This window comes from Lethenteron reissneri, unplaced genomic scaffold, assembly GCF_015708825.2.
Source record: "Lethenteron reissneri isolate LAM-NWPU_2019-01 unplaced genomic scaffold, ASM1570882v1 scaffold_1640, whole genome shotgun sequence".
Classification (NCBI taxonomy): Eukaryota; Metazoa; Chordata; class Hyperoartia; order Petromyzontiformes; family Petromyzontidae; genus Lethenteron; species Lethenteron reissneri.
The window spans coordinates 1,963,255-2,035,343 of NW_026891378.1; the positions used below are offsets into that span (position 1 = coordinate 1,963,255).

Here is a 72,089-nt window from a genome sequence, read left to right on the forward strand (position 1 = left end):
GCGTCCATTACGGACGCCTTTCTATTTGGATATGTCATGGACAAAGGGGCGCCGGAGAGGCTGCTCACGGATCAGGGCCGGAATTTTTCTTCTAAATTGTTGGGTGAGGTGTGCGCTGCTCTGGGGACCAAAAAGATCCGGACATCTCCCTACGACCCGCAGACAGATGGCATGGTGGAACGGCTAAATCGGACGCTGTCAGCCATGCTATCTCACACGGTTAATGAGAAGCAAGCTGACTGGGATTTGCACATCCCTGGGGTACTCTCGGCATACCGGATGACGCCTCACGCGTCCACAGGATATTCTCCGTTTATTCTCATGTACGGTCGCGAAAACGTGCCGCCAATGGATGTGCAGTTGGGAACGGGAGTGAGAGGCCCTACTAAGCCTCTCCCCGACTACATTCAGGACGCCGTTCGCCGCGTCGCTGAGGCGCGGGAGGGGGCCCGATTGGCTACTGCCAAAACCCAGGCCCGAAACGAACGTTGCGCTAAACGCTCGAAGGGGAAATGCCCCTGGAAGGTGGGGGACATGGCTTGGCTGCATTGCCCGCAGGTGCGAGCAGGAACCTCCCCTAAATTGTATAAACCATGGCAGGGGCCTGTTAGGCTCATTGAGGTTCCTAACCCGCAGTCCGCGCGCATTCGGTTCGGATCTCGGCGCTGGTACGTCCATACGTCTCGGTTGAAACCATACGTGGCCCCACGGACGGATGCGTCATCTCCTGATGTTGCCTTGCCGGTGTCTGTTGCTGCCAACGCACCTTTGCCTGTGCCTGTTGACCCTGCAAGAGCGCCTGTCGTGCCTCCTACAGACGAACTGGCCGTGACACTGCCGGAGGCAGCGGACTCTGCTCTGGGTGGGCCTACCACGGCTGCGGGGACACCTGACCCCGCCGCCCCTCCAAACCCACCACAGACACGGTTGCGGGACACCCCGGACTCGGGTCCTTTGGGGGAACGGGACCTTGGCGTTGGCGGGCCTCCAATAGCGACAGGCGGTTTTGATCCTGTCGCTCTTAAAACCCCGTCGCGTTCTCGGTCTGCAGGGGGGCCGCCGCTCGTCCGGGACGGGCCGGCGACCCGCACGCGTTCCAAATCTCTGTCTTTTCGTTGATTGTTGTTCTTGTTCTTGTTGTTATTGTTATTATCGTTGTATTCTCCGTTGTCCGGTCACGGCTGATGGTTGGTGGTCGCTCGCATTACTTGTTCTGTTTCAGCCGAGGACGGCTGGAATTTTCTCTACGGGGGAGGGTGGTGAAATGCGAGCGTAAACGGGCTCGCGGGATGTGACGTAACAGGTGGGAGGAGTTAGGGTCACGTGGAGAGAGAGAGAGAGCTTTTAAGGACAGGAACCGGTAGGGCTAGGGGGGAGAGTGTGAGAATAGAGACAGAAGGAGGCCACGCGGGGCAGGAGAAGGAAAGTGGCGTGATCGCCACAGGGTTGGGACTCGGCACCATCGGCCAGCGGTGTCCGGGCACGGAGGCGACAGAGCACCAGCAGCGGGGCTGCATAGTGAGCAGCCGTGGGGTTGCAGGTCGGGAAGCGGAGAGGCTGTGTAACGAGCCAGCAGCGGGGCTGCATAGTGAGCCAGCAACAGGGCTGCAAGAGCGACGGCAGCAGTGGGTCTGCCGATCGGGAGACGGAGGAGACTCTGAGCGAGACGCCGTGCGGGCAAGTTGTACGAACCAATAAAGGACAACGGAGACAGACCCAGTGCAAGAGTCCTTTATTACAGGAGTATCGGTAGGAATATCAACAATTTTCAATGCATCTTTAAAGATTAGCACACTATATTTAAAACACAAGATGTTACTTTGCAGCGGTCATCCGGAGCGATACATTTGATTTCAGGCCACTGAATAGCAGTGGCAGCTAGGGTTGTACAACTCCTCTAGATCAGTTTTGAGTGAAGATCTTATAGGTAGTGATTCAAGTTGCAGTTTATTGGAAATAGCATTCCAAACCCTGGGGGCTTTAATAGCAAAGGCCCTTGCTCCAGTATTTGTACGGCAATAGGGAATGTGAAGCTGGTAAATGAGCGAAGACCTTAGGTCAAATTTGTTCTTTGAAACAGAGAGGAGATCCAGCAGGTAGTCTGCGGATTTTTTTTTGTCATACGCATCATGAGATGCGGCGTCTTTTCATAGACAAGCAGTACATTGCACACCATTGGGTGGCAAAAACGTCGTCTTCCTCATGCTCACATTTCCCTGATGATGCATATTACGACCAACGAAGGTGGCGTCTCTCGCTCCGCACGAAGCTTCAGGTCTTCTCGGCCACAGTCATTCCCTCACTTCTCTATGCTTGCGGAACGTGGACCCCCCTAATGGAGCATCTTCGTAAATGATTAATATTTAGGCTGGCCTGCCTACGATCCATCCTGGGTTTAACCAGGCTGGATTGTGTGAGGAGCTCACAAATCATTGAAAGATCTGGACAAGGCCCCATCGTTGAGCTCCTACGGCAGGCAAGGCTGCGTTGGCTGGGCCATGTTGACCGCCTGCCCAGCCACCGCATGCTTAAACAGCTTTTGTTCGGCCGGATCGAGGGGGCTAAATGGGTGCGGCACGGGCTAGAAAAGAGATGGAGTGATGTGGTACAGGAGGATGTGGAACTGAGTGGACTTGCCGATGACTGGAACCAGCGGTGTCAAGATCGGCCTCTGTGGAGGAGGCTCGTGAAGGACGCTACTGGGCAGTTGGAGGCAGTCGCCCTCCAACAACAACGGAGGGCGGAGGAGTGACGCTCACAACAACAAGCGGAGCGCCGGGTGGCTAAAGCACAACAAGTTGGCACAGTAGCGGGCACAGGTGGTGCATCAGCCAGTCATCTCAGTCAGTCGACCTGTGGCATCTGGGTCTGCGCCGAGACCTCCTGCCAGCGGGCGTTCGACACTTCACGTGGTAGCTTCAAGGTGCACATGGCCTGGCACAAGCGTCGTGGTGACGTCACCGCCACTTAGTGGCGAATGGCGGTTGTTGTTGATAGTGATGATGATGGGGTGATGATGATGTTGGTGATGGTGACGATGGTGCTGATGGTGAATCGCAGGGATGAGGAGGCGTGGTGACGTGAGCGCTCACTGCAGGCAAAGGAGCGGACACACGAACCTGCGATTTGAACTGCACCGGCGACACCTCTCATGTCCGCCAACCTGAACCTCTCTCTCTCCCCCCTCACCCTACCCCTCCATGCTCACCTCTCCCTTCCCTCAATTTTCACCTCACCCTCCCCTCACCCTCACCTAACCTCACCCTCCGTTCCACCTTCCCCTCACCCTCACTTCGCCCTCTCCTCACCATCCCCCCTCTCCACCGTTTATTGGGTTACATGTTGTTTATGCCATTTATTGTGAAAATTCCGTCACAGTTCCTATGATCACTGTTTCATTGCTTTCATGGATTTATTTTGGTGATTTCGAAAAGTATATTGGTTTGGCCACGTTTGTGTTGTTGTAGTACAGAGTTAGACTGATGGCCTTAATCTAAGTTGTCTTGTGGTTGTTGTTGGTTGTTTGACTTGCATCCCACTGGGATTTTTGCACACAGCGTTGGTGTACGGTGATTTTTTTCTGCAATGGTTTGCTGTCTTTTCTCGGATTTCTGTTTGCACTCAGTCACATAGTCACTTTAAGATGTTTTTGTTCATTTTTTTGTTGCGGTTGCACCCGATGCAAGAGCCAAATGGCTCACAGGGCTACACCTAATAAATGAACTTGAACCTAACCTCACCCTCCGTTCCACCTTCCCCTCACCCTCACTTAGCTCTCTCCTCACCATCCCCCTCTCCACCATTTATTGGGTTTCTATCTCTCATCATCCTCAGGATGCACGACTTAGATCCACGATCTTCAATGGTTGATTATAATTATTCACCCACATCCCAGGGTAGAGAGGCTGCAAGAATCTCTGCCGAACCTCGTGGATCACCTCCATGGAGTCGGCGTGGTAAAACGCCAGGAGCCCCCCCTCCCAGTGCAGGTGAAGCCCGATTCTGCGGAGGAAGGGGGCCCCCCTCACCGACAGTGCAGTCTTCACTCCACCATGAACCACTGAGAAGCTGTCGCAACATTTATCTAAACACCAGGACGCGTCGCTCCCTCCCAGCAGCTGTGCAGCACGATCCCCTTTCCGTGGGGTCGTCCCGTACGCGACTCCAACTCGCCAATGCCGCGCGTCCCCCACGTCCACCTCCCAGTAGTGGTGGCCCGACGAGAAGCTCTCACAGCACAGGGCTTGTGGATAGTCATCAAAGCGGTGTGGGTGATCGGGGCGACCCTGGGAGGCACCGGTCATCGTCATCGTCCTGAGATCCGAGGAGATCTGGAGTTTGTTATAAGCTGAGTTTGTGTCCAGAGTCGGTGAGCGCCCGTCTGTGACAACAGCGATGACAATACCAATACAGAACACCGTCATCACCATTATCCACCATCACCACCTTCAACATTACCATCACCAACCATCATATTCACCATCAACAATAACATCACAAGCATCCTCGCCATAAATATCATCAATGACAACATAAACATCACCATAACCACCACCATCAACACTATGAACATCAACAACATCACTATCGCAATAAGCAACATCACAACCATCACCACAACTAGCACCATCACAAACAATCACCACCACCATCACTACCATCACAACTATCCCCATCACCACCATGTTCATCACTATCACCAACATCACCAACGCGAAAAGCATCATAACCATTACAACGACCATCAAAACCATCATCACCACCATCACTACCATGACCACCATCACCAATATCACTACGACCATCAGCGCCATCAGAAAAACCATCACCACCTTTATTATCACCAATGTCAACATCATTACCATCACCACGACCAACACCATCACCAAACCCATTACCATTCCCATCACTCACATTATCCCTAACAGCATAATTCCCACCATCATCACGACCACTATCACCATCATTATGATCACTACCAGCATCAGGAACTCATTTGAGGTTGAAACTGCCTAGCAGAGGCCCAGGATTGGATAAGATATCACCTGCCACTTAAGTTAGCCATGGCGGGTAATTAAACCCAGGTAACTGGGTTCGTAGTGCAGTGTGCTAACCATTATGCTACCGCTCCCCCCATGCATAAATGCACAGACACATTCACAGGCACACACTGCATCTCAACATCACAATTACCCCTGTTCTGGAATGGGACAAGTGCTGTCCGTGAGCGTCTATGAAGGCTGGCATGGCACACGAGGTGAATGGCCAGCACCAAGCCCGACCACCTTTGTCTCCCTAGTGGCGATTTTGTTTACACACCGCATCAGTTTCCAGGATGTAAACAAAGACATCCCCCGTGTAGCCTTTACAGAATGTTGGGGAAATTCAGCAACGTTGAAGGCTGGCACAACACACGAGGGGGTGGATGGCCAGCACTACGCCTGGCCGCCTTTGTCTCCCTAATGGTGATGTCTATAACACACCAGGTACATATTTGAGGCCGAGTCGAACTCGTGCACACACATTTTACTGTCAAGATGGCCACATCACCCATGATTCACACTGAATAACTAACACAGGCGTTTGACTGTAGGTGTCTCCAGGACTTGAGGCGAGGCAATGTCCACTTGGCTGGGAGCTGAGGGTGGAGCTGCTGTAACCCTCCCTGTCCTGTGAAAGCAGAGCAGACATGGCCACTGTCTCACATAGAGCATCGTCACTCACAGGATCATCACAGCTCCATCACATAAACGCATCACAGCATCATAACGCGTGGGATCATCACAGCTCCACACAGGCACCCATCAAACAAAGCATCATCACTCATCTCACAATTACAGCATCACCACACAGAAATACTATTACCACACAGTATCAACACACAGCATAAACGCACACAGCATCATCACACACATCATCAACACACAGCATCACCATCACACGGCATCATCACACAGCCAATGTCTCACTGCCCGCACCCCATACTCAGTCCCATGACGTGTGTTGAGTCGTGAGTGAAAGTCGTCTTTTTCCTGCGCTTCTGCTCCAGGTGCCCCTGTGGGAGAGATAGAGATGCGTTACTGTGACTCTACCTCCAATCCCTTGTGATCAGTGGAGTTCTCACTGCAACACCGTGGAATATAAACGCCAAAGTCTTGGCTTATGACCCCATGATCACCAACACTGAATTACGGGGCAAATATTTCAGAGTTAGACCGGTGAACAGTCAACTATAAACTAATGAAATCTTTCCACGTAAGTCCCACTGAGCGATAGAGCTCTTTTTCAGAAGCGACCTGGCCACAAATGATAGCTCAACGAAGTGGTTCATCTCGTGGAAATACTGCAGGACGCGGAGAAAAATCCATGCGATCATGGAGAAAGACTTGAAATCTCAAAATATTTAGGGATGTCAGGTCTGGGATCAAATCCACGACCTCCGGTATACCAGGCGAGGTAGTTAACATCTCGCCACCCTCATGAGGACCAACACTGATTTGCAAGACATATTTCAGAGTGAGACTGGTTGATATTGATCTGTGTTGAGAATTACTTAGGACTGGTAATTTCTGGTGTTACAAATGCACATGGTGCAGGTCTTGCATAAGTGGTGGTCAACACACAAGGATATGAATAATAAGCGCATGAGACCGTATTTATTTTAGCCGCACGAATATGAACACTGAAGGTCGCGCATCCAAGAAGAGGTCCACAAAGTAAGAAGCAGAGATAACATTGGCTCGTGAGCAGGCGCTGGTGGATTGTTGCATTGCAGCACCATGAGATGTGGCAATGGCTTGGGAATGCCTTCATCAATAAGTGGAAATATCATGGCTGATGATAATCATGAATACCGTGCACATTGTTGTTGTAGGGTTTATTTAAAATGTGCAAATCCAATAACATTTAGTTTATATTCACAATAAAACAAACTTAATGGGAATATGTTAAAGGACGGTAGAGAGATTTCATTTAACTGAGAAAATATGAGCTGGGCTTCCACATGGCAGCTACTGGAGCTGCGATGCGAATCCATGAGTGGAGCTGTGTTCTCAAGCCCAGTGGATGCGAACTCTCATTCAGGAGCCTCCCTCTGCTGCTGCTGCTGGGGAGAGGGCTCTGGGCCAATAGCGACACTGGAGACTCATCGCTCACCTGCAGGAATGCGAGCGAGTCCCTCTCCTGCGCTAGGGCCTTCAGGCGAGTGGCTGCTGCCTGGAGCTCGCTGATCTCGCGCTGGTCGCGAGCGATCTTCTCCTCGATCTGGGACAGCTGCTTGCGCCCTTTCTGCTCTGCTTGCTTTAAAGCCGCCTTCTCCTTCGCATCCAACGCTGCTCTCGCGTGGACGAATCTGCCCGAGATTGAGGCCTTGTCGTTTGTCATGGTTCCCTGAAAAGAGAAATAAATGCCACTTCTGTTCATTAAATGTCTGGTCCTTTTTGAAATGACATTCAGGTCGGTGTCACCCGAGTGCAACTCCAAGGTGTCCAGACAGTGATACGAGTCTGCAGCACTGAGGCCTCCTTCTTCCTCTGCCTCTGATCACGCCACTGTGCATTTTCACTTCCACACGATACACCATGACTGTCGGGGGCTGTGAGGCAATGAAATAATCAAATACCATCATGAGTACATTTTGCGTCTGTGCCATTCCCATTGCGCAAGGCTATCAGGACAATGCTTTGTTTACCTTCACATGAAGCGAAGGGAAATCTGTAATTTGCCTACAACAAGTAGAGCCCTAATGAAATGGGAAGTTAGGCAAATTCCCCTTTAAGTGAATGTTTTGAATGTGAGAGAAAACGACATGTATGGATGAAGAGAACGGATCATGAAAACACTTGCTATACTTGTGTAGCGCTGTAAATGGGCTGTGTACTTAACTGCAGTAGCAGACAGGGCCCACCAGGGGCAGTAACTTGGACCGGCATGAGGGTCGCTACATTCCCCAGCCCCAAAGCAGGGGGGGGGCTGCGGAGTGTTCCTAGGATCCCCCAATACCCCCCTGGAACTCTCTGGAAGGGAGGCGTGGCCAGGGGCGGACAAACTTGGGGAGGTGTATAAAAGCCGGACCTCTGGACGGGTCCGGGGCCAGTCTGAAGACCGAAGCCAGAAGACCAGCTAGCCTAGGACCCTGGGACCCGTATCCCCGCTGCCCTTGTAAGGGCTGAGACTCAGTGGGCCAGTGGTCGGGACCCGTACCTTGGCTGGGTCGGGTCAGTATAGCCTCCCCGAGGTCAATCTTAGCCGGAGGACTCAGAGCCCGTACCCCAGTGATAGGGCACATGAGCCCGGAGGCCGTACCTCCCCAGGCAGTATGGTAAGGGGCCGCTGCCCCTTTGTGTGAGACTGCTATTGTTACCGTTGTTGTAATAAACGTGTTGCCTCTACAAGTCGCCTCCACTCTCCGTGAATCCACTACACTTGTACCTGGCCACTCTAATGCCTGATTGGTTTCAATAACATTGCATACAAAACTCTGCCACCAGAGTATTGGATACTAGGTATGTAGCACCTCATCTGATCAATATAGATAACAGACGTTGAAGTGGTAAGTTGTATGGAGATATGGGAATGTGGAAATTCAACCAATGATTGAGTTTCTCAGTGGAGATGAGAACCACCTCTTTGCTCGTCCTGATAATTGAGGTGCATTGACCGTTGTGTCTTGAGTCCCACGATGTGTTCGGAGCCAATGGAAGTCCACGTGAAGGAATGGAGTTATCCTCCATCACAAACCCTACTCAGGATGGAGTCACGGGGTCACAGAGTCCGGTCCACACGCGGTTACCTGCACGTCCCTGCGAGCGGCCTCCATCTGCCTCACGGACTCTTCCGCCTCCCTCCTCTTCTCCTCCACCGCCCGCGTCTCCTCTCCCACTTGTTTCTGTGAGAGACATCACAGGGGAGACTCCACTTACTCCATGAGCGTCCCCTCTCACCCCCGCTCCACGCGAACCCCTCCACAGTGACAGGGGCAGTAGCCCCCGTGAATCGATCGAGGCTGGGTGAGCAAGCGCAGCAGGGAACTTATTTTTCGAGGAGCTCAAACGTGCGCAGGGCTTCCTAAGTAGTGGGTGGGGCTATCTGAGCAGTGGGGGGTGGGGGCTTCCTATGTTGTTGGTGGAGTTGCCTCAGCAGTGGGCAGAGCTCCCTGTGTATTGGGTGGGGCTACCTGCGTAGTGGGTGGGGCTGCGTGAGTAGTGTGCGGTGCTGAGTAGTGGATGGAGCTACCTAAGCAGTGGGTGGGGATACTTGAGCATGTGGAAGGGCTACCTGAGAAGTGGGTGGGGCTGCTGGAGTAGTGGGTGGGGCTGCCCGAGTAATGACCGGTTACCCAAGTGGTGGGCGGGGCTTACCAAGTGTTGGGTTGGGCTGCCTGAGTAGTGGGCGGTGCTGAGTAGTGGGTGGAGCTACCTGAGCAGTGGTTGGGGCTACCCGAGTAGTGGGCGGGGCTGAGTAGTGGGTGGACAGGGTGCCGGAGTGACGAGATGTTATCTGCCTTGCCTGCGATACAGGAGGTCGTTGGTTTTAACCGGATATTGATACCTGTATATATGCAGTTAGCATGTCTATCTCCATGGTCGCATGGATTTTTCTCCGAGTCTTCCGGTTTTTCTGTCCACGTTTAGCAAGGTGCATTTAGAGTTATTGGCTGCTATATATTTAGACCTGATAAGCCACTTCGTTGAGCTGCCATTTGTGGCCAGGTTGCCTCTGAAAAAGAGCTACATAGCTCAGTGAGCTTCACTTGGAAAAATATAAAAAGTTTCTGCTCTTCTCTACCATAAACCACTTATTTGAATACAAACCACAGTCTATGCAATCACGTAATTTTAAGAACACATTGTATGCATTACAGTTCTTCAGTTTAAAAAAAAAAAGCTAAGAGTACTTTTATAAATTTGCCAAACAACAGGATTGATAATAACTTGTGGTTGTATTTTTTCTGCACTATGGCAACCTCAGCATACTTTAAAGTAAAACAAGCCTGTTAAAATGTGAAGAAACAATGGGCAGCTGATAGAGGAATGATATTTAGCTGGATGTTATTGTTTAGTTCGTGCTGGGAAATGATGACTTCAAGCAGGAGGGGCTCCCGCTCACACTCGCAGACCGTCTCACCTCCTGTGTCTTATGCTCATCCTCCAGCGTAGTCACATCGTGACCCTTGTGGTCTCCTGCGATGGTGCAGGTTGTGCAGACCAAACTCTCGTCCTTTCGGCAGTAAAACTTGATCCTCTTTCTGTGATTCTTGCATTTACGTTCTTCAGGATTCGTGCCTGGAGCCACCAGAATGTGGTCCTTGAACTTCGAGTTCTCCTGATGAGGCTTTACATGAGTCACACAGTAGGACATATCACACCTCAGGCAGGTCTTCAAGGCAGCAGTCGTGCCATCGTTGCAGAAGTCACACAAGACCACGGTGGCCATTTTCTCTGCGGCACTGCGCTGCTCCACCAGGTTGGCGAGCGTGAAGTTCTTGCTCAGCTTGGGCCTCCGAGGGAAAGTCACTCGGCACTGGGGACAGGAGAAGGACTTGGCCGAATCCCAGGAGCCCTCCACGCACTTGAGGCAGAACGAGTGGCCGCAGCTGAGCGTGCAGGGGCAGCGGAAGGCGTCCAGGCAGATGGGGCAGGTCAACTCCCCTGGGGCCTCGCTACCACTGGGAGCCGCACTCGCCATGGCCCTGTGGCTCCACTCAGAGACGGGCGCTTGATGGAGCTCAGGCAGTCGCTTGATGTAGCTCAGATAGTCTGTGTCTGTAGCTCAGACAGTCTCTGTATCTCAGTCAGTCTCTGTCTGTATCTCAGGCAGTCGCTGGCTGTATGCTCAGGCAGTCTCTGTCTGTTTCTCAGGGTGTCGCTGGCTGCGTCTGAGACGCTAAACGAGGAACAAGCCACGTAAATAGGTGACAAGGAAGCAGGAAGTATTTCAGTTTGATTTGCATATCACGAGGCGTGCCCTGTAATGTGTTGACGCGTGAGCGAGTAAAGACGTCTCCGCTCCAGGGGTGGCTTAAAAAAGACGACTCGGATTACCACATCTCAAATTCTCATCCTCACTCACCTCACCTTAACTCACCTCACCCCATCGTAACTCACCTCACCTCATTGCAACTCACCTCAGGGGCCGTCCATAAATGACGTCACGCGATTTTGGACGATATTGGACCCCCCCCCCCTCGTCACACGGCGTCACAAAAAGTCAGACCCCCTCTCAAATATGAGGTCACAAAGCTCTGCCCCCCCACCCCAAAACCATCTTTCCATTTTGAAAATAAAACATGCTTCAAATCGCTTTAAATTATTGTCATTGTAGTGCGTATTTAATGTGGCGCTGCACTCTGATGTTGTAGGAGAAAACACGTTTTAAAAAGGAGGCGTTGGAAAGCTTAAATTTAGCATAAAATTCACTTGAAAATATTCAACGTCTATCTAAAACTGCAGATGTTCAGAATATTATATTAAATTATCTTATAATTATAAAACATTAAAAGTAATTATAACTATAAAAAATACTTGAAACTTTGTAGAAGAACGAAGCTAAATGGAGAGTACAATTATAACAATCATATATTCATTTCATAGAATTAAAATCCCTGGTAGAATGATTAGAATAAAAATGTTAACTCACAATCATTAAAAAAATGTTCAAAATGTATGCTTTCCCCATTCTCCCATGGAGAAGCAAAATGCTCCTTCATGGGATAAATAAAAGGTGACCTTAGTAAATTTAAATGATCAAATAGTTAATAATGAAAATGTATCAAAATTAGCGTTGTTATAACAGTTCTATATTTATTTTAAGTTGATGTCACATTTCTCAACCCCCCCCCCCTCGTCACGCATCATCACAAATGTCTGACACCCCCCCCCCCCTGGGTGCGTGACGTCATTTATGGACGGCCCCTTACCTCATCTCACCTCAACTCACCTCACCTCAAATCACCTCACCCCATCGTAACTCACCTCAGCTCACCTAAACTCACTTCAACGCAACTCACCTCACCTCAACTAAACGCACCTCAACTCACGTCAACTCACCTCAACTCACGTCATCTCACCTCAACTAAACTCACCACATCAACTAACCTCACCTCAACTCGTCTCAACTGAACTGACAGGGGAATGTGGGGGCTGACGTCCAACTCCCCGCTCCCCGTGAGCGGGCGGGGCGTGACGTCCACCCCCTTCACTTCCCCCTCCTCCACTTCGGCCGCCTTTCACGGCGCCCCCGCCATTCGAGTGATCGGCCCCCCCGCGCCAACGCCCTCTTTGAGGGACATCGCTACTCGGCTGGCTCACCACCGCCCGGGGTTATCTCGCACACGCCCACGTACACCACCACCACTAATGCAGAGGTGGCTGCGTGCACGCGCGCGCCCCTGCTGGCGATTGTTGCACACAAAGGCTCGCGCTGAAAATAGCCATTATGGATATGCAAGCGCCCCTCCCCGTGACTAAGCCCTAATCCGCTGTGTAACTATGCTACGCGAAAAAGGGGATGGCTGCGGCAGGAACCTGGGTACACGCCTCACCTTTAAGGCTATTTTACTATGTCCGCGTGCCTTGTAAAGGCGTGCGAACGCCAGCGAGCGGGTGGATCGACCCCGCCTTAATCACTCACGCGGTGCTGCGTCTTTCAACTTTCTTTCAGCTTCTCTTTAAGTTTAACACTTTAAACTACTTGATGAAAATAATTTGTTCCTGTCTCAAAGTCGCGTTCCAGTTATCAAGCTGTGAGACACCGGTGGGAGTTGCCGTGTTGAACTCGGTCACGTGCCTGCGGCTCAGGGTCCAGTTTGTGGAGCCACAAACCACCGGGCGAGGCCCTTTGCTGAAACCGGCACCATGACCCGCTCATGTGGGCGGGGGGCAGGCGCCCCAGGGGTAGAGTGGTTGTATCACATCAACATCAGCGCGTAAAAACTAAATAGTACCTTTTTTGCCGATATAAAAGTGTGAGAAAATAATAGTAATAATAGGTTTTACCATTTCTGGCAATAAAACATGAGTTGTGTTAAGATGTTCGAACACCAAATACTTTGTGTGGTTAATGCAGACTTTATTCCTTGCAAAAGACATCAATTTTGCATTTGAACATCTTAACATCTCATGGGACCTCCCTTGCCAAAATCAAAATACAGTAATCCCTCGCCACTTCGCGGTTCAAGTTTCGCGGCCTCAGTGCATCGCGGATTTTTCAAAAATATTCATCGAAAAATACAAATTCAAAAATACCGCCATATCGGCAGCCGTATTGCGGAAAGCAGCGTTGTTTCATCGTGATGCGCGAGGGAAACGGTTTCCCAGGATGCCAGACAAAGAGAGAAACTCTCTCAGAGGCTTTGTACATACTGTACCCACGGGCACTCAGACAAGGCACGTGATTGGTTCCCGGCGCGAGATCGACGAATGAGAGCACGAGTGGATGTACAGTATCCCGTGAGCTGATTGGCTGCGCATCATCGCATCCTCTCCCAGCTTCTTCCCTTGTTGTATCTCGCCACTCTCGTTCACGCTGTCAACTGTGTCTTGCGTATCTTAGTGTTGTGTTCGAAATTAACTGGTGAGTGTAGAACACCATAATACGTATCGTATGAGAGAGAGAGAGAGAGTGAATGTACTGTATAATATTAAGTTTTCATAATTAAATAGATTTAAGTAAAATATATGTGAGTGAGTGAATGTATAATATTAAGGTTTTATAATTAAACTAGCTGTACTACCCGGCTTCGCCCGGGACTTGTATCCACCACGGCCGGCCGCCTTTGTCTCCCCAGTGGCGATGTTAATACGCCACAGCAGTTACTCGTTTGAGGCAGAGTCGACCTAGGGGAGGTTCAAATAATGGTCACCGGTGGTGGCCGTGAGCGGGAATCGAACTGGGTTCGCCGGGTTGGTAGCACAGCGTAGCGTTAAGCACTACACCCACCGATCCTCACACACCACACACGCACAGACACACACACAGACACACACACAGACACACGCAGACACACACAGACAGACACACACACACACAGACACACAGACAGCACGCTAAGCACTACACTACCGCTCCCCACACACCACACACGCACACACACAGACACACACACAGACACACACACAGACACACACATACAGACACACACACACAGGCAGCACGCTAAGCACTACACTACCGTTCCCCCTACACAACACACGCGCGCGCGTCCATAGGTACACATACACGCGCTTGCTGCAGACACACACGACTTTCAGGGTGCATACGGCAGTAAACGACTGAAATAATAAAGCGGCAATGCTGCGCAAGGAACGCCTTAGACCTGCAACACATTTGTGTAATGCGAGCGTAAACACACAAACACATACAAACACATACACAATACACACACACATACATGCAGACACACAGACAGACACATAACACACATACATACACACACATACATACACAGAAACACATACACACACATACATAGACACACACATACATACACACAAACACATGCACACGCATACATACACACATACATACAGACACACAGACATACACATAAACACATACACACATAGACATGACCCGGCTTCGCCCGGGACTTGGATCCACGATGCCCGGCCGCCTTTGTCTCCCCAGTGACGATGTTCACACACGACAGAAGTTACGCGTTTGAGGCTGAGTCGACCTAGGGGAGGCCCAGGTCCGTTTCAAATAATCGTCAGCGGTGGTGGGCGTGAGTTGGAATCGAACTGGGGGCGCTCAACCAGCTTAATGACTATTTGTACAAAGAACATATAAAGAATCGATTATAATAAGCAGGCAACAGTCCACATTATAGACTGCCAGTACACGCACTCAGCTTCATAAGCAGGCTAGAGTGTACATGATAGACTGGCAGTACGCTGACCCAGCTTAATGACTATTTGTACAGTGAAAAATTAAGTAATCGATTGTTGGCGCGTTGGGTTTAAAAGTAATATTAATTGCACACATTGTGGTGGGGGTGGAGTGAAGAGTACGAAAAACTTTGATGAATTTACCTCAGAGTGGCGTGGTGGGTGTCGAGGCCTAGTAGCGTGCAGAGCCTGCGGCCTCGCCAAAATTGGGCACCCGGCAGAGGCAGGGTACGGGTGGCGTTCCTTCCCCCCCCCTCAGCGCTCCAACAATACTGTGTAATGGCTATTATTTAATTAATTACGGAGCCTATGAAAGTGGCGAAGGCGTGGCTAGCCGTTGGCAGGGGCAACCGCCGTCCAATGAAAGTGCAGCCCTTGGCGAAGGCGTCGCTAGCCGTTGCCAGGTCCAATGAAAGCGGCGAAGGCGTCGCTAGCCGTTGGCAGGGGCAACCGGCGTCCAATGAAAGTGCGTATGGTCTGGAGACACACAGACACACAGACAGACAGACAGATTCACGATTTTATATATATAGATATATTTAAGTAAAATATATATAATGTATAAATATACATATTTTAAACATTCTGGTACCCACACACACATATACGGAAATTCCTAGGGGGGCCAATCCTACTTCGCGGATTTTCACTTATCGCGGGGGGTTCCGGTCCCCATTAACCGCGATAAACGAGGGATCACTGTATGAGAATAAGTGTTACCCTTTCTGGCAATAAAGCAGGAGTTGTGTTAAGATGTTGAAACACTAAACAGAAACTTTAGCAAAGAATAATGTCTGCAGTAACCACACACAGTGATTGTGATGAATGCAAACAAAACATGCTGTGATAATTATATAGGCATTGTATTTGAAACTGATTGGCCCACACCAGAGACAGCAGCCTTCTATATGGCCTAGTCTCACCACCAGTGTTGTAGACCAGAGAACACTAAAACACGATCAGTACAAAGGCAAGAAAACGCAGTTCGGATCCATTTTCTTTGCCCTGAAATTCCCACAATAAATTTTGTTATATGGCACCAGCGCGGATTTTTCAACATTGTTTTAATTGCGACAAAAACAAGGACATTAACTGGCTCAGGAATACAGAGAAACTTAACAAGATTTGGAATTGAATAACCACATCTCGATTCGTGATGCACTATTGAAACACTTTGCTCAAGGACGTAAACCAACTGTGGCGGATAATAATTTATTGACAACCAAGTGCAACCAACTCTTCAAAAGTCTCGGCAACAGTAACAGCGTACATTTACATAACCCCGTAAGTCCACCGGCTTAACATGGCGACCCCACAGCGCCTCGATGAGCACAGAACTCCGCGACGACCGTTCGCACCACAACCCTGACGCTCGCTCCGTTTCTGGGTGACGAGGCAACGAGGCAACGCGGCAGAAGCCCACCAGCTTGGTGCGCAACATTCACTCTCGAGGTCGCTTGCAGCCTCAGGGATCCCACCCAGGACCCAACGGTAGTGCAGCACTCCAAAGATTCAAAGCAGCATAAACCTCAACCTTAGCTCGCACACAACGGCGCCCTTTAATGGATCCATGCAGCCGCAGCCTCGTGACTTGGTTGGTTTATCTCAACAGCGCTCTGAGCGCCTCTACTCAGCCGCAGTCTTGGTCACTGCCACGCCCACACGGCAGCACCGCACACAGCTGCTCCACGCACCAGCAGCACCGGGCACCGACTCGCCCACACCACAGCAGCCGCTCCTCTGCAGGAGCCCCCCACCCCCCCGCCACCCGGCCCCAGTGAACGACGACCACCCCAGCCCCTCGTGCAGTAGAACCCCTCCTCCTAACGATGTTAATTTGTCCCACGAAATCGATCGTTAAGTGATTTGGTCGTTAAGTGTGTCTATGAAATACCCGTTAAAGGCTTAATTTGTTCTGATAGCTTCGAAAGTTACCCTTTGTCACCCAAAAAACGTACTTTATAGTATTTAAACAATGGATATGAATACACTAATAATATTAATACTAATAATATTGTAAACAAATACCGACAACAGCCCGTCGTCAACAGGGGAATGGTCAATGGAGACCCGTCGTTAAGCGATTAGTCGTTAACAGAGGTGATCGTTGGGGAGGGGTTCTGCACTACACTACTAAACACTATTATACACTACACTACTAGCTGTACTACCCGGCTTCGCCCGGGACTTGTATCCACCACGGCCGGCCGCCTTTGTCTCCCCAGTGGCGATGTTAATACGCCACAGCAGTTACTCGTTTGAGGCAGAGTCGACCTAGGGGAGGTTCAAATAATGGTCACCGGTGGTGGCCGTGAGCGGGAATCGAACTGGGTTCGCCGGGTTGGTAGCGCAGCGTAGCGTTAAGCATTACACCCACCGATCCTCACACACCACACACGCACAGACACACACACAGACACACACACAGACACACGCAGACACACACAGACAGACACACACACACACAGACAGCACGCTAAGCACTACATTACCGCTCCCCACACACCACACACGCACACACACAGACACACACACAGACACACACACACAGACACACACACACAGACACAGGCAGCACGCTAAGCACTACACTACCGTTCCCCCTACACAACACACGCTCGAGCGTCCATAGGTACACATACACGCGCTTGCTGCAGACACACACGACTTTTAGGGTGCGTACGGCAGTAAACGACTGAAATAATAAAGCGGCAATGCTGCGCAAGGAACGCCTTAGACCTGCAACACATTTGTGTAATGCGAGCGTTAACACACAAACACATACAAACACATACACAATACACACACACATACATGCAGACACACAGACACATAACACACATACATACACACAAACACATGCACACGCATACATACACACATACATACAGACACACAGACATACACATAAACACATACACACATAGACATGACCCGGCTTCGCCCGGGACTTGGATCCACGATGCCCGGCCGCCTTTGTCTCCCCAGTGACGATGTTCACACACGACAGAAGTTACGCGTTTGAGGCTGAGTCGACCTAGGGGAGGCCCAGGTCCGTTTCAAATAATCGTCAGCGGTGGTGGGCGTGAGTTGGAATCGAACTGGGGGCGCTCAACCAGCTTGATGACTATTTGTACAAAGAACATATAAAGAATCGATTATAATAAGCAGGCAACAGTCCACATTATAGACTGCCAGTACACGCACTCAGCTTCATAAGCAGGCTAGAGTGTACATGATAGACTGGCAGTACGCTGACCCAGCTTAATGACTTTGTACAGTGAACATTTAAGTAATCGATTGTTGGCGCGTTGGGTTTAAAAGTAATATTAATTGCACACATTGTGGTGGGGGTGGAGTGAAGAGTACGAAAAACTTTGATGAATTTACCTCAGAGTGGCGTGGTGGGTGTCGAGGCCTAGTAGCGTGCAGAGCCTGCGGCCTCGCCAAAATTGGGCACCCGGCAGAGGCAGGGTACGGGTGGCGTTCCTTCCCCCCCCCTCAGCGCTCCAACAATACTGTTAAATGGCTATTATTTAATTAATTACGGAGCCTATGAAAGTGGCGAAGGCGTGGCTCGCCGTTGGCAGGGGCAACCGCCGTCCAATGAAAGTGCAGCCCTTGGCGAAGGCGTCGCTAGCCGTTGCCAGGTCCAATGAAAGCGGCGAAGGCGTCGCTAGCCGTTGGCAGGGGCAACCGGCGTCCAATGAAAGTGCGTATGGTCTGGAGACACACAGACACACAGACAGACAGACAGATTCACGATTTTATATATATAGATATATTTAAGTAAAATATATATAATGTATAAATATACATATTTTAAACATTCTGGTACCCACACACACATATACGGAAATTCCAAGGGGGGCCAATCCTACTTCGCGGATTTTCACTTATCGCGGGGGGTTCCGGTCCCCATTAACCGCGATAAACGAGGGATCACTGTATGAGAATAAGTGTTACCCTTTCTGGCAATAAAGCAGGAGTTGTGTTAAGATGTTGAAACACTAAACAGAAACTTTAGCAAAGAATAATGTCTGCAGTAACCACACACAGTGATTGTGATGAATGCAAACAAAACATGCTGTGATAATTATATAGGCATTGTATTTGAAACTGATTGGCCTACACCAGAGACAGCAGCCTTCTATATGGCCTAGTCTCACCACCAGTGCTGTAGACCAGAGAACACTAAAACATGATCAGTACAAAGGCAAGAAAACGCAGTTCGGATCCATTTTCTTTGCCCTGAAATTCCCACAATAAATTTTGTTATATGGCACCAGCGCGGATTTTTCAACATTGTTTTAATTGCGACAAAAACAAGGACATTAACTGGCTCAGGAATACAGAGAAACTTAACAAGATTTGGAATTGAATAACCACATCTCGATTCGTGATGCACTATTGAAACACTTTGCTCAAGGACGTAAACCAACTGTGGCGGATAATAATTTATTGACAACCAAGTGCAACCAACTCTTCAAAAGTCTCGGCAACAGTAACAGCGTACATTTACATAACCCCGTAAGTCCACCGGCTTAACATGGCGACCCCACAGCGCCTCGATGAGCACAGAACTCCGCGACGACCGTTCGCACCACAACCCTGACGCTCGCTCCGTTTCTGGGTGACGAGGCAACGAGGCAACGCGGCAGAAGCCCACCAGCTTGGTGCGCAACATTCACTCTCGAGGTCGCTTGCAGCCTCAGGGATCCCACCCAGGACCCAACGGTAGTGCAGCACTCCAAAGATTCAAAGCAGCATAAACCTCAACCTTAGCTCGCACACAACGGCGCCCTTTAATGGATCCATGCAGCCGCAGCCTCGTGACTTGGTTGGTTTATCTCAACAGCGCTCTGAGCGCCTCTACTCAGCCGCAGTCTTGGTCACTGCCACGCCCACACGGCAGCACCGCACACAGCTGCTCCACGCACCAGCAGCACCGGGCACCGACTCGCCCACACCACAGCAGCCGCTCCTCTGCAGGAGCCCCCCACCCCCCCGCCACCCGGCCCCAGTGAACGACGACCACCCCAGCCCCTCGTGCAGTAGAACCCCTCCTCCTAACGATGTTAATTTGTCCCACGAAATCGATCGTTAAGTGATTTGGTCGTTAAGTGTGTCTATGAAATACCCGTTAAAGGCTTAATTTGTTCTGATAGCTTCGAAAGTTACCCTTTGTCACCCAAAAAACGTACTTTATAGTATTTAAACAATGGATATGAATACACTAATAATATTAATACTAATAATATTGTAAACAAATACCGACAACAGCCCGTCGTCAACAGGGGAATGGTCAATGGAGACCCGTCGTTAAGCGATTAGTCGTTAACAGAGGTGATCGTTGGGGAGGGGTTCTGCACTACACTACTAAACACTATTATACACTACACTACTAGCTGTACTACCCGGCTTCGCCCGGGACTTGTATCCACCACGGCCGGCCGCCTTTGTCTCCCCAGTGGCGATGTTAATACGCCACAGCAGTTACTCGTTTGAGGCAGAGTCGACCTAGGGGAGGTTCAAATAATGGTCACCGGTGGTGGCCGTGAGCGGGAATCGAACTGGGTTCGCCGGGTTGGTAGCGCAGCGTAGCGTTAAGCACTACACCCACCGATCCTCACACACCACACACGCACAGACACACACACAGACACACACACAGACACACGCAGACACACACAGACAGACACACACACACACAGACAGCACGCTAAGCACTACATTACCGCTCCCCACACACCACACACGCACACACACAGACACACACACAGACACACACACACAGACACACACACACAGACACAGGCAGCACGCTAAGCACTACACTACCGTTCCCCCTACACAACACACGCTCGCGCGTCCATAGGTACACATACACGCGCTTGCTGCAGACACACACGACTTTTAGGGTGCGTACGGCAGTAAACGACTGAAATAATAAAGCGGCAATGCTGCGCAAGGAACGCCTTAGACCTGCAACACATTTGTGTAATGCGAGCGTAAACACACAAACACATACAAACACATACACAATACACACACACATACATGCAGACACACAGACACATAACACACATACATACACACAAACACATGCACACGCATACATACACACATACATACAGACACACAGACATACACATAAACACATACACACATAGACATGACCCGGCTTCGCCCGGGACTTGGATCCACGATGCCCGGCCGCCTTTGTCTCCCCAGTGACGATGTTCACACACGACAGAAGTTACGCGTTTGAGGCTGAGTCGACCTAGGGGAGGCCCAGGTCCGTTTCAAATAATCGTCAGCGGTGGTGGGCGTGAGTTGGAATCGAACTGGGGGCGCTCAACCAGCTTAATGACTATTTGTACAAAGAACATATAAAGAATCGATTATAATAAGCAGGCAACAGTCCACATTATAGACTGCCAGTACACGCACTCAGCTTCATAAGCAGGCTAGAGTGTACATGATAGACTGGCAGTACGCTGACCCAGCTTAATGACTATTTGTACAGTGAACATTTAAGTAATCGATTGTTGGCGCGTTGGGTTTAAAAGTAATATTAATTGCACACATTGTGGTGGGGGTGGAGTGAAGAGTACGAAAAACTTTGATGAATTTACCTCAGAGTGGCGTGGTGGGTGTCGAGGCCTAGTAGCGTGCAGAGCCTGCGGCCTCGCCAAAATTGGGCACCCGGCAGAGGCAGGGTACTGGTGGCGTTCCTTCCCCCCCCCCCTCAGCGCTCCAACAATACTGTGTAATGGCTATTATTTAATTAATTATGGAGCCTATGAAAGTGGCGAAGGCGTGGCTAGCCGTTGGCAGGGGCAACCGCCGTCCAATGAAAGTGCAGCCCTTGGCGAAGGCGTCGCTAGCCGTTGCCAGGTCCAATGAAAGCGGCGAAGGCGTCGCTAGCCGTTGGCAGGGGCAACCGGCGTCCAATGAAAGTGCGTATGGTCCGGAGACACACAGACACACAGACAGACAGACAGATTCACGATTTTATATATATAGATTATACACTACTATACACTACACTACTATACACTACACCATACACTACTATACACTACTATACACTACACTACTATACACTACACTACTATACACTACACTTTTATACACTACACTACTATACACTACACTACTATACCCTACACTAGTGTAGTGACGTAGAATCGGTCACATAGCAGCATAGCGCTGGCTGCTGACAAGGAAAGTGATCTGCAGCTCACAGCAGCCCTGACTGACAGCAGGTCACGTGATAGACCAGAGAGGGATCTAGGGGAAAGGTTACAGAAGGGGCACATCGAGAACCCGTTAGTAGGTTCCAGAAAGGGGTGTGGCCAGGGGGCAGAGCCAGGCCACACTGGCAGTACAGGTAGTCCTCTACTTACGATGGAGATGCGTTACGACGACCCCATCGTAAGTCACAAATATCGTAAGTCGAAGATGGCCTAGCCTACCCAGGAGTCTTAAAGAATCGTGATAATTTAGCAAAACAGAGCAATTTACAGTACCGTACTGTATAAACTATATACTGTATGTATTTATTAATTACAATACTGTATTGCACAATAAAATGTAAAGGAAAAAAAAACAAATTAAATTCTTAGCCTACCTATATGAACTGCAATTTAGTGGAAAGTTTTTTCAGGAAACAATCCTATAAACACGCTAACACCGAGACAACTTAACTCCGTCGACCGCTGCTGAGAGTGAGGCATCACACAAGGTGGGAGATGCGTACATCCCGGCAGCGTCCCAACGTACAGTATCGTACCTCGTACGCTGCTGCGTTTGCCTGCCACGCGAAATTTAAAATATTTTACAATTTTATCGTATCGCTATCGCCATCGTAAGATCGAAATATCGTAAGTCTGACCATCGTAACTCGGAGACTATCTGTATAATAGGGGCCCAGGGAGGGGACCTCGGGGCTGTCGTTTGGAGTGGGATCTCGTCATGCTGCTGGAGTCTTCACCATCGTCTCCGTCTTCACAATCTCGGCGTCGCCAGTCAGGCAGTCTACCAGCTGTCCTGACTGGGAACCGTAGTTACCAAGTGTGAACTGTTACGGCCGTGTTAATAAAGTGCCTCCTACTCTAAGGTAAACAAAGCATTGTCCTGATAGCCTTGCGCAATGGGAATGGCACAGACGCAAAATGTACTCATGATGGTGTTTGATTATTTCATTGCCTCACAGCCCCCGACAGTCATGGCGTATCGTGTGGAAGTGAAAATGCACAGTGGCGTGATCAGAGGCAGAGGAAGAAGGAGGCCTCAGTGCTGCAGACTCGTATCACTGTCTGGACACCTTGGAGTTGCACTCGGGTGACACCGACCTGAATGTCATTTCACAAAGGACCAGACATTTAATGAACAGAAGTGGCATTTCTTTCTCTTTTCAGGGAACCATGACAAACGAAAAGGCCTCAATCTCGGGCAGATTCGCCCGCGCGAGAGCAGCGTTGGATGCAGATGAGAAGGCGGCTTTAGAGCAAGCGGAGCAAAAAGGGCGCAAGCAGCTGTCCCAGATCAAGAAGAAGATCGCTCGCTACCAGCGTGAGATCAGCGAGCTCCAGGCAGCAGCCACTCGCCGTCAGGCTCTAGAGCAGGAGAGGGACTCGCTCGCATTCCTGCAGGTGAGCGATGAGTCTCCAGTGTCGCTATTGGCACAGAGCCCTCTCACCTGCAGCAGCAGCAGAGGCTCCTGAATGAGAGTTCGCATCCACTGGGCTTGAGAACACAGCTCCACTCATGGACTCGCATCGCAGCTCCAGGGGCTGCCATGTGGAAGGCCAGCTCGTATTTTCAAAGTTAAATGAATTATTGTTTAACCGGATTCCCACCACCATCCATCTCAGAAGAACTCCCTAATCAAGACTCTATACCATAGAGCCCAATGCATCTCCGACCAGGAACACATTGCCAGTGAACTCAAACACGTACGCCAAGCTCTTAAGGCTAATGGTTACTCCGACTACACAATCCGAAAAGCCATCACTCCAACCATCAAGAAGGATCCTGTTGAGGAGCCTTTCAAAACCATCACCTTACCCTACATTGCTGGGGTCACAAAAAATATCTCCAAAATCCTTATTAAACACAAGATTCAGGTCCGATTCAACACAGTACATAAAATCCGTGATCTGGTCCCGTCTGTAAAAGACGTGGTTCCAGACATACAGTACCCTGGCGTCTACAAACTAAGTTGCCTCTGTGGTAGCAGTTACATTGGAGAAACCAAACGACATGTCTCGGACCGCATCCGTGAACATAAAGCAGACCTGAAACACGGTAGGACAAACACCTCAGCCGTGGCAGATCACTGTTACATTTCAGTGGGCTCACATGACATTGACTTCTCCAAGACAGAGGTTCTCTGCAAGCCATCTGGCTACCATGAGAGATTCGTTCATGAGGTGATCCACATATACAAACACAGAGACAATTTAAACGAGAAGATGGATTCTGGCTCAGCAATCATTGGAAGGACGTAATAAACCATTTCGGATCTTAACTGATTGTTGTTCACGTTTACGGTGACTTTCAGACCGCAGTCCACTCACTGGCATTAACTTTGTATCTTGTGTTCTCCACAGGGAATGCATTATTTGCTCCGCTGCGGGTCTCCTGCCACCGTTCTCCCATTCACATGTTTCATTCCTTCTACATACTATTAACATTCCCTCCCTTTGTTAATGCTACCCCCTGCCCCCTCCCTTTGGTGCTGCTGATCCTGCATAATGCATGGGCATAATATGACTTTGAACCCCCCCCCCGCCCACCTCCTACGCATTTCCCATGAATATGCTGAATTCCTCTTGATATGCACATTCCTTTGTTAAGGCGTTCTTCTTACACCTCCAACTCAGCTTATATATAAGCTCCTCGCTTGGCAGGGGTGGAGCCCGGACACGCCGAGGCCAATATAAGCGGCCTCACCTCTATGTTCGGGGCTGCCCATATCAAGAAGGAAGATGCCTCGTGAAGACGCCAAGAAGAGTCAAGCCTCCAGTCAGCGGACCCGCCAGTAGCCCACCAGGCTGGGTCACGCTAGAGTATTCGAGAGTCAGTGCTAGAGAAGTGTGTGTGTTAGCTAGAGTAGGATGGTGGTCACCACCCTATGTAAAATGTTAAGAGTCACCCGTTGGTGTTAATAAATAGTGTTGCCTCCCAAGAAGTGTGTGCGCCTTATTCGAACCCACTCATTTGGTGCCAGAAGTGGCTGTAGCTGAGGTTAGACTTACCTTGAGGCGCTATGTCCACACGCCCTAGGCAGCTTGCTAGGCACTCTTCTGGAGAGGAGGACAACGACGCAGCTCTCGTCCAGCCGTTCGCCCCGGGGATGGCAGCCCCCGAGGGTCCCGTCGAAGCATCGCCGGTGGTGGAGCAGCGCTGCGGGGCCCGACCAGCAGATCCGTCTTCGGCCAAGGATCGTCGGACGACAAGCGCCCACATCAGAGAGTTGCTGGGTGCAGTGGCGGAGCTGGTCGCCAAGTTGGACGGTGGCCAGCCGGCATCGGGCGAGCCAGGACCGCGGGGTGACGCCGCGGCAGCGGCGCGACCGCAGGATTTACCCACCAAACTGGCGAACCACGCGGCCGCCATTTTGGCAGGAACGCACGGCGTGGAGGCCGCCATTTCCACTCACCCACCAGCCACGCAGCGGGACGACCCTGCGCTGTTGTCGGACAGGAAACTGCTAATTTGGTAGTTCAATAATTTTTCAAGAATTTTCATCAACGGGCACAAAATTGAGATAGGTCGGTAGTTATTTGGATCATCTTTAGGGCCCCCTTTGTTAAGTGGACGATCTGTTATCAAAACGAACGTTCACGTTGCATTACCGAGGAGCAAGGCGGTCCATCACACTGTGACCTGCATCCACACCCAAAGGTGGCTTCATCAGAGCTCAACGCTGACCCACGCAGGACACGCCCCCCCCCTCAGGCCCCACCCACCTGCCCTCAGGCCCCGCCCACCTACCCTCTGACCCCTGATTTTGGCGGGAAACCAACATCAGATTGGCGGCAGTGATGTTGCTAAGCAGCGAGGCGGTGAGACACGGGATAAGGTAAAAGTTTTACTTCTTGCGTACAGGCACGTGAAGTACAGTCACTGTGCTCATTACATTTACTGTGCTATGAGGTAGGGAACAGTGGTGTAAGGTTACAACTTGTCCAGATAGAGTTACGTGATTAAGAATGTAACACAACTCTGTAGCATTCTGAGGTGAATGTTTAAGAACGTATTTTGGATTTAAGCTGCGAATGTTAACATTTATAGCAACACTAGCGGAAGTACCCGGCGTTGCCCAGGTGAAAAATATATTTCTTTAAAACCTTACATATATATACACATATACTAAGGTATTGTGAAAGCTCGGTGGGCCGTTTGTACATTTCTATACCAACAAATATATGAGAGGCTTGCACAAGTCCAAAAAGTTGTAGAAAGTGTGGGGTAAATAGTTGATGTAAAAGGTTTCCGAAAATTGTGAACCCCCCCCCCCCTCAAAAAATGTATTTACCCCTCGTAGGTATATATACCTACACACCTTACATACAACAGAGTAAGTAGTATCTATTGGCTCTGTAGTAGTATCTACTGACTGTACCGTAGTATCTACTGAGCCAGTAGTAGCTACTGACTGTGTAGTAGTATTTAGTGGCTGTAGTAACTACTGACCATAGTAGTATTTACTGGGCCTACAGTAGTATCTAGTATCTACCGACTATATAGTCGTAACGACTAACTGAATAGTATCTGCTGACTCTACTTGTATCCACTGACTATAGTAAGTAACTACTAAATCTATAGCAGTATCTACTCACTCTATAATAGTATCTACTGACTCTAGTAGCTACTCACCGTAGCAGTATGTACTGACTGTATAGAAGTATATACTGACTGTAGCAGTATTGACTGACTGTAGTGGTATATACTGACTGTTTTAGTATCTACTAACTCTATATAGCAGTATCTACCAACTCGATAGCAGTATCTACTATCACTACAGCAGTGTATACCGACTGAGGTGGTACCTGCTATCACTACAGCAGTGCATACTGACTGGTGGTACCTGCTATGATTATAGCAGTGCATAGTGACTGGTGGTACCTGCTATGATTACAGCAGTACATACTGTGTTGGTACCTGCAATGATTACAGCAGTGCATATTGTGGTGGTACCTGCTATGATTACAGTAGTGCATATGTATCAGGAAGATGGCGACAGCGCCGCAGCTGGCTGCAGTCCTGGATCGCTCTCACAGTTTATCAACCGTAACCACACCTCGTACCTTACCCACGTCCTTCTTCACTCACCACCACTCTTCTTACTTTCATCTTCCATTACATTTTTCATATCATTTATTTTGTTTCATTATTTTCATTATTACTTTGGCGTCGCCCGAGTTTTGGGTGGCGGCCGATCCCTGCACCCAAACCCGCCCGCCTCCGTGTTCACTGCACACGCCTCGCGGCGCTACAACAGCCGACAAATGCCGTTTACTGCAGTGTCACACAACTCGCCTTAACTGCCGCATCGCACAGCTGTTGGGCAGTGCGAGTAAACGAGGCCTGTTGCTTCGATTCACGAAGCTGGAGGACGCTGGCTGTATTGTTCATGCGGCGCGGCTTAACATCCGCCCCGGGCACGGTTTCTACCAGCAACGTCCTCACAAGGCACCTCTTCTGGTACCATCAGCGACTGTGAGCTTGGCGTGCCCCAGCATCGCCAGCAAGTGGGAGATCTACGTGCTCCGTCCAACGTTCACCACCATCAGCGAGTGGGGACGTGAAGCAGACTGTCATCTCCTCAACACGAGAGAGTTGGCTTGCCTGCTGCCCAGCACCACCAGTGAACGGGAGCTCTGCGAGGTACGTCCATCCTGCTGCACCACCTGCGAGCTGGAGCACAGAGCGTGGTCAGCTAATCCACTGGACTTCGTGTTCTTCTGGCTGCTCCATTGTACGCCCCGCCTGCGTGGTTCTGTACGCCCGTGTACGCGCTCAACGAGTGTTTACACGGGCGTGTTTGCATCCGCTACGTATGGGGAAGTGCTTGCTGACAGCGTGGAGCTTGGACAACGACACCTCGACTTGCTGCTCAGGGCAGCTGAGCCGCTGATTGGAGTCCACCCGAATCCGGGCCCCTTCATCCGCACCATCGTTGCAGCACGGGCTGATATAATAGTGCTACGACATGCAACATCTCTTCATCATCTGCATCTGCAACCCGCACTCCTGAGGACGCTCTCTGTCCTTGGGCTTCTCCGAGGCAAACGTCGGAGACTGCATCGGCACCGTGGTTGCAGAGGTGGTAGGGGCCGCCGTTCACAGGTCGACCTCGAACCAGCCAACTCCTCTGTTCCCTCGACGCCTCACCTGCACGGATCTTCACATCTACCTTCACATATCCGCCTCGGTCTGCTCAACGCACGCTCCATCACCAATAAATCAGCCCTAAATCACGACACCATCTCGGACCACCACATCAACCTTTTGCTCATCACTGAGACCTGGTGCAGGCAAGACTCCCCGCCAGCTATCTCTCTGGAAGTTGCGCCCCCAGGATACAAGGTTCTACATAAACCTCGCGCAACTAACCAGCGGGGTGGTGGCTTAGCGGTCGTTTACAATGCTCACTTGAAAATTAAAGAGCTCCATCTACCAATGGCTCAGGCCACATTCGAGGTCCAGTCCGTATCCCTTACTACTAATAACGAGTGCTTTTCCATTATTTCCATCTATCGCCCTCCAGACGGCAGCATCAACACCTTCGTAAATTAGCTTTCGGAATTCCTATATCTGATTCCTAACCCATCTCACAGGCTCGTGCTTACAGGTGACTTCAATTGCCCCAGCAATACCCCAGCCTCCATCGATAGTCACCTTGAGTCAACTTTGGCCTGCCATAACCTGGTCATCACAAACTCAGGCCCCACCAGAGCTTCGTCAACAAACGTTGAGAGCATGCTCGACCTGGTTCTGGAACCTAACCAGCACCGATGCATCACTGCACTGGGAGTTTTCCAAACTGGTTACTCCGACCACCGCCTCATACTTTCTTCCCTCCAATTTCCGAAGCCAATCACCATCAAATTCACCCGCAACTTGCGTAATTTTAAGGGTATCGAATTTTCTGCTTTTTGTCACCTCCTTGCAAACTCGCTTTCAATGTTATCCCCATCATCGGATCCAACCGTCTGCGCTCTCCAACTAGAAGCTGACATGAGGGCGGCGCTGGACAAACTAGCTCCATTAAAATCACGAACCGCTAGGCAGTCTTCTCACGACACTCACTGGCTCTCAAGAGATGCCATCATTGCTAAGCGAACCAGGAGGCGCCTTGAACGTATCGCATCCCGCAGTGGTCTATCTGCTGATCGACTTGCTTACAGAGTCGCCTGCAGGAAACTAACAAACTGATCCTTGTCTCACGTTCCTCCCACATTGAGGAACGCATCAAAAAAGCAACCGGAAACCCGCGCATTCTATGGAAAACCCTCAAAGATCTTCTCCATCCTGGTAGCACTATGGTCCCTCACCTTAGCGATCCCCTTGCCTCACTGAAACTTGCCACCTCTTTTAATACTTACTTCAACAACAAGCTAATCGCCGTCGCAAACTCGTACACGTCTACTGACACATTGCACCATTGTACCCCGCTCATGGTACCTAAAATTGTAAGCACTAACCCAGACACTCTTCTAACTATGCTAAAGCCTGTGTCTACAAAAGACGTTTTCGCTTTCATTGAATCACTTCATTTGAAGTCATCTCCACTCGACGTGCTCCCAGGTTCCTTGTTCAAGCAATGTGCTCCGGAACTCGCCATCATGATCAGGAACATCGCAAATGCCTCCTTCTCTTCGGGGTGTTTTCCGTCCAACCTCAAATCTGGCCTGGTTTCTCCCTTGTTAAAGAAACCAAATCTAGATCCGGATGACCCATCTAGTTATCGTCCCATCACTAACCTCTCGAACCTCTCTAAACTCCTTGAACGACTAGCCCTCGCCCAGCTACAACCACACGTCACCTCCTCTGCAAACTACTGCTACTTCCAGCCAGCTTACCGTCAAAACTATTCCACAGAAACAGCACTCACTAGGGTGCTCGATGACATTTTAACGATCGTTGATTCCGGCTCAACTGTTGCACTTGTAAGTCTGGACATTTCGTCAGCCTTCGACACCATCAACCATTCGCTCCTTACTTCCCTCCTGAAATCCAAATTCGGTATATGCGGCTCAGCACTCAAGTGGATGGCTTCGTACCTTTCTGACCGGCAATTTTCAGTCAGGGTGGGCATGTCCACATCGCCTGAAACAACAGCATTATGCGGGGTTCCCCAGGGCTCTGTTCTAGGTCCCCTGCTCTTCACAGCCTACACTTTCCCGATCGGCCGACTCATTGCAAGCTTCGGTGTTAAGCATCACTCATATGCGGATGACACGATTCTATTCACCGCCATCGATTCTAGCAATGCATCTGGATTCGAGAGGCTCTCGGAATGTACCACCGCCGTGCAACAATGGTTCACTGCCCACAACCTAGCCCTGAATCCAAAAAAGTCAGTGGCCATCATGTTAGGTACCAAGCAACGTCTCAATTCAGCAGCACTCCCCGCACACATACACATCTTCGGTCACAGCATCAAGTTCACCGACAACTTCAGCTACCTCGGTGTCATCCTAGATTCAACTTTATCCTTCGACCGTCAAACCAACCATATCATCAGCTCATGTAACTTTCACCTGAAGGCTCTTAGACGCATACGTCCTCTCATCTCTACTGAAATTGCCAACACTTTGGCATGTTGCATAGTTGGGTCTCGCCTTGACTATTGTAACTCCGTCCTTGTCCGGACCTCCGCTGGCAACCTAAAGAAGCTACAAAGACTACAAAATAACCTAGCACGCGTCGTCATTGCCCACACTCATCCCCGCCTTGACTCACTAGCTCGTCTCCGCGCTCTCAACTGGCTCCCCATTGCCAGTAGGGTCACATACAAGACCGCCTGCCTCTGCCACAATGCCTTCATATCCGCCTGCCCGCCGTATCTTTCTTCATTATTGACAACTTGCAGCTCAGCACACGGCAGATGCCTGCGCAGCGCGACTCACGACCTCCTCTCGATACCAAGATCCAGGATGGTCATGTCTACGCGCCGCTTCTCGGTGGCAGCCCCAACAGTCTGGAACGATATCCCTCTGCACATTCGCAGCATCACCTCAATCGCCTCCTTCAAGAGACACTAAAAAACTCACCTCTACAATCATGCTTTTGAGCGACTCTGAGCTTGGCTCCGCGCCTCTGAGTTGTGGCCACTACGTCTGCAAATTTGTGCGCGTTACAAATTGTACTATTATTATTATTGTGGTGGTACTTGCTATGATTACAGTAGTGCATATTGTGGTGGTACCTGCTATGATTACAGCAGTGCATATTGTGGTGGTACCTGCTATGACTACAGCAGTGAATATTGTGGTGGTACCTGCTATGATTACAGTAGTGCATATTGTGGAGGTACCTGCTATGATTACAGTAGTGCATATTGTGGTGGTACCTGCTATGATTACAGCAGTTCATATTGTGGTGGTACCTGCGTTGATTACAGCAGTGCATATTGTGGTGGTACCTGCTATGATTACAGCTGTGCATACTGACTGGTGGTACCTGCTATGATTACAGCAGTGCATACTGACTGGTGGTACCTGCTATGATTACAGCAGTGCATATTGTGGTGGAACCTGCTATGATTACAGCAGTGCATATTGTGGTGGAACCTGCTATGATTACAGCAGTGCATATTGTGGTGGTACCTGCTATGATTACAGCAGTGCATATTGTGGTGGTACCTGCTATGATTACAGCAGTGCATATTGTGGTGGAACCTGCTATGATTACAGCAGTGCATATTGTGGTGGAACCTGCTATGATTACAGCAGTGCATATTGTGGTGGTACCTGCTATGATTACAGCAGTGCATACTGACTGTGGTGGTACCTGCTATGATTACAGCAGTGCATACTGCTGTGGTGATACCTGCTATGATTGCAGCAGTGCATACTGCTGTGGTGGTATATACTATGATTGCAGCAGTGCATACTGCTGTGGTGGTATATACTATGATTACAGCAGTGCATACTGCTGTGGTGGTACCTGCTATGATTACAGCAGTACATACCGAGTGTGGTGGTACCTGCTCTGATGAGAGCAGTACGTACTGTGGTGGTGGTACCTGCAATGATTACAGCAGTGCATATTGACTGTACTCACCACTCACCCTCACTATTCACCACTCACAGCTCACCCTCACCACTCATCCTCCCCACTCACACTCACCATCACTACTCACCACTCACCCTCACAACTCACCACTCACCAATCTCCCTCACCACTCACCCTCACCACTCACCCTCACCATTCACCCTCACCACTCACCCTCACCACTCACCAATCACCACTCACCCTCACCACTCACCCTCAACACTAACCCTCACCACTAACCCTCACCACTCTCCCTCACCACTCACCCTCACCACCCTCCCTCACCACTCACTCTCACCATTCAACTCACCATTCAGCCTCAGCACTCACCCTCACCACTCACCACTCACCATCACAACCACCACTCACCACTCACCCTCACTACTCACCACTCATCCTCACCAATCACCACTGACCAATCACCACTCACCCTCACCACTCTCCACTAACCCTCACCACTCAACCTCACCACTCACCCTCACCACTAACCACCCTCTCACCCCTCACCACTCATCACTCACCACTCACCCTCACCACTCACCACTCACGCTCACCACTCACCCTCACCACTCACGCTCACCACTCACCCTCACCACTCAATAATCACCACTCACAACCGCCACTCACCCTCACCACTCACCCTAACCACTCACCCTCACCACTCTAACCACTCACCCTCACCACTCACCCTCACAACAACCACTCACCTTCACCGCTCACCACTCACCCTCACCCTCACCATTCATCCTCACCAATCACCACTCACCCTCACCACTCACCCTCACCATTCATCCTCACCAATCACCACTCACCCTCAATGCTCACCCTCACTGCTCACCCTCACCGCTCAGCACTCACCCTCACCACTCACGCTCACCACTCACTACTCACCAATCACCACTCACTCTCACCGCTAACCCTCACCACTCACCATCACCACTCACCCTCACAACAATCACTCACCCTCACAACAACCACTCACCCTCACCGCTCACCACTCACCCTTACTACTCACCTTCACCACTCACCACCCATCCTCACCAATCACACCCTCACCAATCACCACTCACCCTCACTGCTCACCCTCACTGCTCACCCTCACCACTTACCCTCACCACTCACCACTCACGCTCACCCTCACCATTCACCCCTCACTAATCACCACTCACAACCGCCACTCACCCTCACCACTCACCCTCACTACTCACCACTCATTCTCACCAATCACACCCTCACCAATCACCACTCACCCTCACCACTCACCGCTCACCCTCACCACTCACCACTCACGCTCACCACTCACTATTACCACTCACCCTCACCACTCACTAATCACCACTCACAACCGCCACTCACCCTCACCACTCACCCTCACCACTCACTCTCACCACTCACTCTCACCACTCACCCTCACAACAACCACTCACCCTCATCACTCACCACTCACCCTCATCAATCACACCCTCACCAATCACCACTCACCCTCACTGCTCACCCTCACCGCTCACCACTCACCCTCACCACTCACGTTCACCCTCACCACTCACCCATCATTAATCATCACTCACAACCGCCACTCACCCTAACCACTCACCACACTCACCACTTACCCTCACCACTCTCCCTCACCACTCACCCTCACCACTCACCCTCACCACTCACCAGTCACGCTCAACACTCACCACTCACGCTCACCACTCACCCTCCCTACTCACCCTCACTAATCACCACTCACAACCTCCACTCACCCTCACCACTCACTCACCCTCACCACTCACCCTCACCACTCACCCTCACTACTCACCACTCATCCTCAACAATCACACCCTCACCAATCACACCCTCACCAATCACCACTCACCCTCACCACTCACGCTCACCGCTCACCCTCACCACTCACCACTCACGCTCACCACTCACCCTCACCACTCACCCTCACCACTCACAACCGCCACTCACAACCGCCACCCACCCTCACCACTCACCCTCACCACTCACCCTCACTACTCACCACTCATCCTCACCAATCACACCCTCACCAATCACCACTCACCCTCACAAATCACCACTCACCCTCACCACGCACGCTCACCACTCACCACTCACGCTCACCACTCACCATTACCACTCACCCTCACCACTCACTAATCACAACTCACAACTGCCACTCACCCTCACCACTCACCCTCACCCCTCACTCTCACCACTCACCACTCACCCTCACAACAACCACTCACCCTCACCACTCACCACTCACCCTCATCAATCACACCCTCACCAATCACCACTCACCCTCACTGCTCACCCTCACCGCTCACCACTAACCCTCACCACTCACGCTCACCCTCACCACTCACCCATCATCAATCATCACTCACAACCGCCACTCACCCTCACCACTCACCACACTCACCACTTACCCTCACCACTCTCCCTCACCGCTCAACATCACCACTCACCCTCACCACTCACCAGTCACGCTCAACACTCACCACTCACGCTCACAACTCACCCTCACTACTCACCCTCACTTATCACCACTCACAACCGCCACTCACCCTCACCACTCACTCACCCTCACCACTCACCCTCACCACTCACCCTCACTACTCACCACTCATCCTCACCAATCACACCCTCACCAATCACACCCTCACCAATCACCACTCACCACTCACGCTCACCTCTCACCCTCACCACTCACCACTCACCACTCACGCTCACCACTCACCCTCACCACTCACCCTCACCACTCACAACGGCCACTCACAACCGCCACCCACCCTCACCACTCACCCTCACCACTCACCCTGACCACTCACCCTCACTACTCACCACTCATCCTCACCAATCACACCCTCACCAATCACCACTCACCCTCACCAATCACCACTCACCCTCACCACGCACGCTTACCACTCACCACTCACGCTCACCACTCACCATTACCACTCACCCTCACCACTCACTAATCACCACTCACAACCGCCACTCACCCTCACCACTCACCCTCACCACTCACCCTCACAACAACCACTCACCCTCACCACTCACCACTCACCCTCATCAATCATACCCTCACCAATCACCACTCACCCTCACTGCTCACCCTCACCGCTCACCACTCACTCTCACCACTCACCACTCACGCTCACCCTCACCACTCACCCCTCACTAATCATCACTCACAACCGCCACTTAACCTCACCACTCTCCCTCACCACTCACCCTCACCACTCACCCTCACCACTCACCAGTCACACTCATCACTCACGCTCACCACTCACCCTCACTACTCACCCTCACTACTCACCTTAACCACTCACCATTCACCCTCAACACTCACCCTCACCACCACCACTTACCCTATTCCCGTTTAAATAAAAAAAAAACTTGCTCACGTGTCGCCAAGTATACACCACTCACGCTCACCGCTAACCCTCACCGCTCACCCTCACCACTCACCATTCACGCTCACCACTCACCCTCACCACTCACCCTGACCACTCACTAATCACCACTCACAACCGCCACTCACAACCGCCACTCACCCTCACCACTCACCCTTACTACTCACCACTCATCCTCACCAATCACACCCTCACCAATCACCACTCATCCTCACCAATCACACCCTCACCAATCACCACTCACCCTCACTACTCATGCTCACCACTCACCCTCACCACTCACCACTCATCCTCATCAATCACACCCTCACCAATCACCACTCACCCTCACTGCTCTCCCTCACCGCTCACCCTCACCACTCACCACTCACGCGCACCCTCACCACTCACCCCTCACTAATCACCACTCACAACCGCCACTCACCCTCACCACTCACCCTCACCACTCACCCTCATCACTCACCCTCACCACTCACCCTCACCACTCACCCTCACCACTCACCAGTCACGCTCACCACTCACCACTCACGCTCACCACTCACCCTCACCACTCACCCTCACTACTCACCCTAACCACTCACCCTCACCACCACCACTCACCCTATTCCCGTTTAAAAAAAAAACTTGCTTACGTGTCGCCAAGTATGCTTAACATTTCTTACAGACACACACATTCACTAATTTAGCTTTTGACATTACACATTCAAAACGTCAGCTTGTACTACTGTCATGATAGCAGGTACCACCACCACAGTGATGGTGAGTGGTGAGGGTGAGTGGTGAAGGTGAGGGTGAGGGGTGAGTGGTGAAGGTGAGTGGTTAAGGTGAGGGTGAGTGGTGAGGGAGAGTGGTGAGGGAGAGTGGTGGTGGTGAGGGTGAGGATGGTTGGTGAGGGTGAGTGGTGAGTGGTGAGGGAAAGGGGTGAATGGTGAGGGTGAGTGGTGAGGGAGAGTGGTGAGGGTGAGTAGTGGTGGTGAGGGTGAGTAGTGAGTGGTGAGGGTGATTAGTGAGTAGTGAGGGTGAGTGGTGAGGGTGAGTGGTGAGCGTGAGTGGTGAGGAGTGAGGAAAAAAGGTGAGGGTGAGTGGTGAGCGTGAGTGGTGAGGGAGAGGGGTGAGCGTGAGTGATGAGGGTGAGTGGTGAGTGGTGAGGGTGAGGGTGAGTGGTGAGGGTGAGTGTGAGTGGTGAAGGGTCTGTGGTGAGTGTGAGTGGTGAGGGGTCTGTGGTGAGTGTGAGTTGTGAGTGATGAGTGGTGAATTGGTGAGTGGTGAGGTGTTGAGTCTGAGTGGTGAGGGTGAGTGGTGAGGGTGAGTGGTGAGAGTGAGTGGTGAGTGGTGAGCAGTGAGAGTGAGTGGTGAGGGTGAGTGGTGAGAGTGAGTGGTGAGGGTGAGTAGTGAAAGTGAATGGTGAGAGGTGAGTGGTGAGGGTGAGTGGTGAGAGTGAGTGGTGAGAGTGAGTGGGGAGCGTGAGTGGTGAGAGTCAGTGGTGAGTTGTGAGAGGTGAGTGGTGAGGGTGAGTGGTGAGCGTGAGTGTTGAGGGAGAAGGGTGAGTGGTGAGGGTGAGTGGTGAGAGAGTGGTGAGGGAGAGTGGTGAGGGTGAGTAGTGGTGGTGAGGGTGAGTAGTGAGTAGTGAGGGTGAGTGAGTGGTGAGGGTGAGTGATGGTGAGTGGTGAGTGTGAGTGGTGAGTAATAGTGAGTGGTGAGTGATAGTGAGTGGTGATGGTGAGTGGTGAGGGTGAGTGAGGGAGAGTGGTGAGGGAGTGGTGAGGGTGTATATATTTTTGTCTATGATGACAGCAGTACATGCTGACGTTTTGTATGTTAAATGTGTAATGCGGGCGTAAACGACCTTCCGGAAGTGACGTCATGGGGGGAGGAGTTACGTCACGTGGGTGAGGGGGTTCAGGTCTATAAGGGGAGAAACCGGAAGCAGGAGGGAGTGATCGGAGACTGGGAAAGTGTAAGGCCACGCAGGGCGGAGTGGGGAAGAGAGAGAGTGGCGAGATCGCCACACACACAGACCCCGAGGATCGGCACCGTCGGCCAACGGTGACCGACCCCGGGGCTGGAGGAGCAGCGAGGAGGCTGCAGAGAGAGCAGCGGGTCTGCAAGGGTGGAGTTGGGCAGCGGGGGTCTGCACGACGAGACAGCAGCGGGTCTGCAAGGAGGGAAGTAGGCTACGTGAGCGACAGCAGCCTGGGGGCTGCAGAGCGAAGAGTATATAGGGGAGTGCTGTGAAGTGGGCTATGTGAGCGATAGCAGCCTGGGGCTGCAGAGCGAAGAGTAAGGGGGAGTGCCGTGAGGGAAAAGAGATCGAACCCAAATCAAGGACACAGGACAGAGAGAAGCGTCCGAGTCTTTTATTACACTGGTGTTGGAATTGTAATGGCATGGCAAAACAACTGAGAAAAAAGAATATTCCGTCTCCGGCATCGGCTTCTTCTTCCGACGACGATGACCTTCCTCCTACGGTGGACCTGACTCCGACAGACGAGGAGATCCGTGCTGGGACGAGTGCTGGTCCGGGGGTCCAAGAGGTCGTCGCGTCGGCGGACCCGTCTGCACCAAAGGACGTGGATTTAAGATGGAGTCAGATGGCGGAGCAACTTGAAACTCTCAAGAACGTACTTGCACAGTTGTGTGAGCTCGTCACGCCGAGAACGGCGTCTGGAGGAGATGTTGGTGGTCCGCAGGAGCCCGGGTTGTCTTCGCTGTCGCCGCCATCAGCCACGCGGCGTGAGGGCGCCATCTTGGGCGTGGCGCACGAGGAAACGGCGGGAAGCCGCCATCTTGTCTTCACCGCGGCGGGAAGACGCCGCCATTTTCAACATCACGGCGTAGAGGCAGCCTTGCGCTGCCATCTGGGGGTGCCGCGGGGTGAGCAGCCTGCTGTGAGCTGCTGTTTTTCGAGGAGGAGCTGCGAGGAGAGGACGCCGACGCTGCAGCTGCTGGGACGGGAGCTCTCCCGTCCTGGCTCGGGTGCGAGACGACGGAGCAGTCGAGTCGCCGAACGAGTTCTGCGAGGCGTCTCAAGTTACCACCCTGCGTCCTCTGCTTGCTGCAGCCCCGGGCGAGTCGTAACGATACGCACCCGGCCTTAACACACACCTGACCCATCTTTCGTGTGCCGGGGGGCGATTTTTTTTGTCAGGTCTCGAGCGTGAGGAGCGCGGTTCAGGCTGTGTGTGTGTGTTTCTGGATGAACGCGCTATTTGCTTGTTGCTCGGTGTCAATTAGTGTGTATGAGGGTGTGTTGAGGATGGAAGGAGAGTCTGCTGTGCTTGCTGAGTGTCAATAGTGTGTGTGCGCTGCGGCATGGAGTTGTTATCTTGATGGCGAAGGTAATTATTAACTCGGGAGCGTCGGGTATCCTGCGCTGTACCATCTCGTGGGCTACCGTGTGCGACGGGCTTAATTGAAAAAATATTTTTTTTGGTGTATTGTGCTCCGAGGTGCTGTGTGCGATGCGGTTGTTGCAAGAGAGAGAATATTTGTGTTGTTGCTGCAAAGTTACGACAGGATTAATGGTGTGTTGGTTGCCTGCAGATCTGGTTGCTATTGTGCTTAAATGTACGCGTGTGATCGCGATATGCTGACTGCAGGTGCTGTTACACCGTTCTGTACGGTTATGGGGTGCGATGCAGGGTTGACTATTGGGTTTTGGGATTGTTATTATTTGTGCGTACCTGTTAGAAATTGGTAACAAATTCGAGGGAGACCCAAAAATTTGGTTGTATGGGAGTTGTGCACACGAGATTGCGTGTATATTATAGTGGTAATTGAGCTTTTTGGAAATGAGGGTGCGCGATGACGCCGTTGTGGGTGGCTCAGATGTTAAGGGTGATGGGACCGTAAATTGGCGCCAAGTGGCGTCGCTCATTCGGTTGATTGCATGCAGCCAGGAGTTGCTTTGCGGGTTGGTGTGTGTAACCAATGTGTTTTGGTAAAATATTGGTTATAAATTCCCCGATATGACTGCTGTGCGCAGCAAGCTGGGGCTGTGCGTCTATCATTGGTGGGGTTGTTACAACGTGACGGGGGATGCATCTTGTGACCCCCAGCAAAGAGAAGCTGGGGTGCACGCACGGAGAAAACTGGCCACGTGTTCGCACGTTGGGCCGCCATTTTGCGCGCACGCGGGGTATGGCGACAATGCGCTTTGCGCAAAGGGCCGCCATTTTGGGTGCGCGCGAGATATTGCGACAACGCGCTTGGCGAAGGGGGCCGCCATTTTGAGCGCAGAGGGGGAAAAACCTCGGTGGGGCAAATATTTCATCTGTTATGCCTGCCTTTGTTGATTAGGTGATGCACGAGTTGTGGTCACATCGGCCTATGGCTGATGGCTGACCTGACAGCCCGGAGGCGAAACCTCCGTGGTATGTCTCAAACTAATGGGCCGTGTGCTCATATGGCTCGGGGAGTCATGGTTCAGTTGTGCGGTGGCAGACTGAACCTGGTGTGCCGGGGGCTCACGGGATCTGGGTTAGGGTGTTATTGTCTCTATAAGAGAACATTACCCCGTGGGGGGGGGGGTCGTTGGTGTCTGGCCTTGCCGAGGGATTGATCTTCCCTGGGCTATAAAGCATCAGACTATACGAGGCTGGTGTGTGTCCATCGCTGATGGGATAGTAAGGGAGGAGCATGGCCGAGTTGCTGCTCATCCCCGAAATAGCACTAGCCGAGAGTATGATCAGTGGATGTTGCTGTGGTTTGACGACCACGGTGAGGGTTAGGGCGAGTTAAACGTTACCGCTGGGGAGCGTGGCTCTCTCCACGCGAGGGTGTGCGACTAGGGCTTTTGTTGAGAGTGACCGTGGGTACATGCTGTGTACGGGCGATGTCTGTGCTAGTCCTCAAGGAAGGACTGCTGGTGGGTAAGAGCAGGAACATTTTTTTTGTTGTTGTTGTCACTTGTAAATAATGTTGTTAAAATTTAAATACTGGGGCATTCATTGCGTCTATTTTGGGTATTTATTGGGGTTTTCTTAAGCGGGCCGCAATTACATCATCTCCACTACCCTGGGGCCGGGTGGCTGTCGTGTACGACATGCGTATGTGCGTTGTTGTGCTGTGCCTCATGGGATTGGACTCTCCTTCTCGTCACAGATCTTCAGCGCCTGCCACACTGGGTGTTACCTGGTGTGCTAGCTGGATGAGGACTTGAGGGAGCAATTAGGGGTCGGCACGGTTTGAACCGACTCAAACTGGTTTCAAATTGAGCAAACCAAACCAAACCAGCGACGACTGAACCAAACCAAACCAAAACCAAACCAAACTAAGCTAAACCAAACCTCTTGAGTTGGCTTGAACCGAAAAGATGCGCGGCAAACAATATTCGCATTCAATACAAATATCAAGTGTATTAATCGCTAATTTCTACGCAGGCTTTCTTCATATTGAGATTCACTAGCAAGTACTGGACGACGATGTCGTCCACAGCCATCTCCTCAAGCTTGGCACGCCCAATGTCCTTGAACGCAGTGTGGTAGTTCAATGGCAGTGAAACCCCAACACTAGGCAACATCCGCGCCCACGAGCGCACACACATCTCGGCCTTGAACGTGCACTTGTGCAGGTTTGGTCGGTCGAGAAAGGAGCGCTTGGCGGCCGAGTTTGCTCTCTCGGAGGGCACAGACGACGCCGGGATAGGCAAATAGTCGAGGGCCACGCGTCGTAGGCGCGGGTACTTGCCGCCGTACAGCTTCCACCACTCGACGACGTCCATGCTCAGGTCCTGAGTCGGCTCAAGCAGGAAGCGGTCGACCTCGGAGGCGGCGCCGTCGTGAGCGTTGGGCGCGTAGACCATGTCAAAGAGGATGTTAATGCCGCCACGCGGCGCCGCCTTCGGCGCTGCGTCCGTCGTCAACGCTGGGTAGCGCTGGTTGAGAATGTCCGTCATCATGTCCTTGATATTGCTGTACTCGGCCTTTACAACCAACCAAACTAGTTTAAGCCGGTTCCACCCTGTCCGAGCCAAACCGAGTCGGTTTTCGTAGCCCCAAACCAAACCGAACCAGTTCAAACAGAGCCAAACCAAACCGATTTGGTTCGATTCAAACCGCGGTTTGGTGGTTTGAGCCAAACCGTGCCGACCCCTAGGAGCAATTGAGCGCCCGTTCGTCATTCTGCTCTACCACTTGCTCTTTGATGTTGGACTTGAGCCGAGCGAATGGAACAACAACATGGACATGCTCTAAGACACCACATTTCTGGGTTGTGCGCGTGTGCCATTCTTGCGTGTCGGTTGCTGTTGTTGTGTTTGTTCTTGTTCTTCGATATATTATTGTGTGTTCTGTGTCCTTTTTCGTATTCGGTCGTGTTCGCTCGCATTGGTTGTTGGAGTTGTTTTCAGCCGAGGTCGGCTGGATTTTCTCTACGGGGGAGGGTGGTGTAATGCGGGCGTAAACGACCTTCCGGAAGTGACGTCATGGGGGGAGGAGTTACGTCACGTGGGTGAGGGGGTTCAGGTCTATAAGGGGAGAAACCGGAAGCAGGAGGGAGTGATCGGAGACTGGGAAAGTGTAAGGCCACGCAGGGCGGAGTGGGGAAGAGAGAGAGTGGCGAGATCGCCACACACACAGACCCCGAGGATCGGCACCGTCGGCCAACGGTGACCGACCCCAGGGCTGGAGGAGCAGCGAGGAGGCTGCAGAGAGAGCAGCGGGTCTGCAAGGGTGGAGTTGGGCAGCGGGGGTCTGCACGACGAGACAGCAGCGGGTCTGCAAGGAGGGAAGTGGGCTACGTGAGCGACAGCAGCCTGGGGGCTGCAGAGCGAAAAGTATATAGGGGAGTGCTGTGAAGTGGGCTACGTGAGCGATAGCAGCCTGGGGCTGCAGAGCGAAGAGTAAGGGGGAGTGCCGTGAGGGAAAAGAGATCGAACCCAAATAAAGGACACATGACAGAGAGAAGCGTCCGAGTCTTTTATTACAAATGTAAAAGCTAAATGTGTGAATGTGTGTGTCTGTTGGCAACACGCAGTTTGTTAAAAATGGAAATAGGGCTATTCTAAAATAATATACAACCCTCGATTCCTTCACAACGATTGCAAAGAATCGCTTCTTTTCGCACTTGGGCTACATTTTTAATTACAGAGTTTTATCTTCATTGGTATGTTATGTTTTAAAGTTTTCAGGAGTTTTTAATTATATTTTTGCCCCGGTCAACGCCGGATATTTCCCATTCGTAGCAGTTTATATCAACTCTATAACCAACTTATATTAAACGGGAATAAGCCGATTACTAAAGGAGTCGACAACCTTCGATTCCTTTGCGCGAATCAGAGAATCGATTCTTGGTGCGGTCGGGTTTAAAACTTTAATTACACAGTTGTATTTTCATTGGTACGTTATGTTTTAAAGTTTTCAGAAGATTTTAAATGTATTTTCCCCCCGGGCAACGCTGGGTATATCGAGTTTATAGCACAAAGTCTTCGCCTGACATGGGTGGGGTGTTGAGGCCTAGTACCGTGCAGAGCCTCCGGCCTCGCCTAGATTGCCCACCCAGCCGAGGCTGGGTTCTCGGGCCGGTTCCCCCCCCGCTAGAATGATACTGTCTAATCGCTATAATTTTATTATCAACCGACCCTATAATAGTAATTGCACACATTGGGGTGGTGGGGGAATCTAAGGACGTGAAACTTTGATGAATTTACCTCAGCGTCGCGTGTTAATGCGTGTGCATATTTTTAACGGGAATTAAAAATGGCGTCCACCCCGCAGCGACGACGTTGCTGCCCGTTGCCAGGGGCCAACCGCCCGTTGCCAGGGGCCAACCGCCCGTTGCCAGGGGCAACCGCCTTCGCGCATGCGCAACGATGTGCTTCTTTACGTGCTGGTCGGCAATAGTAAATAAATAAATAAAGAGAAATCGCACTAAATCGATAATCGGTCCGATTTAAAGTTTAGAGACGAAAAATCGGAAATGCCTAAGTTTACAGCGGGGCCGGGGGCGTGCCCATCTGCAAAATTTAATCTCGGCGAACCCCACGGTCCGAGAGATAAATCCCCCGGAAGCGAGCGTACGCAGACGGACAGACGGACAGACGGACGGACAGACAGACAGACAAAAAATTAATTATATAGGTTAGATAGTTACATTGCTTAGGTTATTCGCAAAACCCGTTTGTAAGTGTGACTTGAATAAAAAATAGTTATGATAGGTAAAAATGCTGTATTAACATTATTGACGTAAATAAATCCATTATTTAAAGCTTTAAAAAGTCTATAAAAGCATTTAAAAGATTTAATATGTATATTTAAGCATTTATAATAACGTAGTTACGTCGATTTAAAGCTTTCGTGACTGCAGGGATTCATCTTCTTGGTTCTTTCGGTAAAGTCACGTAGAATGGAAATAATAAAGTAATAAAAATAAAACATAATAAAATAATTCTCACGACGTTTCGGCCACAACGCAAGCAGCCGTCCTCAGGTGGAGAACAGGTCTGTCGAGAAGACAGAGTCTGAATTGCACGCCCCAGGCTTGGAGCGTCTATTTAAGCTGGGATGGAGGGGGAAGAGCGTCTTGACAAAATAATTTGCATATCAAGAGGATTTTTAGCATATTTATGCAAAATGCAGATATGTGATTAGTACTACTTCTGAAATGCGTAGGGGTTTGGCGAGGGGTTTAAAGTCATTATGCCCGTGCATTATGCAGGATTAGCAGCATCAAAGGGAGGGGATAGGGGTAGCATTAATAAAGGGAAGGAGTGTTAATAGTATGTAGCTGCAGTAACTAAAACCACCACGTAAACAACTAAAGTATAAACTACATAGTATCATCAGTATACTAAATATACTCTACAATAAGCTGAGTTACTAACAGTAAGTAATACATTACAATTCTACGTCGCAAAAAATATAATATGCTTCCATCTAAACTTTATTCTCTTACATCACACGAGTCTACACCGTACTATATATTGCCATAGACAAACCCAACATTAAATTATATACTGTATTGCTATAAACCACCCTTAACCTTATACATTGTAATATTACACTATGTATTATTCTACCCACCCTAATGTATATCACACTGCTGTATATTCACTATACAATTACGATACTATATATTACTTTGTACATTGTATTAAGCATGTAAATTTTATACTATTTGTTATTATACACTGTACCATTGACCGTCGTGTGAAAGATACTAAGAGGAAGCAACGAAATATGTCAATGGGAGAGTAGTGGTAAGAAACTTGCAGCAGAGCAAGGAATCCATTCCCTGCACAGAATACAATGCCAATGAGTGGAACGCGTTCTGAAAGTCACCGTAAACGTGAACACAATCAGTTAAGATCCGAAATGGTTTATTACGACCTTCCAATGATTGCTAAGCCAGAATCTATCTTCTCGGTTGAAATTGTCTCTGTGTTTGTATATGTGGATCGACTCATGAACGAATATCTCATGGTAGCCAGATGGCTTGCAGAGAACCTCTGTCTTGAAGAAGTCAATATCATGTGAGCCCACTGAGTTGTAACAGTGATCTGCCACGGCTGAGGTGTTTGTTCTACCGTGTTTCAAGTCTGCTTTATGTTCACGGATGCGGTCCGAGACATGTCGTTTGGTTTCTCCACTGTAACTGCTACCACAGAGGCAACTTAGTTTGTAGACGCCAGGGTACTGTATGTCTGGAACCACATCTTTTACAGACGTGACCAGATCACGGATTTTATGTACTGTGTTGCATCGGACCTGGATCTTGTGTTTTATCAGGATTTTGGAGATCTTTTATGTGACCCCAGCAATGTAGGGTAAGGTGATGGTCTTGAAAGGCTCCTCAACAGGATCCTTCTTGATGGTTGGAGTGATGGCTTTGCGGATTGTGTAGTCGGAGTAACCATTAGCCTTAAGAGCTTGGCGTACTTGTTTGAGTTCACTGGCAATGTGTTCCTGGTCGGAGATGCATTGGGCTCTATGGTATAGAGTTTTGATGAGGGAATTCTTCTGGGATGGATGGTGGTGGGAATCCGGTTTTAGGTAAGCATCCGTATGGGTGGCTTTCCTGTAGACAGAATGGCTCATTGAACCATCAGGTCTCCTTTTAATTAGGACATCCAAAAAGGGTAGCTTGCCATCTTTTTCGACTTCCATGGTGAATCTGATGGCTGGGTGTATGGAATTGATGTGGTCGAGGAATTGGTCTAGAGCAGGCCGGCCATGTGGCCAGATGACAAAAGTGTCATCTACGTACCTCTTCCATAAGGTCGGGCGTAGAGTGGCAGTCTGGATGGCGTCGGTCTCAAATTTCTCCATGAAAACGTTGGAGCCCATTGGGGTGCCCTCAGTTTATTTGTTTGTAGGACGTGTTCAGCCGGGGCCCGTTCGACCTAGGGCGCACTAATCTGTCGCAGCACCACATCAACACGGGAGACGCCGCACGCCTGCGCCAAAACACATATAGAATGAGCCCAATGGAAAAAGGGCACATTCTACAAGCGGTGCAGGAGATGCTGCGGGCCGACATAATTTCTCCATCCTCGAGTCCCTGGGGGCACCGGTGGTCCTAGTCAAGAAGTCAGACTGGTCACTGAGATCTTGTGTGGACTTCCGACGCCTCAATGCCGTCACGCTGGCCGACGCATATCCCCTACCACGTATCGACGACTCATTGGATGCACTGGTGGGAGCAACATTTTTCAGTATGCTGGATTTATTGTCCGGGTTCTGGCAGGTCCCACTAGACGCGGACTCCCAGGCTAAAACAGCGTTCCGGTCACCACAGGTCCTGTTCGAGTTCAACTGCTTGCCTATGGGCCTCCAGACTGCGCCGGCGACGTTCCAACGCATAATGGAGTTGGCCTTTGCAGGCCTCCAATGGGAAACGTGCCTCATCTACCTGGATGACGTCATTGTCTTCAGCCGATCATTCGAGGAACACATTGACCGATTACGTCAGGTATTTCAGTGGGTGCGGAACGCGAACTTGAAGCTCAAGCCGTCGAAGTGCCACCTTATGCAGTCGTCGGTACGCTACTTGGGCCACGTTGTCAGTGAGTCTGGAGTGGCTACAGACCCAGAAAAGACGGCCTGCATGAGGGCCTGGGCTGTTCCCACAACGGTTCCAGAGGTACACCGGTTTGTGGGTTTCGTTTCTTACTACCGCCGGTTTGTACCCAACTTTGCAACCATTGCCAAGCCCTTGCACGTGTTGACGGCGAAGAACCAGAGGTTTTATTTGGGCCCTCAGGAGGAAGAGGCATTCCAGCAGCTGCGCTCGCGTCTGACAGATGCACCACCATTGGCCTTTCTGTATTGTGGCCTCCCCTTTATCCTGGACATGGACGCCAGCAATGTGGGCATCGGCAGTGTCTTGTCGCAAGTCCAGCAGGGTCGGGAGGTGGTTATCGCCTACGGTAGTCGCGTGCTTTCATCAGTGGAGCAGCGCTACTGCGTCACACGTAGGGAACTCCTGGCAGTCGTTCACTTCGTGCAGCAATTCCGACCCTACCTATATGGTCGCAAATTTACGGTCCGCACTGACCACGCGGCCTTGCAGTATTCGCTCCGCATCGACCAGCCTTCGGGCCAGCTGGCCAGGTAGATAGAGCGCCTGCAGGAGTACAGGTACCAAGTGGTACATCGCAAAGGGACCAGACACGCCAACGAAAACACATTGTCTCGAATGGCACCCCAGGGCCCTTGTGCATGCACCACAGGCGGGGCACGCTGCAAGGAGGCGCGGCCGGAGGGGACGGTCATCGCTCCCGTACGCACGGCGGAGGGCGCACAGGGTGAGGTCCAGCTGACTGACCACGACCTGGGGCTGACCTTGGACAATTGGAGACATTTACTGTCACAGCACAATTGCTGTATCAGCAAGTGACGTTTTCCACCTGAAAACGTGACTTTACCGAAAAAACCTAAGAGTATGAATCCTTGCAGTCACGAAAGCTTCAAATCTAGAATTCCTGAGCCAGTTAATGTCCTTGTTTTTGTCGCCATTAAAATAATGTTGAAAAATCCGCGCTGGTGCCCAAGAATAAAATGTATTGTGGGAATTGCAGGGCAAAGAAAATGGATCCTAACTGCTTTCTCTTGCCTTTGTACTGATCGTGTTTTAGTGTTCTCTGGTCTACAAACATTGGTGGTGAGACTTGGCCATAAAGAAGGCCGCTGTCTCTGGTGTAGGCCAATCAGTTACAAAGACAATGCCTTTACATTATCAGAGCATGTTTTGTTTGCATATTCACCACAAGTAGTGTCTGTGGTTAATGCAGACATTATTCCTTGCAAAAGTTTCTGTTTGGTGTTTTAACATCTTAACACAACTCCTGTTTTATTTCCAGAAAGGGTAACACTTATTATTATATTTTGATATTGGCAAGGGAGGTCCCATGAGATGTTAAGATGTTCAAATGCAAAATTGATGTCTTTTGCAAGGAATAAAGTCAGCATTAACCACACAAAGTATTTGGTGTTCGAACATCTTAACACAACTCCTGTTTTATTGCCAGAAATGGTAAAACCTATTATTACTATTATTTTCTCACACTTTTATACCGGCAAAAAAGGTACTATTTAGTTTTTACGCGCTGATGTTGATGTGATACAGTCGCACTACCCCTGGGGCGCCTGCCCCCCGCCCACATGAGCGGGTCACGGTGCCGGGTTCAGCAAAGGGCCTCGCCCGGTGGTTTGTGGCTCCACAAACTGGATCCTGAGCCCCAGCCACGTGACCGAGTTAAACGCGACAACTCCCACCGGTGTCTCACAGCTCGACTACTGGAACGTGACTTTGAGACAGGAACAAATTTTTTCATGAAGTAATTTAATGCGTTAAACTTAAAACTAAAAAAATGAGGCTCAAAGACGAAGATAACAACAACAATCTCGTGGAGTAGAGCGGCATGAAGCAACGAGTTTATTCGCAGCGTTCCCCTGCCAGTTCAGCTGATACGAGTTGAGGTGAGTTGAGGTGAGGTGAGTTTAGTTGAGGTGAGTTGAGGTGAGTTGAAGTGAGTTGAGGTGAGGTGAGATGAGGTGAGGTGAGTTGAGGTGACGTGAGTTGGGGTGAGGTTAGTTGAGGTGAGGCAAGTTGGGATGAGGTGAGTTGAAGTGAGGTGAGTTGAGGTGAGGTGAGTTGAGGTGAGTTACGATGGGGTGAGGTGAGTTGAGGTGAGGTTGAGTTGTGATGAGGAGAGAGTATTTGAGATTATGTAATCCTAGTCTTTTTTTGAAGCCACACCTGGAGTGGAGACATCTGTACTCGCTCACACGTCAACACATTCCAGGGCACGCTTCGTGATATGCAAATCAAACTGAAAGACTTCCTGCTTCCTTGTCACCTATTGACGTGGCTTGTTCCTCGTTTAGCATCTCAGACGCAGCCAGCGACAGCCTGAGAAACAGACAGCGACTGCCTGAGATACAGAGACTGCCTGAGCTACACTCAGAGACTGACTGAGCTACAACCAGAGACTGCCTGAGATACAGACAGAGACTGACTGAGCTACAGACAAAGACTGCCTGAGCTACAACCAGATACTGCCTGAGCTACAGCCAGCGACTGCCTGAGCTACAGTGACTGCCTGATCTGCAACCAGCGTCCGTCTCTGAGTGGAGCCCCAGGGCCATGGCGAGTGCGGCTCCCAGTGGTAGCGAGGCTCCAGGGGACTTGACCTGCCCCATTTGCCTGGACGCCTTCCGCTGCCCCTGCACGCTCAGCTGCGGCCACTCGTTCTGCCTCAAGTGCGTGGAGGGCGCCTGGGATTCGGCCAAGTCCTTCTCCTGCCCCCAGTGCCGAGTGACCTTCCCTCGGAAGCCCAAGCTGAGCAAGAACTTCACGCTCGCCAACCTGGTGGAGCAGCGCAGTGCCGCAGAGAAAATGGCCACCGTGGTCTTGTGTGACTTCTGCAACGATGGCACGACTGCTGCCTCGAAGACCTGCCTCAGGTGTGATATGTCATATTGTGTGACTCATGTAAAGCCTCATCAGGAGAACTCGAAGTTCAAGGACCACATTCTGGTGGCTCCAGGCACGAATCCTGAAGAACGTAAATGCAAGAATCACAGAAAGAGGATCAAGTTTTACTGCCGACAGGACGAGAGTTTAGTCTGCACAACCTGTACCATCGCAGGAGACCACAAGGGTCACGATGTGGCTACGCTGGAGGATGAGCACAAGACACAAGAGGTGAGACGGTCTGCGAGTGTGAGCGGGAGCCCCTCCTGCATGAAGTCATCATTTCCCAGCACGAACTAAACAATAACATCCAGCTAAATATCATTCCTCTATCAGCTGCCCATTGTTTCTTCACATTTTAACAGGCTTGTTTTACTTTAAAGTTTGCTGAGGTTGTCATAGTGCAGAAATAATACAACCACAAGTTATTATCAATCCTGTTGTTTGGCAAATTTATAAAAGTACTCTTAGCATTTTCTTTTTTACTGAAGAACTGTAATGCATACAATGTGTTCTTAAATTTACGTGAGTGCATAGACTGTGGTTTGTATAACAAAAAAGTGGTTTATGGTATAGAAGAGCAGAAACTTTTTATATTTTACCAAGTGAAGCTCACTGAGCTATGTAGCTTTTTTTCAGAGGCAACCTGGCTACAAATGGCAGCTCAACGAAGTGACTTATCAGGTCTAAATGTATAGCAGCCAATAACTCTAAATGCACCTTCCTAAACGTGGACAGAAAAACCGGAGGACCCGGAGAAAAATCCATGCGACCATGGAGAGAGACATGCTAACTGCATATATACAGGTATCAATGTCCGGTTCGAACCAACGACCTCCTGTATCGCAGGCAAGGCAGATAACATCTCGTCACTCCGGCACCCTGTCCACCCACTACTCAGCCCCGCCCACTACTCAGGTAGCCCCAACCACTGCTCAGGTAGCTCCACCCACTACTCAGCACCGCCCACTACTCAGGCAGCCCAACCCAACACTTGGTTAGCCCCACCCACTTCTCAGGTAGCCCTTCCACATGCTCAAGTATCCCCACCCACTGCTTAGGTAGCTCCATCCACTACTCAGCACCGCTCACTACTCACGCAGCCCCAACCACTACGCAGGTAGCCCCACCCACTACGCAGGTAGCCCCACCCACTGCTTAGGTAGCTCCATCCACTACTCAGCACCGCTCACTACTCACGCAGCCCCAACCACTACGCAGGTAGCCCCAAACAATACACAGGTAGCTCTGCCCACTGCTGAGGCAGCTCCACCAACAACTTAGGAACCCCCCCCCCCCCACTGCTCAGGTAGCCCCACCCACTACTTAGGTAGCCCTGCGCACGTTTGAGCTCCTCAAAAAATAAGTTCCCTGCAGCGCTTGCTCACCCAGCCTCGATCGATTCACGGGGGCTACTGCCCCTGTCACTGTGGAGGGGTTCGCGTGGAGCGGGGGTGAGAGGGGACGCTCAGAGAGTGAGTGGAGTCTCCCCTGGTGACGTCTCTCACAGAATCAAGTGGGAGAGGAGACGCGGGCGGTGAAGGAAAAGAGGAGGGAGGCGGAGGAGTCCGTGAGGCAGATGGAGGCCGCTCGCAGGGACGTGCAGGTACCGCGTGTGGACCGGACTCTGTGACCCCGTGACTCCACCCTGAGTAGGGTTTGTGATGGAGGATAACTCCATTCCTTCACATGGACTTCAAATTGGCTCCGAACACATCGTGGGACTCAAGACACACGGTCAATGCACCTCAATAATCAGGACGAGCAAAGAGGTGGTTTTCATCTCTACTGAGAAACTCAATCATTGGTTGAAATACACATTCCCATATCTCCATACAACTTACCAGTTCAACGTCTGTTATCTATATTGATCAGATGAGGTGCTACATACCTATTATCCAATACTCTGGTGGCAGAGTTTGTAGATCACACACAGACTGTTGTATGCCATTTTATTGAAACCAATCAGGCATTAGAGTGACCAGGTGCAAGTGTAGTGGATTCACGGAGAGTGGAGGCGACTTGTAGAGGCAACGCGTTTATTACAACGGTAACAATAGCAGTCTCACACAAAGGGGCAGCGCCCCTTTACCCTTCTTCCTGGGGAGGTACGGCCTCCGGGCTCGCGTGCCCTATCACTGGGGCTACGAGCTTGACCTAGGGGAGGCTACACTGACCCAACCCAGCCAAGGTACGGGTCCCGACCACTGGCCCACTGAGTCCCAGCTCTTACAAGGGCAGCGGGTTTATGGGACACAGGGTCCTATGTTAGCTGGTCTTCTGGCTTCGGTCTTCAGACTGGCCCTGGACCCGTCCAGAGGTCCGGCTTTTATACATCTCCCCAGATGTATCCGCCCCTGGCCACGTCTCTCTTCCAGAGAGTTCCAGGGGAGGTCTCGGGGGATCCTAGTACACCCCACAGCCCCCCCCCCCCTGCTTTGGGGCTGGGGATTGTAACGACTGTCATGCCGTTCCAAGTTACTGCCCCAGGTGGGCCCTGTCTGCTACTGCAGTTAAGTACACAGCCCATTTACAGCGCTACACAAGTATAGCAAGTGTCTTCTTGGTTCTTTCGGTAAAGTCACGTAAAAGGAAAATAATAAAATAATAAAAATAAAACATTATAAAATACAATTCTCACGACGTTTCGGCCACAACGCAAGCAGCCGTCCTCAGGTAAAGAACAGGTCTGTCGGAAAGACAGCGTCTGAATGAGCACCACCATGTTTGGCAGCGTATATTTAAACTGGGTTTCGAGGAGGAAGGGCGCCTTGACAAGGGAATTTGCATATCAAGAGGAATTTAGCATATTTATGGAAAATGCAGATATGGGATTAGTCACTACTTGTGGAATGCTTGGGAGGTGGGGGGGGGGGGGTCTCAAAGTTAAATTATGCCCGTCCATTATGTAGGATTAGCAGCAACAAAGGGAGGAAGTAGCAGTAATAAAGGGAAGGAATTTTTAATAGTAAGGCACTGCAGCAGCCAGACCACCACGTAAAAAACTAAAATATAAACTACATCAATATCATCAGTATACTAAATATACTCTCCAATATGCTGAGCTACTAACAGTAAGTCATACATTACAATTCTTTGTCGCAAAAAATATAATATGCCTCCAGCTAAACTTTTTCCTTACATCACACGGATCTACCCCCGTACTATATACTGCCATAGACAAACCCAACATTAAATTATATACTGCATTACTATACACCACCCTATACCTTCGACTATACATTTTAATATTACACTATGTATTATTCTACCCACCCTACTGTATACCACACTGCTGTATATTCACTATACAATTAGGATACTATATATTACCTTATACGTTATATTAAACATTACACTTTTATACTATTTATTATTATACAATCTGCTATACACTATACCATTGACCGTCACGTGAAAGGTACTAAGAGGAAGCAACGAAATATGTCAATGGGAGAGTGGTGATAGGAGACTTGCAGCGGAGCAAAGACTACATTCCCTGCGTAGAATACAAAAGATATATAGTCAATGCCAGTGAGTGGACTGCGGTCTGAAAGTCACCGTAAACGTGAACAAAATAAGTTAAGATCCGAAATGGTTTATTACTTCCTTCCAATGATTGCTGAGCCAGAATCCATCTTCTCGGCTAAAATTGTCTTTGTGTTTGTATATGTGGATCGCCTAATGAACGAATCTCTCATGGTAGCCAGATGGCTTGCAGAGAACCTCTGTCTTGGAGAAGCCAATGTCATGTGAGCCCACAGAATTGTAACAGTGATCTGCCACGGCTGAGGTGTTTGTCCTACCGTGTTTCAAGTCTGCTTTATGTTCACGGATGCCGTCCGAGACATGTCGTTTGGTTTCTCCAATGTAACTGCTACCACAGAGGGAACTTAGTTTGTAGGCGCCAGGGTACTGTATGTCGGAAACCACATCTTTTACAGACGGGACCAGATCACGGAATTTATGTACTGTGTTGAATCGGACCTGGATCTTGTGTTTATTCAGGATTTTGGAGATCTTTTTTGTGACCCCCGCAATGTAGGGTAAGGTGATGGTTTTGAATGGCTCCTCAACAGGATCCTTCTTGATAGTTGGAGTGATGGCTTTGCGGATTGTGTAGTCGGAGTAACCATTAGCCTTAAGAGCTTGGCGTACGTGCTTGAGTTCACTGGCAATGTGTCCCTGAAGAAGAATTCCCTCATCAAGACTCTACACTATAGAGCCCAAAGCATCTCCGACCAGGAACACATTGCCAGTGAACTCAACCATTTCGGATCTTAACTGATTGTGTTCACGTTTACGGTGACTTTCAGACCACAGTCCACTCACTGGCATTGACTGTATAGTAATGCAGTATATAATTTAATGTTGGGTTGGTCTATGGCAAACCCAACATTAGATCTGTGTGATGTAAGGAAAAGTTTAGCTGGAGGCATATTATATTTTTTGCGACATAGAATTGTAATGTATGTCTTACTGTTCGTAGCTCATCATATTGGAGAGTATATTTAGTATACTGATGATACTGATGTAGTTTATATTTTATTTTTTTACGTGGTGGTCTGGCTGCTGCAGCGCCTTACTATTAAAAATTCCTTCCCATTATTACTGCTACTTACTGCCTTTGTTGCTGCTAATACTACATAATGCACTGGCATAAAATGACTTTGAGACCCCCCCCCACCTCCCACGCATTCCACAAGTAGTGACTAATCCCATATCTGCATTTTCCATAAACATGCTAAATTCCTCTTGATATGCAAATTCCTTTGTCAAGGCGCCCTTCCTCCTCTAAACCCAGCTTAAATATACGCTGCCAAGTTGGTGCTCATTCAGACGCAGTCTTTCCAACAGACCTGTTCTTCACCTGAGGACGGCTGCTTGCGTTGTGGCAGAAACGTCGTGAGAATTGCATTTTATTATGTTTTATGTTTATTATTTTATTATTTCCCTTCTACGTGACTTTACCGAAAGAACCAAGAAGATGAATCCCTGCAGTCACGAAAGCTTTAAATCGAAATATAGCAAGTGTTTTCATGATCCGTTCTCTTCATCCATACATCTCGTTTTCTGTCACATTCAATACATTAATTTAAAGAGGAATTGGCCTAACTTCCCATTTCATTAGGGCTCTACTTGTTATAGGCAAATTACAGATTTCCCTTCGCTTCATGTGAAGGTAAACAAAGCACTGTCCTGATAGCCTTGTGCAATGGGAATGGCACAGACGCTAAATGTACTCATAATGGTATTTGATTATTTAATTGCCTCACAGCCCCCACCGGTTATGGCGAATCGTGTGGAAGTGAAAATGCACAGTGGCGTTATCAGAGGTAGAAGGAGGCCTCAGAGCTACAGACTCGTATCACTGTCTGGACACCTTGGAGTTGCACTCGGGTGACACCGACCTGAATGTCATTTCACAAAGAACCAGACATTTAATGAACAGAAGTGGCATTTCTTTCTCTTTGCAGGGATCCTTGACAGATGAAAAGGCCTCAATCTCTGGCAGATTCGCCCGCGCGAGAGCAGCGTTGGATGCAGAGGAAAAGGCGGCTTTAGAACAAGCGGAGCAGAAAGGGCGCGACCAGCTGTCCCAGATCGAGAAGAAGATCGCTCACTACCAACGCGAGATCAGCGAGCTCCAGGCAGCAGCCACTCGCCTGCAGGCCCTAGTGCAGGAGAGGGACTCGCTCGCGTTCCTGCAGGTGAGCGATGAGTCTCCAGTGTCGCTATTGGCACAGAGCCCTCTCACCAGCAGCAGCAGAAGGAGGCTCCTGAATGAGCTCACATCCACTGGACTTGAGAACACAGCTCCACTCATGGACTCGCATCGCAGCTGCAGTGACTGCCATTTGGAAGCCCAGCTCATATTTTCTCAGTTAAATGAATTCTCTCTCCCGTCCTTTAACAAATTCCCATTAAGTTTGTTTTATTGTGAATATAAACTAAATGTTATTGGATTTGCACTTTTTAAATAAACCCTACAACAACAATGTGCACGGTATTCATGATTATCATAAGCCATGCTCTATCCACTTATTGATGAAGTCCTCCCCATGCCATTGCCACATCTCATGATGCTGCGATGCAACAATCCACCAGCGCCTGCTCACGAGCCAATGTCATCTCTGCTTCTTACTTTGTGGACCTCTTCTTGGATGCGCGACCTTCAGTGTTCATATTCGTGCGGCTAAAATAAATACGGTCTCATGCGCTTGTTATTCATATCCTTGTGTGTTTACCACCACTTCTGCAAGACCTGCACCATGTGCATTTGTAACACCAGAAATTACCAGTCCTAAGTTCTTCTCAACACAGATCAATATCAACCGGTCTCACTCTAAAATATTAGTCTTGCAAATCAGTGTTGGTTCTCATGCGGGTGGCGAGATGCTAACTACATCGCCTGGTATACCGGAGGTCGTGGATTTGATCCCAGACCTGACATCCCTATATATTTTGAGATTTCAAGTCTCTCTCCATGGTCGCATGGATTTTTCTCCGCGTCCTGCAGTATTTCCACGAGATGAACCACTTCGTTGAGCTATCATTTGTGGCCAGGTCGCTTCTGAAAAAGAGCTCTATTGCTCCGTGGGACTTATGTGGAAAGATTTCATTTGTTTATAGTTGACTTTTAACCGGTCTCTGAAATATTTGCCCCGTAAGTTAGTGTTGGCGATCATGGGGTCATAAGCCAAGACTTTGGGGTTTACATTCCACGGTGTTGCAGTGAGAACTCCACTGATCACAAGGGATTGGAGGTAGAGTCACAGTAATTCATCTCTCTCTCCCACAGGGGCACCTGGAGCAGAAGCGCAGGAAAAAGACGACTTTCACTCACGACTCAACACATGACATGGGACTGAGTATGGGGTGCGGGCAGTGAGACATTGGCTGTGTGTGGTGATGCCGTGTGATGTTGATGCTGTGTGTGGTGATGCTGTGTGAAGCTGTGTGGTGATGCTGTGTGGTGATGCTGTGTGTTGATGCTGTGTGTTGATGATGTGTGTGATGATGCTGTGTGCGTTTATGCTGTGTGTTGATACTGTGTGGTTATAGTAATTCTGTGTGGTGATGCTGTAATTGTGAGATGAGTGATGATGCTTTGTTTGATGAGTGCCTGTGTGGAGCAGTGATGATCCCACGCGTTATGATGCTGTTGTAGTGACATAAGAAGGGAGGGGCTGCTGGGGGCTCTGGGACCCTGGGCGGGCCAGGCGCTTAAGCCTCTTGGCGCCAGGCGCTGGGTTCCCAGGCGGGTCAGACGCTTAAGCCTCTTGGCGCCAGGCGTTGGGTTCGCGGGTGGCCCAGGTGCTTAAGCCGCTTGGCGCCACCAACGGGGGGGGGGGGGGCTGTGTGTGCTCTGTGGGATATCTGGAGGCGCACACGGCCCCACCCCTCGTTGGGGACTAGGCATAAAAGGGGAGCTCCCTGGACGATCAGGGCCAGTCGTAGCTCAAGACCCAAGACCCAAGACCAGCCATCTGAGGACCCTGGGACGCTGTGAGAGCCAGTGGTGGGACTCTGGAACTCCCGACTCTACGACCTTGTGAGGGCGAGTTCCAGAGCATAGCCAGAGTAGTGTATCTAGGCTGTGTACCTAGGCTGTGTACCTGGGAGTTGTTACAGAGTATCAGGACTGTTGGACTGTTGGAGTGCTGTTGGATTGTAATAAAGAAGTTACCTCTACAAGTGTCTCCGGAACCTGTTACATTTGGCGTCAGAAGTGGCCATGGAAACAGGAAGTAAGCCACATACCTTCAGTCCTGACGGCGATGTCGAGGAGCAAGCGGCGACGGGGCAGCCAACTCGGGCCGACAACGACGCCGCACCGCCGGCTGAGCAGCCGTCCACCACACCTGCCGATCCTCCTCCAGCGTCGGGAGCAGCAATGGAGGAAACGCTGCTTCGCCTCACTGAGCTGCTCCACGCCACCGTCTCCATCCTGGACGACATGCGTCGCTCACAGGCGGAGACAGGAGGGAGAGAGGCGGTGCAGCGGCCGCGCCATTCCGCCGCCTCCAACACAAGTATGTCAGCCGTTCCCGCCGCAAATACATCCGGCTGTGTCGTCACTTCTGCCGGGGGAGCAATGACCGCTGGGAGCGATGGTCAAAACAAACAACGCCGCGTCATCAGCGCTGCGTCCCTCACCGCCGAGTGACAGCGCTGCGAACGCGAAGCCAGCTTCAGCCGGGTTGCCAGGCAACGAGCGTGGGGCTCACGTCCAGCAACGCCTGCCGGACCTCAAGGCATTTTCTTCAGAGGGGGGTGAGTGGGCAGCGTTCGAACGCCGGTTCGTCTCTCTTATAGAGACGTCCGGCTGGTCGGAGTATGAAGCGTTCCAGGGCCTCCCGGCCATGCTCGACGACGACGCCCTCGCAGCACTTCTTGCGGTGCCATGAGCGAAACGTGCCATGTTCACGGATGCCCTTCATCAGATGCGGCTGATTTATGGACCCCCGTCCGAAGCACGTCACCGCTTCGATGCGAGGAGGAAGAAGGCCTTCGAGTCGGCGATGGGGTACCGCAGCGCGCTGCTGGCCATGGCGCGGGTTGCCTACCCTCGCATGGATGAAGACGCTGTGGAGTCGCTCGTGCTGCAGAAGCTCATGAGCTTGGCCCGCCAGCTTCGAGTTGCCATGCCGACAGCCGACGACGACTTCACGTCGTTACGTGCTGCCAGGTGCATCCAAGCACACCTACATTGCAATGAGGACACGACCATCGCCGCCTGCGCAGGCCCACCTGATGCACAAGCCTATGACATGCATTCGGGGCCTCATCAGGCCTTCGCGGCAACAGAAAGTCGCGGATCGTCCAACTGGCGATCCCAGCGAGATCACCACCAGCGGAACCGGCCAACCTCGCGCCAGGATGGGGCGTCCATCATCTGCCACAACTGTGGCCTTCGGGGCCCAGTGGCGTCCGGTTGCCGGGTCCCCCGACGCCGGACCTCAGGACCTCCGGCGCCTCGCCCACCACCGTATCCTCGGCATACCCAGGCGAGTAACGACACCTCGCACTCTCGGCCCCCACTTACAACAAGCACGCACCCTCACACCCCACAGGGGGGTCATGCTTTGGAGGAGGGGGATTCGGGCCCATCATTGAACAACCGGGCGCTCGGACCAGGTCAATGGTCCGAGTTGGCCCATAGGGTCGTTGCCGCGGCGGCAGGGTCCTCTGCCGTAGTGGGTTCCATCGAGGGCATTGATGTTCGTATGTTGATCGATACGGGTGCGTCGGCGACCATCATTTCAGACATAATTTATAACATTCTGCCCGATACATGCCGTCCCTTGCAGCCAGTTGATGTGCCATGCCATGCCGCAAATGGGGGTTTGTTGGGCATCACCGGACGGATCAATGCTCAGATCCGCATTGCTGACGTCCAATTAGTTGGGCCCATTTTGGTCTTATCAACCCTCGCCGTTCCGTGCCTCCTCGGAACAGATTTCTTGGGGAAGATGCCCATTAAAATTCTCATTAACAAAGGGTGTATTGAGCTCCCCTCCGGCCGACGCATGGCCTTCCTGCCCACACCCACTCGGTTACACTCCGCATCTACGACGGTGCAGGCGTTGGCGGCCTGCACAATTCACATTCCTCCCGGCTCTCAGATGTTAGTTCCTCTCCGGTTTTGTGAACCCCTTGACTACGACGCGTTCATGGGGGGTGCTGTGATCGGGCCTTCGCGTTCAGCTGAGCGGGTGTCGGACCTCCTGCGAAGCGATACGACCCCTTTATCCAGGTCCTTAACGTGGGATTGGAAACGGCCGTTATCTGTCAGGGAATGGTGCTTGCTCACACGACGCCAGCCCCGTCAGAAGATGTGATCGTGGGTCACGTAGGGGGCGAGTCTTCTTCCGTTGCCAAGCCAGGTCCTGACACACGATGGCTCGACGCGCTTTGCTCCACTTCTGCCGATTTGTCACCATTACAGCATGCTAAATTACGCACGCTGCTGAGCGATTTCGCCGACGTTTTCAGTCAAAGCAAATTCGACATTGGCTGCTCTAAATTGCTAAGCCACCACATCGACACGGGTGATGCCGCTCCAATTCGTCAAAACTCATTCCGGTTGAGCCCGGCCGAAAAGGAACATGTACGGGTGGCCGTCAACGATATGTTGGCGGCCGATGTCATTACGCCATCAAATAGCCCATGGGGGGCGCCGATCGTTCTTGTTAAGAAGCACGACGGGAGCCTCTGCTTTTGTGTTGACTTCAGGAAACTTAATAAGATTTCTGTGGCCGACGCCTACCCGCTTCCCAGGATGGACGAGTCGCTCGATGCCTTAGCAGGTGCGCACTACTTCTCCACCTTGGATCTCCTCTCGGGGTTTTGGCAGCTACCCCTTGATGACGCATCCAAACCAAAGACGGCCTTTCGCACGCCGCAGGGACTGTTCCAATTCAACAGACTTCCCATGGGTCTTCACTCTGCCCCGGCAACGTTCCAGCACCTGATGGAGCTGGTCCTCGCTGGGCTCCAGTGGGATTCTTGCCTAATCTACCTCGACGATGTAATCATGTTCAGCAAAACTTTTGATGAACACCTCACGCGATTGAAGGCAGTTTTCCTTAAAATGCGGGCGGCTAACCTCAAATTCAAACCGCAAAAGTGCCACCTCATGAGGGATTCGGTTCGTTACTTGAGCCATATTGTCAGCCGCTCGGGAATTGTCACGGACCCCGAAAAGACAAATTGCGTGCGCTCATGGCCAACTCCTACCTCTGTTGGGGAGGTGCGGAGTTTTATCGGCTTCGCCTCATATTATCGACGATTTGTTGCAGGATTCGCATCCATCGCGAAGCCCCTCCACGCATTAACGGCCAAAGGGGTAAAATTCCGTTGGGGAGAGTTAGAACAGGCATCGTTCAATGCCGTCCGAAAAGCACTGGTCGATGCTCCTACCCTGTCTTATCCAGATTTTACCACTCCGTTCATTCTGGATACAGACGCCAGCAACACCGGAATTGGAGGGGTGCTGTCGCAAATTGTCAATGGAGTGGAGCGCGTCGTCGCCTATGGCAGCAGGGTGCTGTCGCCCGCGGAGCAACGTTACTGCGTGACACGCTGCGAATTGCTTGCTATCGTTTTTTTCATAAAGCAGTACAGACCATACGTGTATGGCAGGCATTTCACAGTACGCTCCGACCACGCGGCGCTACAATACGCCTTGCGAGTGGACCAACCATCTGGACAGCTCTCGCGTTGGCTCGAGATCCTCCAGGACTTTGCATTCACTGTCATTTACCGCAAGGGGATTCAACACGGGAACGCCGACGGGTTGTCGCGACTGCCGAACAATGGGCGCTGTGCTTGTTTTTTGGGTGCGGGGCATTGTAGGCAGCCTGACGGGGTACCGCTCCCATCCCTTGCGGCCGCGGCCGGGGATGGGGTCGGGGACCACGGGGCTCCCTCCACGCAAGTTCCGCAGGACGCATTGCTGGGCCTCGGGTTGGACGACTGGGGACGTCTTCAGATGGAAGACGTCTCCCTCCTCAAATTGAGACGCCGCGCTAGGGATGCCGAGGGTCACAGGGGGCAGGGGGGCCCCGTATCATATGTCATCCGGGAAGGCGTCCTCATGCATTGGGATGGGGGGTCCCAATCCCACACGTTGGTGGTGCCCACCTCCCTGCGGGGGCGACTTGTGTGGGAAACCCACAATCGCCTCTTGCACTTGGGTGTTCAGAAAACACTAGCTAAAATCCAATTGGAATTTTTCTGGCCGGGCATGGCAAACGATGTGGCTGACCTTGTGCAAGGTTGCACAGAATGTGCACGGCGAAAACCACCTGCTAGGCCGTCCTGCCCGCCGCTCCAATCCATTAAGGTTTCCCGGGTCAATGAAATCGTCGTATTGGATATTTTGGGTCCGTTTCCCGCTACTCCTCGGGGTAGTAAGTACCTTTTGGTTGGGGTCGAATATTTTACCCGATGGGCCATGGCCTGGCCACTCCCCAACCAGTCTGCAGCAGCCATAACGGAGGCCTTTTTCCAGGGCTACGTCCTGGATAAGGGTGCTCCCGAACGCCTGCTGACCGACCAAGGGAAAAATTTCTCTTCCACCCTGTTGCGGGATGTGTGCAACCTGCTCGGGACACACAAAATTCGCACCTCGCCATATCATCCCCAGACTGACGGTATGGTCGAGCGATTACATAGGACACTTACCTCCATGCTAAGCCACCAGGTGTCTGAGTCACAGACTGATTGGGATCTCCACATACCTGGTGTCTTGGCCGCCTATAGAATGGCGCCCCATGCTGCCACGTGGTACTCGCCATTCTATCTTATGTATGGTAGGGAGGTTTGCCCCCCAATCGACGTACAATTGCACATTAAACAGCCCGCACCTAAGGCTAAGATTGCCGACCACATCCGTGCTAATGTGCGTCGTATCGTGGATGCCCGGGAGGCTGCTCAAAATAACTCAGAAGCCCGTCAGCTTGCCAACGAGCGGTTGCGGAATCTCCGCACGTCCCGCCACGTTTGGGTAAAAGGGGACCGCGCCTGGCTCCACTGCCCACAGGTACCATTGGCTACTTCCTCAAAACTGCTTAAGCCTTGGAGAGGCCCGGTTGTTATTATTCGCGTTCTCCGCCCGCAGTGTGTCAGGATCCAGCATGGCAAGCGATGTTGGTTCGTGCACCCGTCACGTCTAAAACCTTACATTCAACCCTACACACCTCCTTCACTTCTCCGGGGCCGAGAGCGCGACATGTCTGACGAGCTGCGCCGCGATGATGCTGCTTCTAACTCTCGGGCAGGTCCCGCTGTCCCGCCCTCGGGTGCTTTGGGAATGAAACCTGCCACGGCCGACCCAGCGGGAACAAGCTTGCCCGCGGGATCAGCGACCCAGGACACAAGCGCAACAGCGGGTCGTCGGTCCCCTCCCGCCTCCATCGCGACTGATGGACCTGCCACTCGGACTCGCTCCAAACTCAAACGATTTTCATGACCCCCGCCCACGAACTCTCGTCCCATAGCGACGCCACTCACCTTGCCATCATGTATAGTGGGCGATTGAGGCGTGCGTTCATCCTGCATATATGTGTTTATACAGTGTTGTTCTGCATCAGTGGCCTGGAGTTTTTTTTTATACGCGTGACCACAGGAGGGGGAGAGGCGCTTTCTTCTCATTTTTTTTTCTTGATTTGTCACACACTCATTCTGATGGTTAACAAAGAATTTATTGTACAATTGTCTTTTTTTTGACAGCCGGGTCGGCTGGAGGCTACGTAGAGGTGGGTAATGTAGTGACATAAGAAGGGAGGGGCTGCTGGGGGCTCTGGGACCCTGGGCGGGCCAGGCGCTTAAGCCTCTTGGCGCCAGGCGATGGGTTCCCAGGCGGGTCAGACGCTTAAGCCTCTTGGCGCCAGGCGTTGGGTTCGCGGGTGGCCCAGGCGCTTAAGCCGCTTGGCACCACCAACGGGGGGGGGGGGGGCTGTGTGTGCTCTGTGGGATATCTGGGGGCGCACACGGCCCCACCCCTCGTTGGGGACTAGGCATAAAAGGGGAGCTCCCTGGACGATCAGGGCCAGTCGTAGCTCAAGACCCAAGACCCAAGACCAGCCATCTGAGGACCCTGGGATGCTGTGAGAGCCAGTGGTGGGACTCTGGAACTCCCGACTCTACGACCTTGTGAGGGCGAGTTCCAGAGCATAGCCAGAGTAGTATATCTAGGCTGTGTACCTAGGCTGTGTACCTGGGAGTTGTCACAGAGTATCAGGACTGTTGGACTGTTGGAGTGCTGTTGGATTGTAATAAAGAAGTTACCTCTACAAGTGTCTCCGGAACCTGTTACACTGTGATGCGTCTATGTGATTGAGCTGTGATGATCCTGTGAGTGACGATGCTCTATGTGAGACAGTGGCCATGTCTGCTCTGCTTTCACAGGACAGGGAGGGCTACAGCAGCTCCAACATCAGCTCCCAGCCAAGAGGACATTGCCTCGCTTCAAGTCCTGGAGACAACTTCAGTCAAACTCCTGTGTAAGTTCTTCAGTGTGAATCATGGGTGATGGGGCCAACTTGACAACAAAAAATGTGTGTGCACGAGGTCGACTGAGCCTCAAATAATCACCATTAGGGAGACAAAGGCGGCCAGGTGTAGTGCTGGCCATCCACCCCCTCGTGTGTCATCCCAGCCTTCAACGTTGCTGATTTTACCCAACAGTCTGTAAAGGATACACGGGGGATGTCTTTGTTTACATCCTGGAAACTGATGCGGTGTGTAAACAAAATCGCCACTAGGGAGACAAAAGTGTTCGAGCTTGTGCCATGCCAGCCTTCATAGACGCTCACGGACAGCACTTGTCCCATTCCAGTACAGGGTTAATTGTGATGTTGAGATGGAGTGTGTGCCTGTGAATGTGTCTGCATTTATGCATGGGGGGGAGCGGTGGCATAGTGTTGAGCACACCGCACTACGAACCCATTTACCAGGGCTTGATTTCCCGACATGGCTAACATCAGTGGCAGGTGATATCTGATCCAGTCCTGGGCCTCTGCTCGGCAGTTTTTACCTCATTAGTTCCTGATGTTAGTAATGGTCATAATGATGGTGATAGTGGTCGTGATGAGGATGGTTGTAATGATGCTGTTAGTGATGTGAGTGATGGGAATGGTGATAGCATTGGTGATGGTGTTGGTCGTGATGCTAGTGATGGTCGTGATGGTAATGGTGACATTGGTTATATTATAGGTGGTGGTGGTTGTGATGGAATTGCTGATGGTGCTGATGGTCGTGGTGATGATATTAATTATGGTGGTCATGGTAGTGATGGTGGTGATGATGGTGTTGATGGTCGTTGTGATGGATATGATGATGCTGGTCGTGTTGTGATTTTGGTGATAGTGATGGAAATGTTGATGGTGGATTATGGTGATGACGGTGTTCTGTAGTAATGTTGGCATCGCTGTTGTCACAGACGGACGCTCACCGACTCTGGACACAAACTCAGCTCATAACAAACTCCAGATCTCCTCGGATCTCAGGACGATGACAGGGGTCTGTGCCTCCCAGGGTCGCCCCGATCACCCACACCGGTTTGATGGCTGTGCACAAACCCTGTGCTGTGAGAGCTTCTCGTCGGGCCACCACTACTGGGAGGTGGACGTGGAGGACGTGCGGTATTGGCGGGTTGGAGTCACGTACGGGACAATCCCACGGAAAGGGGGTAATGCTGCACAGTTGCTGGGAGAGAGCGACGCGTCCTGGTGTTTACAGAAATATGATGACAACTTCTCAGTGTTTCATGGTGGAGTGAAGACTGCACTGTCGGTGAGGGGGGCCCCCTCCCCCCGCAGAATCGGGCTTCACCTGCACTGGGAGGGGGGGCTCCTGGCGTTTTACCGCGCCGACTCCATGGAGGTGATCCACGAGGTTCGGCAGAGATTCTTGCAGCCTCTCTACCCTGCGATGTGGGTGAGGTGTTTGAATGATCGATTGAAGATCGTGGATCTGAGTCGTGCATCCTGAGGATGAGGAGAGATAGAACCCCAATAAACGGTGGAGAGGGAGATGGTGAGGAGAGGGCAAAGTGAGGGTGAGGGGAAGGTGGAACGGAGGGTGAGGTTAGGTGAGGGTGAGGGGAGGGTGAGGTGAAAATTGAGGGAAGGGAGAGGTGAGCATGGAGGGGTAGGGTGAGGGGGGAGAGTGAGGTTCAGGTTGGCGTGCGTGAGCAATGTTGCCGATGCAGTTCAAATCGCAGGTTTGTGTGTCCGCTCCTTTGCCTGCAGTGCGCGCTCACCTCACCACGCCTCCTCATTCCTGCGATTCACCATCAGCAACATCGTCACCATCACCAACATCATCATTACCCCATCATCATCACTATCAACAACAACAACCGCCATTCGCCACTAAGTGGCGGTGACGTCAGCACGACGCTTGTGCCAAGCCATGTGCACCTTGAGGCCACGTGAAGTGTCGAACGCCCGCTGGCAGGAGGTCATGGCGCAGACCCAGATGCCACGGGTCGACTGACTGAGACGACTGGCTGATGCACCACCTGCGCCCCCTACTGTGCCAACTTGCTGTGCATTAGCCACCCGGCGCTCCGCTTGTTGTTGTGAGCGTCACTCCTCCGCCCTCCATTGTTGTTGGAGGACGACTGCCTCCAACTGCCTAGTAGCGTCCTTCACGATCCTCCTCCACAGAGGCCGATCTTGACACCGCTGGTTCCAGTCATCGGCAAGTCCACTCAGTTCCACATCCTCCTGTACCACATCACTCCATCTCTTCTCTAGCCCGTGCCGCACCCGTTTAGCCCCCTCGATCCGGCCGAACAAAAGCTGTTTAGGCATGCGGTGGCTGGGCAGGCGGTCTACATGGCCCAGCCAACGCAGCCTTGCCTGCCGTAGGAGCTCAACGATGGGGCCTTGTCCAGATCTTTCAAGGATTTGTGAGCTCCTCACACAATCCAGCCTGGTTAAACCCAGGATGGATCGTAGGCAGGCCAGCCTAAATATTTACAATTGGCGAAGATGCTCCATTAGGGGGGTCCACGTTTCGCAAGCGTAGAGAAGGGAGGGAATGACTGTGGCCGAGAAGACCTGAAGCTTCGTGCGGAGCGAGAGACGCCACCTTCGTTGGTCGTAATATGCATCATCAGGGAAATGTGAGCATGAGGAAGACGACGTTTTTGCCACCCAATGGTGTGCAATGTACTGCTTGTCTATGAAAAGACGCCGCATCTCATGATGCGTATGACGACAAAAAATCCACAGACTACCTGCTGGATCTCCTCTCTGTTTCAAAGAACAAATTTGACCTAAGGTCTTCGCTCATTTACAAGCTTCACATTCCCTATTGCCGTACAAATACTGGAGCAAGGGCCTTTGCTATTTAAGCCCCCAGGGTCTGGAATGCTATTGCCAATAAACTGCAACTTGAATCACTACCTATGAGATCTTCACTCAAAACTGCTCTAGAGGAGTTGTACAACCCTTGCTGCCACTGCTATTCAGTGGCCTGAAATCAAATGTATCGCTCCGGATGACCGCTGCAAAGTAACATCTTGTGTTTTGATTATAGTGTGCTAATCTTTAAAGATACATTGAAACATTTTGATATTCCTACCGATACTCCTGCTGTTATGCAGTGACTCATGCAGCCAGCTATGGTTGCAAAGTTTGCTCGTACATGTTATGTGTATCGTTTATTGTTACATTTTTATCACAGTTCCTATGATCACTGTTACATTGTTTTTGTAGCTTTATTTTGGTGATTTCGAAAAGGTTCTGGTTTAGCCATATTTGTTTGTTGTAGTACAGAGTTAGACTGATAATCTAAATTGTGTTATGGTTCTTATTGTTTGACTTGCATCCCACTGGGATGTTTACACACAGCATTGATATACGGTGCTTTATCTGGAAGACTTTGCTGTTTTTTCCTGGATTTTTCTGTTGCACGTAATCACTTTCTGATGTTTCTTGTTCATGTTTTTGTTTGTTGCGGTTGCACCCGATTCAAGAGCCGAATGGCTCACAGGGCTATACCTAATCAATGAACTAAACTGAAGTTAGCTCCCACACAGCGTTACGCAACCAATGAAAAGATAATGCCGCTTGACTGATTCGGAGTGAGACCTCTGCTGTTAAACCGGAGCCGGTCATGAGCACACTACCCAGGTATAGGAAACTCTACACTCTCTCCACAACTGCCCCATCACTAATTGGGAGTTGTGGGGGTTGAGTGTCCGATGGTCCAAAAGACCCAGGCAGGTGCTTATTTTTGGTGGGGCTGATGGTAAGGCCCCAACTCCCGGTGGCAAGTTCCAGGTTCAGCAGTAGCACCTCCTACTCCTCCTCTGAGTGAGCAGCATTCACCAGATCATTGGCATACGTAACATGGTTGAGTAATAGGGAGTCATCCCTTGACCGCACCCGGGCATCGATCAGCCTCCCATTATATCTGGACCAGATGGAAATTCCTCCGGTACATCAATTGAAGCCTTCACGAACTACGTGGTCAAAATAGATGTTAAATAATGTGGGAGCAAGAGGACATCCCTGTCGCATCCCAAGGTGTACAGGAAATGGCTCTGACTCCCGGCCACGTAGTTTTCCCGGGCCCGCTCACCATCATGAAGGTCCTTAATGATCATGAGCAGAGGGTCAGGGACTCCGAAAGCACGAAGAACAGCCCAGAGCCCAGGCCTACTGATGGTATCATAGGCCTTGACCAGGTCAATAAAGCAGAGTTTTAGGTCTTGTTGGAATTTCCTACACCTCTGCTGTAGCAGACGGACAGAAAATATGGCATGTGCAGGACCGCCCTTTCCTGCCTAGAAAGTGCGTGCCTAGCAAGGCGATTTTGAATCATCCTTGCCAGGACCTTTCCCGACACACTAAGTAGTGAGATGCCCCTGTAGTTGTTACAGTTTGTGCGGTCCCCCTTCTTAAAGAGGGGGACCACCAGGGTATCCTTCCAATCCTGTGGAACCCGTCCAGTGTTCCAGACTATTGTTATGTCATGTAGGGCAGGCTGTGCACAAACACCACCCTCCCTCAGCATTTCGGTTGGGAGATCATCTCTGCCTGGTGCCTTTCCTGGTCTCAGACTCTGGATCGCCTTCAGTACTTCCTCAACAGATGGCACCTCAGCAGGCCACTCGAGCTCAACCGCCAGCCTGACACCGTCGTCGGAGGAGGAGAGGAAGCGAGCCGGCGCCTCCTGGCTCCTTTCTACCATAGGGAGGTGTCAGAGGCAGCCTCCTTGTGCTCCACTGCCCCTTCCCCGCTCCCCACCGGGTGTCCAAGCTGGAAACGTGGCCGGTTTCTGGGTACCGCTCTCGTTCCCTGCTGGCTGGAGTTCAAGAGCAAAGAGGCCTGGGGTCTTCCTCCATTCACCCTCTAGTCTCTGGTGGTGATTGACACTTTGTTTGCTGTAGGTGTTGTATCATGTGACACAATACACTACACTACTATACTCTACACTATACACTACACTATACACTACACTATACACTACACTATACATTACTATACACTAAACTATACACTACTATACACTACACTATACACTACAATACACTACTATACACTACACTATACACTACTATACACTACACTATACACTACAATACACTACTATACACTACACTATACACTACACTATACACTACTGTAGACTACTATACACTACACTATACACTACACTATACACTGCTATACACTACTATACACTCCACTCCACTCTACACTACACTATTCACTGCTATACACTACACTATACACTACACTATATACTACTATACACTACACTATACACTACACTATACACTACACACAACTCTATACACTACACTATATACTACTATACACTACACTATACACTACACTATACACTACTGTAGACTACTATACACTACACTATACACTACACTATACACTACACTATACACTGCTATACACTACTATACACTCCACTCCACTCTACACTACACTATACACTGCTATACACTACACTATACACTACACTATATACTACTATACACTACACTATACACTACACTATACACTGCACACAACTCTATACACTACACTATATACTACTATACACTACACTATACACTACACTATACACTACACTACTATACACTACACTATACACTGCACTATACACTACACTATACACTACTATACACTACACTATACACTAATACACTATACACTACACTATATACTACTATACACTACACTATACACTACACTATACACTACACTATACACTGCACTATACACTACACTATACACTACTGTACACTACAATACACTACTATACACTACACTATACACTACACTATACACTACACTACACACTATACACTACTATACACTACACTATACACTACTATACACTACACTATACACTACTATACACTACACATTACACTATACACTACACTATACACTACACTATACACTACAGTGACGCAGTAACTCGCTGACCCCGTGACCCCAACTAGACTCCTGCAGTCTAAACAAAGATTCTGATTCTAGTTGTTGAATCGATCCACAAAAACATGAACCTCGCCTCGGATCGTGTTAGAATCGTATTCAACTTAACGTGAAATCGAATCGCGATTCCGAATTCGATCCAGAAATCGACAAAAACCACCCGCCCCCCAACACATCGACGTCTTTAGAGGAATCGGAATCGATTCGTTTTGAGTACCCCTCTCCCCATTGTTGACGAAGTCGCCTCGCTTCCGGCGAATCCTCGTCGCCGTGAGTCCCCCCCCCCTCACCCCCCTCCCAGCCGTCTTTGTCTTCCTCCCCCCCCCCCCCCCCGAGAGAGAGCGACAGACAGAAGCCCCCCCCGCCGCCAAAAGGCCGAGGCGTTTAAACCACCCGCTGAGGCGAGGCCGCGAGAGACACCGCCCCTCGGATAGAATCCGTACCGGCCGAGGTGCGAGGTGCTCGGTAGGCCGGCCTAGGCCGATGCCGGTCACGCGCGGTCGGCGGCGGTGGGGAGTGAAATTAAAAACAACTTTAAACAGGACCCTGTGGGGTGGGCTGGTAGGACCTAACAATTGAATGGCTATAATAAAATGAAATGGCAACAAATGGCCGCCAATAAGTGGATGCCCCGTGGCCCCGCCCTCCACCCGCGTAACCCCACCCCGGCCACCCATGGCCCCGCCCCATCTCGGTGTCCCCGCCCCCAGCTCGTTGCCCCGCCCCTTACCGCCGTAACCCCGCCCCAACCCCGCGTAGCCCCGCCCTCCACCTCGTGCCCACGCCCCCTGCCGCTGTTGCCCCGCCCAGCCCCGCGTAGCCCCGCCCCCTGCCGCTGTAGCCCCGCCCAATACACCCCAAGCGGGGGAGAGATTCCCAGGCCTGGCTCGGCTGGAGAGCCGCCGACGAAGGGGGGTTAGGGAGTTGTTTTTAATGTTAAAGCTTTAAATGTAAATGTTTCTATTAAAAAACATCAGGGAATGTAACAATGTGAAACATTAACTCCCTTTCACACACGCCGGGGTACGATACGAAGGGAGAGTTTGAGGCCTAGGTCTAGGCTTTAGGCCTAGCTGTAGGCCTTAGGCCGCCATGAGTTAATTGTTAATATAAATGTTTTAATTATTTATGTAAAAGCTTTAAATGTAAATGTTGCTATTTAAAAACATCAGGGAAAGTAACATTGTTAAACATTAACCACCTTTCACACACGCGGGGGTACGATACGAAGGGAGAGTTTGAGGCCTAGGTCTAGGCTTAGGCCTAGCTGTAGGCCTTAGGCCGCCGTGAGTTAATTGTTAATATAAATTTTTAATAATTTATGTAAAAGCTTTAAATGTAAATGTTGCTATTAAAAAACATCAGGGAATGTAACATTGTTAAACATTAACCACCTTTCACACACGCGGGGGTACGATACGAAGGGAGAGTTTGAGGCCTAGGTCTAGGCTTTAGGCCTAGCTGTAGGCCTTAGGCCGCCGTGAGTTAATTGTTAATATAAATGTTTTAATTATTTATGTAAAAGCTTTAAATGTAAATGTTGCTATTTAAAAACATCAGGGAATGTTACATTGTTAAACATTAAGTCCCTTTCACACACGCGGGGGTACGATACGAAGGGAGAGTTTCAGGCCTAGGTCTCGGTTTTTGTAGGGTCATGCCAAGTGTTTGCAGTAGGGGGCGATGTTGCTACACGGACGGACGGACGGACGGACGGACAAACGGACAAACGGACGGACGATATAATCTATTGGTGGCTGGTCCACTTCGTTCCTACCAGTATAACGTTTCATTTAATATCTACTCCTGTTTAGATTTGTGTCTTTAAGTCGCGACGACGAGTTGGTGGTGGTGAGAGGTGGGGGTGTTTAAGCGGCTCGCTGCTGTTTATAGACAATCTGTTACTGGTAGGAACCTGGTTACACCAGCCCACAGGGGATTATTGTGTCCGTCGTGCAGGGAGGGCTGGGTGGGGGGTGGGAGGGGCTGGGTGGGGAGGGTTGGGAGGGGCTGGGTGGGGAGGGTGGGGTGGGGCTGGATGGGGAGGAGCTGGGTGGGGAGGGGCTGGGTGGGGAGGGGCTGGTCACCCCGTGGTGCCCTTATAAAACTCAACGTTTAACCTACTCACGCCGGCTTGTGCCCGCCCTCACAGTCGGGAATATTTGCGGAATACACCACGCCGCCGTTGACCCTGGCCATTGACCGAGCAAACCAACGTTCCTACCAGCTCCCTCCGCAGGAGGAATGTGTTGAGTGATTTGTTTACTTCTGTACGCTGCCCCTCCCGTCGTGTCCTGTGTGCGTGTTGTGTGCTTGTTGTTGTAACGTTCTGACCCCAGTGGCCCCCAACTGGACACCTGTGATGAAAGAGCTTCAGAGCTTTTCGCATTCCTCCTGCAGTATAAATACAGATTCTGGTGCTTACAAACCCACACAGAGACCCATACAGACTCATACATAGACCTTTACTCAGAGTCCCATAGAGACCCACAGATCCATCAATAGACCTATTGAGACCCATACTTAGACCCACAGAGACCCATATAGACTCGCAGACACCTACAGAACCATAGAGACCCAGAGTCCCATAGTAACCC

General features: G+C 50.8%; 2 protein-coding genes across 2 annotated transcripts; one reads left to right on the top strand and one right to left on the bottom strand.

Annotated features, from left to right (window-relative positions):
- Nucleotides 1–3,830: 3,830 nt before the first annotated feature.
- On the bottom strand, nt 3,831–10,884 carry LOC133339056 (E3 ubiquitin/ISG15 ligase TRIM25-like). The gene is made up of 6 exons (XM_061547177.1): nt 10,126–10,884; nt 8,792–8,887; nt 7,156–7,389; nt 6,036–6,055; nt 5,576–5,673; nt 3,831–4,381 (listed from the first exon to the last, which is right to left on the bottom strand). Exons 1-6 carry the CDS (start codon nt 10,684–10,686, stop codon nt 3,831–3,833), a joined length of 1,560 nt encoding a protein of 519 aa, XP_061403161.1. The 5' UTR covers nt 10,687–10,884.
- A 38,065-nt stretch (nt 10,885–48,949) lies between these two features.
- Nucleotides 48,950–65,008, top strand: LOC133339047 (tripartite motif-containing protein 14-like). Its single transcript, XM_061547170.1, has 6 exons — nt 48,950–49,738; nt 51,018–51,113; nt 54,985–55,218; nt 56,310–56,386; nt 63,425–63,519; nt 64,458–65,008. Exons 1-6 carry the CDS (start codon nt 49,178–49,180, stop codon nt 65,006–65,008), a joined length of 1,614 nt encoding a protein of 537 aa, XP_061403154.1. The 5' UTR covers nt 48,950–49,177.
- Nucleotides 65,009–72,089: the final 7,081 nt, after the last annotated feature.

Excerpts from the sequence above, each read along its gene's own strand:
- LOC133339056 (XM_061547177.1), bottom strand. The coding sequence starts at position 10,686 with ATGGCGAGTGCGGCTCCCAGTGGTAGCGAGGCCCCAGGGGAGTTGACC. Across the intron at positions 7,390-8,791 it reads CCGCTCGCAGGGACGTGCAG|GGAACCATGACAAACGACAA; the intron begins GTAACCGCGTGT and ends TTCTCTTTTCAG. Across the intron at positions 4,382-5,575 it reads ACCTACAGTCAAACGCCTGT|ACGGGCGCTCACCGACTCTG; the intron begins GTTAGTTATTCA and ends CTGTTGTCACAG.
- LOC133339047 (XM_061547170.1), top strand. The coding sequence starts at position 49,178 with ATGGCGAGTGCGGCTCCCAGTGGTAGCGAGGCTCCAGGGGACTTGACC. Across the intron at positions 49,739-51,017 it reads ATGAGCACAAGACACAAGAG|AATCAAGTGGGAGAGGAGAC; the intron begins GTGAGACGGTCT and ends CGTCTCTCACAG. Across the intron at positions 63,520-64,457 it reads AACTTCAGTCAAACTCCTGT|ACGGACGCTCACCGACTCTG; the intron begins GTAAGTTCTTCA and ends CTGTTGTCACAG.